The sequence below is a fragment of the Triticum aestivum genome, chromosome 1A (assembly GCF_018294505.1).
Source record: "Triticum aestivum cultivar Chinese Spring chromosome 1A, IWGSC CS RefSeq v2.1, whole genome shotgun sequence".
NCBI lineage: Eukaryota > Viridiplantae > Streptophyta > Magnoliopsida > Poales > Poaceae > Triticum > Triticum aestivum.
The window spans coordinates 169,137,945-169,210,033 of record NC_057794.1 but is presented as its reverse complement, the minus strand read 5'-3'; the positions used below and the strand labels follow the sequence as shown (position 1 = coordinate 169,210,033).

Here is a 72,089-nt window from a genome sequence, read left to right as displayed (position 1 = left end):
AGGCAGTAAGCTCAAAGGATTCTCGGAACAAAGGAGAGTAGTTCATGGCATCTTGTAATACAAGATCAATGGGGTTGAATGTAAGAATGGCAGGTGTAAGCAGTTATCAATAGGGATATAACAGTGGTAGGGAATTTACAAAGGTGGTGGGTACGAGTATCTCGGGAGAACATCGTAGAGTAACCTCGGAATCTTCTCGTGCAGCAGACGATCATCGGTAATAAGGTGCTCTCCGGTTGAAAGTGATCACGAGATCCTAAAGTTAGATTTAGCAAAATTCATTTAACCCGAATAGAAGAGATATCAGAGTCCCAGAGTATAGACAAGGAATAAAAGATCCTAATACCACCCATATGGCGACATGGGCCCGTAAGACACACAACCATGTTAGTAAAAGTTTTTGTAGTGACTAGACTCAACTTTGTCCAAGGAGTTGGTAAGGGGGATCTTATAGGCAGTCGGCTCTGATACCAACTTGTGACGCCCACGATTTGACCGTACACTAATCATACATGCAAATGTGTACGCTCAAGATCAAGGACTCACAGGAAGATATCACAACAGAACTCTAGACACAAATTAAAATAAATACAAGCTTTATATTACAAGCCAGGGGCCTCGAGGGCTCGAATACATAAGCTCGAATACACAAAAGTTAGCAGAAGCAACATTATCTGAGTACAGCCATAAGTTAAACAAGTTTGCCTTAAGAAGGCTAGCACAAAAGCAACAACGATCGAAAAGGCAAGGCCTCCTGCCTGGGAGCCTCCTAACTACTCCAAGTCATCAGCGGTCTCCACATGGTAGTAGGCACCCTCGGGGTAGCAGTAGTCATCAGTGGTATCGTCTGGCTCCTGGGATCCGTCATCTGGTCGCCACAAACGGGTATGGGGGAAAAGAGGTAACAAAGCAGCCGTGAGTACTCATCCAAAGTACTCGCAAGACTTACATTAGATCTAAACTAAGTATGCATCTGTATCAAACGAATGGGTTGTATCTATGGACTAAACTGCAGAATGCTATAAGAGAAGGGGAAAGCCTAGCCTATCAAAGACTAGCATCTTCAAGCATCTTCAAGCATCTTCAAGCATATAGAAGAGTACAGATCAACAAAATGTAAAGTAGTAGTGTTATCAACCTCGACCAGAGATCCTTTCTCGAATCCCTGCGAGAAAGCAATCCCAGAGCCATACTATCCGTTTCTCATTCTCAAATCATTTCTCATCACAAGTATCCAGTTCTAGTTGTATCGATCGGGATACTACTCCAAGTGTCCGTTACCATAGGACAGGCTATCGATAGATGTTTTCTTCCCTGCAGGGGTGCACCACCTTACCCACCACGCTCGATTAACTCTGGCCGGACACACTTTCTTGGGTCATGCCCGGCCGCGGCCAAATAATACGCCGCAACCCGACCTTGGCTTAATAGAGAGGTCAGCACGCCATACTGAACCTATGCCCCAGGGGTCATAAGCCATCGCCCCAGGAACTCCCGCACGTTGCATGGGCAGCCGGTGAGCAGACCTAGCTACCTCCTTCAAAAAGTCAGGTGCTTAGGCAGTCCAACCCGGCGCGCGCCTCTTAGTCGCTGACGTCTATTAAGCTTCGCTGATGTATATGACGCAGAACGCCCATACTATGCCCACGTTATGGTTAGTGCTATCAGGCCAAAGGCCCCTCGGATCAAATATCCAAACCGTAGTGGATTAGGAGCACGCGGTAATGAGCAGAGACTCACGATCGATGTGACCCCGTCGCCCCATCTCGAGTACTTGCGGAAAGGGCTAAGAATGCCCGGCTACGCCTCGTAAGTATCTCGCGGGCACCTTCCAGGTCAACCCGACTCCACATCACTCGCTATTAAGCTCGCGCTGGTACCCCTCAGGGCCGACCCGTCTTTAGTAACATGGTTCAGTGTAAAGTCATAGTAACCATAGTAACTGTGTGTCTAACACCAAAGGGGAAACCCGAGGAATCACCCCAGTGAATTCCACTCGATGTTATCATCAAAGTGAACGTAAGAGGATCCACCCTCGAGGTTCACACTTGAGGGGTTGCACGATAGAGCCGTAACGGAAGTGGTTAAGGAAGAAATCACCCTCGATGACCTCGACTGTATAGCTACACTACAGAGATCTCATCAGAAGTGATGTAAGAGGTTCCACCCTCGGCACTCGATGGTAACTCTACAGAGTCATACAACTAGGGGGTGATGTGCGGTGTCGGGGCTTGGACGTCGATCACGTTGATCGAGTCATCGAACATAAAGCGAGGCAACTAGGACAAGGTGGGGTCACTGATGGATCTCTAACCAACCTATACTAAGCAGTTTAGGATAAGCAGGTAAGGTATGAAAGCAGGTAACAAAAACAGGCTATGCATCAGAGTAGGATCATGCATAAAGCAGTAGCAGTTCTAATGCAAGCATGAGAGAGAAAGAAATGGGCGATATCAGAATGCTCAAGGGGGGTTTTGCTTGCCTGGTTGCTCAGACGAGAAGGACGGGTCGTCAGTGACGTAGTCGATCACCGGGGCCTTAGCAGCGGTCTCGGGGTCTCTAGAGAGAAGAGGGGGAAGAAACAGTAAATACAGAGCAAACAAGTGTAATACTATGCATGACAAGAGAAAACAGCGGCATTAGGGGTGTTCTAACGCGGCACTACACGCTACAAACGGAGAGGGAAAACATCGGAGATATTTTCCCGGTGTTTGGCCTTTTTCGAATAGACAAAAGAGAGGGGATGGTTCCAAGTTCAGCATGCTAGGGGCATGTGATAGATGAACGGACCACGTATTTGGATTCGTTGGATTTTTCTGAGCAACTTTCATATATAAAGTTTTTCGATCCGAGCTACGGTTTATTTTCTACGATTTTTGCAAGTTTAAAACATATTCTCAAATTATTTATAAAGACAGAAAAGGAAATTATGATGTCATCACTGCATCATTACTGCATCAACGGTCAACAGACTAGCTGACCAATCAACGGGGCCCATGGGGGACCCACTGGCAGTGACTGGGCGATGCCCAGTCAGCCGTTGACTAGGTCAACAATGCCACCCGGGCCACTGGGCAGGGATCTAAGGGGGTGGCCCCGGTCAGCCACGTCGGCATCGGCGCCGGTGGAGCCCCCGCGAGCGCTCCCGCGGCGGAGATGCGCTGGATCTCGCCGGAATCCGGCTCCGGGCAGCCGTTCGGGGCGCGACCGGTTGTTTTCGAACGGCCACTTCGCCGTGCGTCCCATGTTGGCGACAGAACGAGCGGAGGGGGCCGGCAAGGACGCCAGCGACGAGCCGTGGCGGCAGCCACGTACGGACCAGGCGGAGGCGCGGCTACGGGGTGTTTGCGAGCGCGTTTATTAGGTGGGCGGGACCTGCAGCGCGGTTAGTAGGTGGGCGGGTGTGACACTCCAAAATTTTTATTTGGTTTTTTTATCAAAAACTTTGTGGTTTTTGAGGAGAGGCCTTTTTAAATTTTTCTTTTTCAGAAAAACCTTCCACTTAAAAACTTCCTTTGCTTTGGCAAGGATTTTATTTTTTTCAAACTTTGGTGTTTGATCTTTTGAACTTCTTCTCTGTAGGTTCTCTCTCAAATTTATTTTTGGAGTTTAATTGTTTTATTTTAAAATGAAGCTCTATGAAAATTTGGGGATTTTCATATCTTGGAACCACCCTTGACTTTGCATTGTTCCCATGTGGTAAAACCCCTCCAAAACCTCCCCTACACCTTGTGATCAACCTAAGTTCTCTGTCCCAACTAATCCAAACAAGTTTTGGATTTTATTCTAATTATTTTTCCTCTCAAACAAATCTGAAAATTATTTGGAGCCTGAGGATTTTCAAAGCAAGTACCATATTGCATTTGAGTTTTGACCTCAAACCAACTCTCCTGGATAGTCCTTTGTACCCACAACCCAGAACCATCTTGATCCACTCCTCCTCTTTTCAAAATTTTCAAAATTCAGTCTCTGCAAGTTTGGACCAGATTTGCCAAATTTGATGAAATTCATATCTACACTTCCCCAAAAATTCCACCAAAATTCAGGCAGCCTACTTGAGCAATGAGAAGCCACTCCACCAAGTTTCAGCTCAAGGAAAAATCCCTAGATGCCAATTTCATTCTGTCGAACACCTTGCATGCACTGCTGCTGTTCAAAATTCAGAAAAGTTCAGTTTCAGTGTCGTTTGCGTTCGTCAGTTCCTCTCACGCGTAGACAGTGCACTTGGCACGTTCCTCGCAGCCTCTCCCTCCTGTCCGGAGCTTCACACGCGTGCGTGGAGCCTTCCTGGCGTCGGTAGCAACGAGCCTCGCCGGCGTTGGGAGCTTCTGCGGTGGCTGCACCTCCCGTGGCGGCCAGCAAGGGCCCGAGCCCTCTCGCCACGCCACCCGGCGCCGCCCAAAGCCCCTTGGCTCTCCGCGTGTCCCTGCCGTGCCAGCGCACGCCCGTGGCACCGTCGCCGTGGCCCGGCAAGCACGGAACGTGCTCCCTGCCGCCGACGTGCCGCGCCACCTCCGTTCCGTCGAGCTCACCCTCAGCACCAAGTCCCAGCCCGTTAGCGCCTAAATGGGACCGGTGGACCTCAACGACGAAGCCCTAGCCCCTAATCCCCCTGCACATCCCCGGCACCGCCGTAATCACTCGCCGGAGATCCCCGTTCACGGCAACCGCCTCGGGCTGCCTATAAAAAGGGCCCCCGAGCTCACCCTCGTGCACGCCTCATCCCCACTCCTCACCAACACCACACCAGGCCACTCGGAGGACCTCGAGGAGGTCTCCTCCCCCAACTCCGGCCGCCCCGATCCGCCTCGGCCGCCACCTCGATTCGCTCCGGTGAGGCCACCTCCGGCGCCCAAACCCCATCCGTCACTCCCTCTAGCTACCAGGAGCCTAACACCCTCCTCATTTTGATCTCTGCAGCCCTCTCCGACGAGTCCCTCGACCACCCGAGCCGCCGTCCGCCGGAGCAAAGCTCGCCGTCGACGTGGTACTCGCCGGCGACCAACCACCACCACCAATCGACGCGGAAGGATGCCCTGAGCACGGAGGTACCCTCCGATCCCCCTGCCTCGCCGTGGATCGCCGCCGGCGACCACCGCGGCTCTCGGGCACCGGCGAGATCTGCCGCCCCGTTCATATTTTCAAACCTGACAAGCGGGGCCCGCTGTCAGCCTCTCTGTCCTTCCTAAACGAAGCGTTTTCTGAAAACGTCTTCTGCCAAATACGCTTCCCCTTTGGGATGGCGTAGTTTCTGCCGAAACGTTTTCTGTTTTTATAAGCTAGCCCCTGGAAACTTTCTGTTTCATTACAGATGAGTCCCTGGGCTAAAACCCTTATAACTTTTAAGCAGAAAAGTATTTTTGATTGATTCTTTTTCTGTTCTCTTTAAAATTTTGTCTAGTTTTTTATCATATTTATTTGAAAAATATTTGGTATACTTCTGTGCACTCCTTGGTATTTACGATAGCGCATATATTTTCTTTATACCGTAGATACCGAAGGAGGTGACGGAGCCGCGAACTTCACCGAGCTAGGCTCCGACTACTCTGAACCAGGCAAGCATGTTTGAACTTTTGATATGATGAGTGTCTTGGCATGTTTTGCATTTAGTTAGTTTCATGGCATGTTGAGAAGCATATCGATGAACGTTATTTTATGCGATAATGAGGTAAGTGAGTTCGATGATCCATAAGTGGATGGATGTGAGTATGAATGGCCATGTGTTGGCATGAGGATGGGTGAGATGGCAGTGTTGTAGCATGCCAGTCTCATGCCGGACTATGTGACTTCAGTGTCAAACCGTGTCGGTCCAGTTCCTCTCATTTCCTTCCCTGTACTACCACATGTTTTCCGCAAGGAATATGGTTTAGTAAGTTGCAAACCGCTTTTCTGGTACACACCAAAAGGAGAGGCCGTGATGATGGTTCCATGGCCCTGGATTAAAGCCAGTCATCCGGTCAGGGGGCATGGGTGTTTCCGGTTGGGACCGAGAGGGGGGCACCCCTTAGAGCGCGCGTATATAAATTTGATCCCATGCTATTCGAGATTGTGATCTCTCCGTCTCAAAAGTTTTTCTTGGACGATGTCTAGGGTGATTCCTAGCATCGAGAGGTAGGATGGGTGTGTACTGGTTAGCTGTGTTTTCTTCCGAAATACCGTAAACGGAACTAGTCCTTCGTGACTACGGAAATCCGTTGGCTGTGGGAATAATTTTGTACAAACTCTGCAGAGTCATATATCCCTCCAAATCATCTATTCCATGTCCAAATTCGTATTATCTTGTCCTAACAATGACAGTTTTGATGACAGAGACTCCGGTGATTCGCATGAGTGCTAATTCCGGTTAAATGAATATTCCTGTGGATGGACTAACCCATTTATTCTCATGAATTAAATGTTTATTATGAGTATTATTTACTTATGAATCAAAGCCCTTTCTGTGATGTCGCCCCGACGTCCGACTGTGGCATTTCTTTTAAAGCCCTTTCTGTGATGTCGCCCCGACGTCCGACTGTGGCATTTCTTTTAAAGCCCTTTCTGTGATGTCGCCCCGACGTCCGACTGTGGCATTTCTTTTAAAGCCCTTTCTGTGATGTCGCCCCAACGTCCGACTGTGGCATTTCTTTTAAAGCCCTTTCTATGATGTCGACCCGACCTCCGACTGTGGCATTCCTTTTAAAGCCCTTTATGTGGTGTCGCTACGACGCCCGACTGTGGCATCTTTTCCCTATATTTATTTGTTCACCTTTCGAGGCGTCACTTCAGACACCCGATCGGTAATTATTCATGCTTTGTTGGGGTTTCAGGCGGACTACCGCCGTTTCCCTTTTACTTACCTTGTTATGCTAATTTTGAATGTACATTGGTGAATTTATTCATGCCGCATCCATGCAAGCATTTGTTATATCTTACGTCCGAACTGTCTTGCGAGTACTTTCAAAGTACTCACTGGCTTGTTGATTTGGCCAGATGCTGACGAAGGCGATCTCATGGATGAAGAGTTTGATAGCGAGTCCGACACTTAGAGGAGTCCCACTCAGTCTCGTGCGACCCTGGATTTGGTCACTGTTTTATATCCGCTTCCGCTACCAAATAAATTCATCGAGCCTCACCTCGACGCTCGATGAGATGATAGACTTAGAGTCTTGTATTTCTCTCCCCGCTGTGTTTTTCCACCACCGCCCTATCCTCGAGTCAGTAGTATGTCTCCACACCACTGTGTCATGTCCGCCATTATGTATAATTATTGGCGTGCTTGTAATAATTTGGTTGAGCAACCGCAGTTCGACCCTGTAATATATTTTATGCTACTGGCTTATTGTATCAAGAAATTGTCTACCAGTGAGGAGGATTTCTCTCATACTGGACTCAAAAGACTGGTTTCTCAATAAATATTTTTATTGGAAAACCGGTCGTGACAAGCTTGGTACCAGAGCCAGGCTGACTGTAGGAAGCCACTAGGTGCGATCGCTAATTAGTTATTAGCATGATAGAGCTAATTTATATTTTTGCAATTGTAGTCATTTTCTGTCAGTCAGCATAAATTTATGATCTGACCCTGCAGAATTTTTGCCTACTTTTGTAGATGGCCGACAACAGCTGCGAGTCTCAGACCTTCGCCAACGTGCCCGATGGGTTCGTCAAGCTTCTTTCTTTCATCGTTCAGGTCGCGATGGGGCCATCCGTGCGCCCAGTCTTCACACTCTGCCAGCACCGAGTCAACGACAGTCTGACCATGCACCAGGCCGCGGTGCAGTTCAAGGGAGGGCGTGGTGAGTTACGCCGCTTCCGGTTCGTGGGAAGAGCCATGCCTACGGAGAGGCATGCTATGCAGATGGCAGCCCGCGAGGCGATAGCTCGTCTCAGGGATGTCCTTCCCGTGATGAAGACTCGTCGTTACCGTTATCTTCCGTGCCATGTGCCTTACACCTGTCACTACGCATACTCCTGCCCCAGAGGAGAACGAGACGAGGCTTTTGAGATGCTCATTGAGTATCTCCGGGCCCTGGAGGCAGCCTTCGACAACCTGGTGGACGACTTCGTAGCTACCCGCATGGACTCAGTCCATGGCTGTGCTGCCAACAGGAGGGAGCTCCTACCCATCGCTCCGCCACTGACTTTGGTCTCGTCCTCAGCATCTTATACGCCTACTCGTCGCCTGCCTTCTACCGAAGAATTCAACCAAGTCATTGCACCCACTTCAGCGCGCACTGCACCACCCTTCGCGCCCGCTCCTGTACGTGTTGCTCCGCCCCTGGCAACCGCTCCGTCCACTCTGCGCAACACTACACGTATGGAGCCCATTAGCGAGGAGGAAGTCGAGTCCCCAACCTCGCTACGCCTCGCCCTCGGCAGGGCAAAGGAGGTCGTCAACATCTCTGCCTGAGTACGCTTAGCTGCCGTGTATTGTACCGCTTTGTAAGATATGTACATAGGTTGTGAGAAGTAGCCTGTTTGCGCATCATGTAGGATCTGGAGAAGTGCACTAGCCTAAATAACATGTCAGGATTATGTACGCATATCCTGAGTGATGTATTGTATAATTACCGCCCGCGTGTAAGATATGTAACGAGCAGTCCTTCTCCGTGCGCAAGTCGATTTGTTTTCTTAAGTAAGCTGAGTTATTTAATTCAATTTGCCAGCTTTATGCATTTATGGTTTTGTTTTGCGACTCTTTCCGCTTTTCTTATGAGTTTTACAAAAATATATCCCCAGAGTGAAAAATGTCTCGTCCTTGGACACGTTCCATGCCAACTCCACCAGAGGAAAATTATGATACACAACCCAACAACGAGTTCACTCAGGGACAGTCAAGCCAACAGGGCAGTGAATCGGCACTTTCACAAATGTGCCGCCTTTATGAGCAGAGTCAGCAACAACATCGTGAGATGATGAACCAAGTCATCAACATGGGGAATCATCATGGACAGTATCAGCAGCATTCCAAGTTATCTGAACTACAGAAGACACGTCCTCAAACATTTTCTCACACTGACAAGCCTCTTGAAGCCGAGGACTGGCTTCGAGATATGGAGAGGAAATTAATTATTGCAAAATGTTCAGATCTCGAGAAAGTACTATATGCTCCACACTATCTCACAGGAGCAGCCGCATCATGGTGGGAGAATTTTCTGCACATGCATCCCAACGAAAATGACATAACCTGGGATGATTTCAAGGAAGGTTTCCGTGGTGCACATATTCCTAAGAGTATTATGAAAATCAAGAAGAGAGAATTCGATGACCTCAAACAAAGGAACATGACAGTGTCAGATTACAACAGTCAATTTACCCTATTATCCCGCTACGCCAATGAGGAGCGTATGACTGAAATCAAGAAGATGGAGAAATTCCTTGACGGTCTGGCGCCCGCGCTTAAATGCCAACTGGTCGTGCACACTTTTCCTGATTTTAAAACACTGGTGGACAAAGCCATTACTCTGGAAAATGAGAGACGCAGTCTGGAAGATATCCGCAAGCGAAAAAGGGACCAGACTAATCACGCTCGCAATCACCGAAGCAAGACAGATTTTCAAAAGGGTGGGACACACAAATTCACATCCAATGTCTCACGCCCAATCAAGAATTTTCATGCAAGGGACAAGGAATTCACCTATCGCCCCGGCGTTACTTGTTACGCTTGTGGAGAAGAAGGGCACTATGCCAAACAGTGCCCCAAGCCAAGGAGTTCAACCCCAAAGCCGAACAACGGCGGCAATAATTCAGCGCCCAAGCGAAACAATTTCAATCCCAACAATAACCACAGGAAGGGTCATCTGAACCACGTAACCAAAGAGGAGGCACAAAATGCTCCGGATATCGTACTCGGTACGTTTCCTGTCAACACAATACCTGCAATGGTTTTGTTTGATTCTGGAGCTTCTCACTCTTTCATTTCGAAAAGTTTTGCTTTGCAAAATAATTTTTCGATGCTTCCTTTAGAGAAATCCATAATCATCAAGTCCCCTGGGATTCAGCAAGTTTCTCAGAATTACTGTCAGAATGTGGTCATTGAGTTCGAAGGATTGGAGTTTCACGCAAATCTTATTGTATTGGAAAATAAAGGACTGGATGTCATCCTAGGGATGGATTGGCTAACCACCAATAAAGGTTTTATCGACTGTTTCAACAGGACGGTGATTCTCACACACCACCAAGGGAAGACAATAAGAGTATCAGCCAAGGAAGGAAAAAGACCCCAGCAACCGAGATTAAATAAGGTGGACGTTTCTGAGCTAAACAAGGTTCTAGTAGTGTGTGAATTTCCAGATGTATTCCCTGAAGAGCTGCCAGGCATGCCACCAAACCGAGAAATAGAATTCCACATTGAGCTAGAACCAGGAACCGCCCCCATATACAAGAAACCATATAGAATGGCACCATCCGAGTTGGTCGAGTTGAAGAAGCAAATAAAGGAATTACTGGAAAAAGGATACATTCGAGCCAGCTCCTCACCTTGGGGATCACCAATTTTATTTGCCAAAAAGAAGGATGGAACGCTGAGATTGTGTATTGACTATCGAGCACTTAACATGGTCATAGTCAAAAACAAATACCCGATGCCAAGGATAAACAATTTGTTTGATCAACTTGCTCAGGCCAAAGTATTCTCAAAAATTGACTTAAGGTCAGGATACCATCAATTGAAGGTACAAACGGAAGATATCCCCAAGACAGCCTTCACCTCCAGATATGGACTGTACGAGTTCACAGTGATTCCTTTTGGATTAACTAACGCCCCAACATATTTTGTTCACCTCATGAACAAAGTATTTATGAAGTTTATGGACAAATTCGTCGTGGTATTCATCGATGATATTCTGGTATACTCCAAAACACCACAAGAGCATGCAGAACATCTCAGGATTGTGCTAGGAGAGCTAAGAAAACACAAATTGTATGCCAAGTTCAGCAAGTGCGAATTTTGGCTAAGACAAGTAGGTTTTCTAGGCCACGTGCTGACTCAAGACGGTAACGCAGTGGACCCAGAGAAAGTCAAGGCCGTACTTGGCTGGAAATCACCAGCCAGCGTAACGGACATACGAAGTTTCTTGGGAATGGCAGGATATTACCGCAGATTTATTGAAGGATTTTCCACCATAGCCAAGCCTATGACACAGTTGCTCAAGAAAGATAAGAAGTTTGAGTTGATAGAAGCCTGCGAGAAAAGTTTCCAAGAACTAAAGCGGAAGTTAACAACAGCACCGGTATTAATTGCACCCGACATACACAAGAATTTTGAAGTATATTGTGACGCGTCCAGAAAGGGTCTCGGATGCGTGTTGATGCAAGAAGGCAAGGTTGTCGCCTACGCTTCAAGGCAACTTCGCAAGCATGAGGAAGATTATCCCACTCATGACTTAGAAATGGCAGCAGTTATTCATGCACTCAAGGAATGGAGGCATTTCTTACTTGGGAATCGATGTGAAATATATACGGATCACAAAAGTCTCAAATATATTTTCACGCAGCCAGAACTAAATTTACGGCAACGACGCTGGTTGAATTGGTAAAGGATTATGATGTTGGGATCCATTACCATCCAGGGAAAGCAAATGTAGTGGCCGATGCCCTGAGTCGGAACCCCAGCTCCGACGGAAACTATCTGCACAGCTTGAGGCCCGAATTCCATCAAGAATTTGCCAAGCTCAACTTGATAATGGTAGCAGAAGGCACCATATCAAACTTGGAAATACAACCCAACCTTGTGGAGAAAATTAAAGAAGCTCAGCCCGTTCACCCCAGTATTGAAGGAATTAAAAGGAAGTTGAATATGGGCAAGGCCTCGGAATTCGTCATAGATAATGAAGGAATATTATGGTACGGAGAAAGGCTATGCGTGCCAAACATAGAAGACCTTAAACAGCAAATTTTAGCTGAAGCACACACCACTCCATATTCGATCCACCCTGGAGGAACCAAAATGTATAAGGATATTCAGGAAAGATTTTGGTGGCACGGTATGAAGAGGGACATAGACGCCTTCATTGCATGTTGCGACTCATGTCAACGCATAAAAACTGAACATCAGAGACCAGCCGGACTACTGCAACCTAACAAAATACCTGAGTGGAAATGGGATGAAATAGGGATGGATTTTATTGTCGGACTACCTCAGTCACGACACGGGAATGATGCCATATGGGTCATCACTGACAGGTTGACCAAAGTGGCACACTTTATTCCAGTGAAGACAACCTACACCACTCAGAGGCTTGCCAGGATTTATCTTTCCCGCATAGTTTGTCTGCACGGTGTCCCGAAGACTATAATATCCGACAGAGGCACTCAGTTCGTCTCAAGATTTTGGGAGCATTTACAACAGGCTCTGGGAACCCAACTAGCCTTCAGTACCGCATACCATCCACAGACTGATGGACAAACAGAACGCGTAAACCAGATTTTAGAAGACATGCTGAGAGCATGTGTCCTCACCTACGGAACCAGTTGGGAAGAAAGCCTGCCATACGCCGAGTTCGCATACAACAATAGCTACCAGGCCAGCCTACAAATGGCACCATTTGAGGCTTTATACAGGCGAAGATGTCGTACCCCGCTAAATTGGTCAGAGACCGGAGACAGCCGCATATTCGGGCCAGACATGCTCAGAGAAGCCGAGGAAAAGGTCAAGCTAATCAGAGACCGACTTAAAACTGCCCAAAGTCGACAGAAGAGTTATTATGATCAGAAACATCGTAGGGTCAGCTTCGAACCCGGTGAGTTCGTATACCTGAGAGTATCCCCTATGAGAGGATTGCAACGATTCAAGATAAAAGGGAAGTTAGCACCGAGATTCATTGGACCATTTTGCATAGTGGCACGAAGAGGCACTGTAGCCTACCAGCTAGACTTACCCGAGGAATTATCCGATGTCCACGACGTGTTCCATGTCTCGCAATTGAGGAAGTACGTATGCAACCCAGAGAAACAAGTATCCCATGAAAACATTGATGTGCAGCCAGACCTCACTTATCGAGAACGTCCCGTAAGAATATTAGAGGAATCTGAAAGGAGGACCCGACAGAAGACCATCAAGTTTTTCAAAGTCCAGTGGAGCAATCACACCAACAGTGAAGCAACTTGGGAAAGCGAGGATTTTCTTCGGACAGAGCATCCACACTTATTTAAGGATCAGCTGAAATCTCGGGGACGAGATTTTTCCTATGGGGGTAGGTGTTGTGACACTCCAAAAATTTTATTTGGTTTTTTTATCAAAAACTTTGTGGTTTTTGAGGAGAGGCCTTTTTAAATTTTTCTTTTTCAGAAAAACCTTCCACTTAAAAACTTTCTTTGCTTTGGCAAGGATTTTATTTCTTTTCAAACTTTGGTGTTTGATCTTTTGGAACTTCTTCTCTGTAGGTTCTCTCTCAAATTTATTTTGGGAGTTTTAATTTGTTTTATTTTAAAATGAAGCTCTATGAAAATTTGGGGATTTTCATATCTTGGAACCACCCTTGACTTTGCATTGTTCCCATGTGGTAAAACCCCTACTTGAGCAATGAGAAGCCACTCCACCAAGTTTCAGCTCAAGGAAAAATCCCTAGATTCCAATTTCATTCTGTCGAACACCTTGCATGCACTGGTGCTGTTCAAAATTCAGAGAAGTTCAGTTTCAGTGTCGTTTGCGTTCGTCAGTTCCTCTCACGCGTAGACAGTGCACTTGGCACGTTCCTCGCAGCCTCTCCCTCCTGTCCGGAGCTTCACACGTGTGCGTGGAGCCTTCCTGGCGTCGGTAGCAACGACCCTCGCCGGCGTTGGGAGCTTCTGTGGTTGCTGCACCTCCCGTGGCGGCCAGCAAGGGCCCGAGCCCTCTCGCCATGCCACCCGGCGCCGCCCAAAGCCCCTTGGCTCTCCGCGTGTCCCTGCCGTGCCAGCGCACGCCCGTGGCACCGTCGCCGTGGCCCGGCAAGCACGGAACGTGCTCCCTGCCGCCGACGTGCCGCGCCACCTCCGTTCCGTCGAGCTCACCCTCAGCACCAAGTCCCAGCCCATTTAGCGCCTAAATGGGACCGGTGGACCTCAATGACGAAGCCCTAGCCCCTAATCCCCCTGCACATCCCCGGCACCGCCGTAATCACTCGCCGGAGATCCCCGTTCACGGCAACCGCCTCGGGCTACCTATAAAAAGGGCCCCCGAGCTCACCCTCGTGCACGCCTCATCCCCACTCCTCACCAACACCACGCCAGGCCACTCGGAGGACCTCGAGGAGGTCTCCTCCCCCAACTCCGGCCGCCCCGATCCGCCTCAGCCGCCACCTCGATTCGCTCCGGTGAGGCCACCTCCGGCGCCCAAACCCCGTCCGTCACTCCCTCTAGCAACCAGGAGCCTAACCCCCTCCTCATTTTGATCTCTGCAGCCCTCTCCGACGAGTCCCTCGACCACCCGAGCCGCCGTCCGTCGGAGCAAAGCTCGCCGTCGACGTGGTACTCGCCGGCGACCAACACCACCACCAATCGACGCGGAAGGATGCCCTGAGCACGGAGGTACCCTCCGATCCCCCTGCCTCGCCGTGGATCGCCGCCGGCGACCACCGCGGCTCTCGGGCACCGGCGAGATCTGCCGCCCCGTTCATATTTTCAAACCTAACAAGCGGGGCCCGCTGTCAGCCTCTCTGTCCTTCCTAAACGAAGCATTTTCTGAAAATGTCTTCTGCCAAATACGCTTCCCCTTTGGGATGGCGTAGTTTCTGCCGAAACATTTTCTGTTTTTATAAGCTAGCCCCTGGAAACTTTCTGTTTCATTACAGATGAGTCCCTGGGCTAAAACCTTTATAACTTGTAAGCAGAAAAGTATTTTTGATTGATTCTTTTTCTGTTCTCTTTAAAATTTTGTCTAGTTTTTTATCATATTTATTTGAAAAATATTTGGTATACTCTCTGTGCACTCCTTGGTATTTACGATAGCGCGTATATTTTCTTTATACCATAGATACCGAAGGAGGTGACGGAGCCGCGAACTTCACCGAGCTAGGCTCCGACTACTCTGAACCAGGCAAGCATGTTTGAACTTTTGATATGATGAGTGTCTTGGCATGTGTTGCATTTAGTTAGTTTCATGGCATGTTGATAAGCATATCGATGAACGTTATTTCATGCGATAATGAGGTAAGTGAGTTCGATGATCCATAAGTGGATGGATGTGAGTATGAATGGCCATGTGTTGGCATGAGGATGAGTGAGATGGCAGTGTTGTAGCATGCCAGTCTCATGCCGGACTATGTGACTTCAGTGTCAAACCGTGTCGGTCCAGTTCCTCTCATATTTCTTCCCTGTACTACCACATGTTTTCCGCAAGGAATATGGTTTAGTAAGTTGCAAACCGCTTTTCTGGTACACACCAAAAGGAGAGGCCGTGATGATGGTTCCATGGCCCTGGATTAAAGCCAGTCATCCGGTCAGGGGGCATGGGTGTTTCCGGTTGGGACCGAGAGGGGGCACCCCTTAGAGCGCGCGTATATAAATTTGATCCCATGCTATTCGAGATTGTGATCTCCCCGTCTCAAAAGTTTTTCTTGGACGATGTCTAGGGTGATTCCTAGCATCGAGAGGTAGGATGGGTGTGTACTGGTTAGATGTGTTTTCTTCCGAAATACCGTAAACAGAACTAGTCCTTCGTGACTACGGAAATCCGTTGGCTGTGGGAATAATTTTGTACAAACTCTGCAGAGTCATATATCCCCTCCAAATCATCTATTCCATGTCCAAATTCGTGTTATCTTGTCCTAACAATGACAGTTTTGATGACAGAGACTCCGGTGATTCGCATGAGTGCTAATTCCGGTTAAATGAATATTCCTGTGGATGGACTAACCCATTTATTCTCATGAATTAAATGTTTATTATGAGTATTATTTACTTATGAATCAAAGCCCTTTCTGTGATGTCGCCCCGACATCCGACTGTGGCATTTCTTTTAAAGCCCTTTCTGTGATGTCGCCCCGACGTCTGACTGTGGCATTTCTTTTAAAGCCCTTTCTGTGATGTTGCCCCGATGTCCGACTGTGGCATTTCTTTTAAAGCCCTTTCTGTGATGTCGCCCCGACGTCCGACTGTGGCATTTCTTTTAAAGCCCTTTTCTGTGATGTCGCCCCGACGTCCGACTGTGGCATTTCTTTTAAAGCCCTTTCTGTGATGTCGACCCGACGTCCGATTGTGGCATTCCTTTTAAAGCCCTTTATGTGGTGTCGCTACGACGCCCGACTGTGGCATCTTTTCCCTATATTTATTTGTTCACCTTTCGAGGCGTCGCTTCAGACACCCGATCGGTAATTATTCATGCTTTGTTGGGGTTTCAGGCGGACTACCGCCGTTTCCCTTTTACTTGCCTTGTTATGCTAATTTTGAATGTACATTGGTGAATTTATTCATGACGCATCCATGCAAGCATTTGTTATATCTTACGTCCGAACTGTCTTGCGAGTACTTTCAAAGTACTCACTGGCTTGTTGATTTGGCCAGATGCTGACGAAGGCGATCTCATGGATGAAGAGTTTGATAGAGAGTCCGACACTTAGAGGAGTCCCAGTCATTCTCGTGCGACCCTGGATTTGGTCACTGTTTTATATCCGCTCCCGCTACCAAATAAATTCATCGAGCCTCACCTCGACGCTTGATGAGATGATAGACTTAGAGTCTTGTATTTCTCTCCCCGCTGTGTTTTTCCACCACCGCCCTATCCTCGAGTCAGTAGTATGTCTGCACACCACTGTGTCATGTCCAACATTATGTATAATTATTGGCGTGCTTGTAATAATTTGGTTGAGCAACTGCAGTTCGACCCTGTCATTTATTTTATGCTACTGGCTTATTGTATCAAGAAATTGTCTACCAGTGAGGAGAATTTCTCTCATACTGGACTCAAAAGACTGGTTTCTCGATAAATATTTTTATTGGAAAACCGGTCGTGACAGCGGGACCCCGAGCTCGCTAGGGTGGTCGGGAGGGGCAGCAGCGGCTTGGGAGCGCGGGGCGGGCAGCAACGGCGGCAACCAGAGCACGGCAAAGGCGGCAAGGGTTCGTCCTTCAAACAAAACGAGGCAGGAGCGGGTCAGGGGGCGAGCTAGGGGTGGCGCTTGGCGCTAGGGGCGCTCTGGAGCGCGCCCACCGCACCCGCTGGAGCTGGAGAGCTCGAGCGGCTCGCTTAGCGGTCATATATATGGCCGGAGCACGAGGGCAGGGCCAGCTAGCTAGAGAGCACGCGAGGACACGGGGAGAGAGGGGAGTCTATAGGGAGCTCACCAGGCCCTGCAGGTGTGCGCACGCGTGCTCGGGGAGGGCTCGATGGAGAGAATCGACGGCAGCAACGATGGAGGTCTGAGGTTGAAGAAGGGGTCGGTCGCGTCGATGCAGGCGCTCCGGATGGGGACGAGGCAGTCAACGACGATGGAGCTGCTGGACAGGTCGGCAAGGCGAGGCGAGACCGGTGGCTACGCGGGCGAGCAAGCGGACGAGACGGTAGTGGCGGCCATGGCGGAGAGGAGAAGCAGCAGCGTGTGGGGAGGGGGAAAGATCTCGGCAGAACCCAGGGCGTCGATGCCGGCGTCCTTACCCTCCCCGCGGTGCCTGTACCGGCGTGGTCGGCGAGGTGGGTTCGGCGGCGACCAGCCCTTGTAGCGACCAGGTCAGTCGAACAGGGAAGACGACCCGAGGGGAGTGGGATGGTTGGGCCGGCCTGTTAGTCCAAGGCCCAGTGGGATGGTTTTCTCTTTTATTTAAACAACTTCGCTTTTTTGTTTTTTTAATCAGAGATGGGAAAGAAAAATATTGGGCATGCCATTTTCTTTGGAAAAATATGGGAAGTGCCCCTTTTATTCCCTGGTGATATTAGACAGTGCCACGAATATTTTGGAGACCAGAAGAATTTATTTGGTATTTTCCATAAATAGGATAGCATTTAAAAATACTGAATTGGGGCTGTTATAATTGCTAATGCTCATCTGTGCACAAAAGTGATGTTGTGTTCCTTAACAAAGGAGTGTTATGGAATTTTTGACAAATGATGAACACTTTTCCAGCAACTTTTGAGCAACTTCAAACTTCACTTGAATTTGAATTGACTAGAATTTCAAATGGGATAATGAACAAGGTGATTAGGCACTGTTTGGAAAAATGAGTAGCTTAATCATAGGGGGGTACTGTAGCATGACAATGGGGGTGTTACAAGTCTCCATCATCCTTTCCTCATTGGGACAATGCTCTAATAATGACGATCATCACACTGCTTTTTACTTACAACTCAACAATTACAACTCAATACTTAGAACAAAATATGACTCTATGTGAATGCCTCCGGCTGTGTACCGGGATATGCAATGAATCAAGAGCGACATGTATGAAAAAATTATGAACGGTGGCTTTGCCACAAATACGATGTCAACTACATGATCATGCATGGCAATATGACAATGGTGAAGTGTGTCATAACAAATGGAACGGTGGAAAGTTGCATGGCAATATATCTCGGAATGACTTTGGAAATGCCATAATAGGTAGGTATTGTGGCTGTTTTGAGGAAGGTGTATGGTGGGTTTATGGTACCGGTGAAAGTTGTGCGGTACTAGAGAGGCTAGCAATGGTGGAAGGGTGATGGTGCGTATAATCCATGGACTCAACATTAGTCATAAAAAACTCACATACTTATTGCAAAAATCTATTAGTTATCGAAACAAAGTACTACACGCATGCTCCTAGGGGGGATAGATTGGTAGGAAAAGACCATCGCTCATTCCCGGCCGCCACTCATAAGGAAGGCAATCAATAAATAAATCATGCTCCGACTTCATCACATAACGGTTCACCATACATGCATGCTACGGGAATCACAAACTTCAACACAAGTATTTCTCAAATTCACAACTACTCAACTAGCATGACTCTAGTATCACCATCTCCATATCTCAAAACAATCATCAAGTATCAAACTTCTCTTAGTATTCAATGCACTTATATGAAAGTTTTTATAATGCCTAAAAGAAAATTGCCATGTTGTTCTAAAGGACTCTCAAAATAATATAAGTGAAGCATGATAGATCAATTATTTCTATAAAATAGAACAACCGCCATGCGCTAAAAGATATAAGTGAAGCACTAGAGCAAAAACTATATAGCTCAAAAGATATAAGTGAAGCACAGAGAGTATTCTAATAAATTCCGATTCATGTGTCTCTCTCTCAAAAGGCATGTACAACAAGGATGATTATGGTAAACTAAAAAGAAAAGACTCAAATCATATAAGACGCTCCAAGCAAAACACATATCGTGTGGTGAATAAAAATATAGCGCCAAGTAAAGTTACCGATGAACGAAGACAAAAGAGGGGATGCCTTCCCGGGCATTCCCAAGCTTAGGCTTTTTGGTGTCCTTGGAATTTCCCTTGGGGTGCCTTGGGAATCCCCAAGCTTAGGCTCTTGCCACTTGTGACGCCCCCGATTCAATCGTGCACTAATCATACACGCAAACTTGTACGATCAAGATCAGGGACTCACGGGAAGATACCACAACACAACTCTACAAATAAAATAAGTCATACAAGCATCATATTACAAGCCAGGGGCCTCGAGGGCTCGAATACAAGAGCTCAATCATAGACGAGTCGGCGGAAGCAACAATATCTGAGTACAGACATAAGTTAAACAAGTTTGCCTTAAGAAGGCTAGCACAAACTAGGATACAGATCAAAAGAGGCGCATGCCTCCTACCTGGGATCCTCCTAAACAACTCCTGGTCGTCGTCAGCGGGCTGCACGTAGTAGTAGGCACCTCCCGAGTAGCAGTAGTCGTCATCGATAGTGGCGTCTGGCTCCTGGGCTCCAACATCTGGTCGCAGCAATCGGGTATAGGAAAGGGGAAAAGGGGAAGCATAGCAACCGTGAGTACTCATCCAAAGTACTCGCAAGCAAGGAGCTACACTACATATGTATGCATTAGTATCAAATGGAATAAGGGTATCATATGTGGACTGAACTGCAGAATGCCGGAATAAGAGGGGGATAGCTAGTCCTATCGAAGACTACGCTTCTGGCCACCTCCATCTTGCAGCATGTAGAAGAGAGCAGAAGGTAAGTCCACCAAGTAGCATCATGTAGCATAATCCTACCGATGATCGTCCCCTCGTTGCCCTGTGAGAGAGCGATCACCGATTGTATCTGGCACTTGGAAGGGTGTGTTTTATTAAGTATTCGGTTCTAGTTGTCATAAGGTCAAGGTACATCTCCAAGTCATCCTGTTACTGAAGATCACGGCTATTCGAATAGATTAACTTCCCTGCAGGGGTGCACCACATAACCCAACACGCTCGATCCCATTTGGTCGGACACACTTTCCTGGGTCATGCCTGGCCTCGGAAGATCAACACGTCGCAGCCCTACCTAGGCACAACAAAGAGGTCAGCACGCCGGTCTAAATCCTATGGCGCAGGGGTCTGGGCCCATCGCCCATTGCACACCTGCATGTTGCGAGGGCGGCCAGAAGCAGACCTAGCCTAGTAGGTGTTCCAGTCCAATCCGCACGCGCCGCTCAGTCGCTGACGTCACGAAGGCTTCGGCTGATACCACGATGTCGAGTGCCCATAACTGTCCCCGCGTAGATGGTTAGTGCGTATAGGCCAATGGCCAGATCCAGATCAAATACCAAGATATCATTAAATGTGTTATCTTGAAATAACCGCGAACACCGACCAGGGCCAGGCCCACCTCTCTCCTAGGTGGTCTCAACCTACCATGTCGCTCCGCCACAAAGATCCACTCAGAGGGCCGTCGGGACAAACGTCCTTTCGGACCCAATCCGTGAATCACTCGCGGGTACTCCTATGAGCCGACCCGTCTTTAGTCACCACAAGTATCATATATTATGTATATAAGTATATACCCGTGACTACCTCCCGAGTGATCACGGCCTGATAGTATAGCATAGCAGACGGACAAGAATGTAGGGCCACAGATGGCAAACTAGCATCCTATACTAAGCATTAGGATTGCAGGTAAAGGTAACAACAGTAGTAGCAAGGACAGGCTATACATCAGGATAGGATTAACGGGAAGCAGTAACATGTTACCCTACTCTAATGCAAGCAGTATAGAGAAGAGTAGGCGATATCTGGTGATCAAGGGGGGGCTTGCCTGGTTGCTCTAGCAAGAGAGAGGGGTCGTCAACACCGTAGTCGTACTGGGTAGCAGCGGCATCGGTCTCGGTGTCTAGCGAGAGAAGAGGGGGAAGAAACAATAAATATAATGCAAACAAATGCATGACGATGCATGACATGACAAAGCGTGATGCTAGGAGTGCCTTAATGCGGTACGAGGTGGTACCGGTGAAGGGGGCAAACATTCGGGAAATTATCCCTGGTGTTTCGCGTTTTCGGACAGATTAACCGGAGGGGGAAAGTTGTGTGTTTGCGATGCTAGGGATGTGTGGCGGATGAATGGGCTGCGTATCCGGATTCGTCACGTCGTTCTGAGCAACTTTCATGTTGAAAATAATTTAATCCAAGTTACGGATTAAAAGATATGATTTTCTAAAGATTTTATTAATTTCTGGAATTTAATTAATTATTTAATTTAATTCGAAATTGGATTTATGACATCAGCATGATGTCATGCTGACGTCAGCAGTCAATAGGGGTTGACTGGTCAAACTGACGCATGGGTCCAGTGGGACCCACCTGTCATACTCTGTTAGGTTAATTAGGGTTTAGTTAATTGATTAGGTTAATCTAATCAGGATTAATTAGTTTAATTAATTCTTTAATTAATTAATTATGATTAATTAATTAATTATTAATTTTATTTATTATTATTTTTTTAATCCCCTTTTTAAACGTTCTGTGGGCGGGGCCCATATGTCATAGGCCCTGGGGGCCTTTAGCAGGCAACAGCCTTAGCGGGCAGCGGGCGCCAGGCGCGGTTCGGGCACTGCCCGAGCGGGTGCTCCGGCCTGGTGCCGGTGGCCACAGCCGCAGCCGGAGCAGAGCGGCGCGGCGAGCAGGGCAGTAGGCAGCGATCAGGGGGCGCGAGGCGACGACGGGCGGCAGAGCACGAACCGACGCGAAGCTGCAGCATCGGTGGCTGCAGCGGCGCCGGCAACAGCAGTAGCGCGGCACGGGGCGGCGAGCACGGGCGGTCGCGGGGAGGAGTGATACGTCTCTGTCGTATCTACTTTTCCAACCACTTTTTGCCCTTGTTTTGGACTCTAACTTGTATGATTTGAATGGACCTAACCCGGACTGACGCTGTTTTCAGCAGAATTGCCATGATGTTGTTTTATGTGTAGAAAACAAAAATTCCCGGAATGACCTAAAACTCCACGGAACATCTTAGAAAAAATAAGAAAAATCCTCGCCAAAGATGAAGACCAGGGGGCCCACACCATGCCCACGAGGGTGGGGGGCGCGCCCTCCCCTCTAGGGCGCGCCCCCTACCTCGTGGGCCCCCTGGATGCCCTCCGACGCCAACTCCAACTCTATATATTTGCTTTCGGAGAGAAAAAATCGGAGAGAAGAAATCATCGATGCTTTATGATACGGAGCCACCGCCAAGCCCTAAAACCTCTCGGGAGGGCTGATCTGGAGTCCGTTCGGGGCTCCGGAGAGGGGGATTCATCGCCGTCGTCATCATCAACCATCCTCCATCACCAATTTCATGATGCTCACCACTGTGCGTGAGTAATTCCATCGTAGGCTTGCTGGACGGTGATGGGTTGGATGAGATTTATCATGTAATCGAGTTAGTTTTGTTAGGGTTTGATCCCTAGTATCCACTATGTTCTGAGATTGATGTTGCTATGACTTTGCTATGCTTAATGCTTGTCACTAGGGCCCGAGTGCCATAATTTCATATCTGAACCTATTATGTTTTCGTGAATATATGTGAGTTCTTGATCCTATCTTGCAAGTCTATAGTCACCTACTATGTGTTATGATCCGGCAACCCCGAAGTGACAATAATCGGGACCACTCCCGGTGATGACCATAGTTTGAGGAGTTCATGTATTCACTATGTGCTAATGCTTTGTTCTAGTTCTCTATTAAAAGGAGGCCTTAATATCCCTTAGTTTCCAATAGGACCCCGCTGCCACGGGAGGGTAGGACAAAAGATGTCATGCAAGTTCTTTTCCATAAGCACGTATGACTATATACGGAATACATGCCTACATTACATTGATGAATTGGAGCTAGTTCTGTGTCACCCTATGTTATGACTGTTACATGATGAACCGCATCCGGCATAATTATCCATCACTGATCCGGTGCCTACGAGTTTTCCATATACTGGTTTACGCTTATTTACTTTCCTGCTGCTACTGTTACAATCACTACAAAATACCAAAAACATTATTTTTGTTGTCTTTACTTTTGTTGCTGCTACCACCACTATCATATTACTGTGCTACTAAACACTTTGCTGCAGATACTAAGTTTCCAGGTGTGGTTGAATTGACAACTCAGCTGCTAATACTTGAGAATATTCTTTGGCTCCCCTTATGTCGAATCAATAAATTTGGGTTGAATACTCTACCCTCGAAAGCTGTTGCGATCCCCTATACTTGTGGGTTATCAAGACCAATTTCTGGCGCCGTTGTCGGGGAGCATAGCTCTATTCTTTGAGTCATTTGGGATTTATATCTGCTAGACACTATGAAGAACTTGAAAGACGCTAAGACAACAATTTATCCCTCAACTACGAGGGGAGGTAAGGAACTGCCATCTAGCTCTACACTTGATTCACCTTCTGTTATGAGTAAGCTAGCGACACCTAAACCTGCTTCTGCTATTAGTTCCGATATGTCGCATGTTATTGATGATGCCACTTCTGCTATGCATGATACTTATGATGAAACTGCTTCTATGCCTGATACTACTATGCCCCTTGGTGAATTTCTTGATGAACAAATTGCTAGGGCTAGAGAAAAAGAATTATTGAATCTGAATACGATGATGAAAGTGATGATGAAAATATGCCTGTTATTCCCGAGGGCTATCTTTTTGATATGGAATCTTCTGCCGCTATTTTAGCTTGCAAAGATAGATATGAGCTCAAGAGGTTATTAGTGAAATGGAACAAAGAATCACTTAGAGATAAAATGAAACCCCACCCTGCTTTTGCTACTTCACCTATATGTGTTCCTGATAAGGATTATGAATTCTCTGTTGATCCTGATATAATTACTTTGGTTGAATCTGATCCATTTTATGGCTATGAATCTGAAACTGTTGTCGCACATCTTACTAAGTTAAATGATATAGCTACCCTGTTCACTAATGATGAGAGATCGCGTTACCTCTATATACTCAAAATATTTCCGTTCTCATTAAAGGGTGATGCTAAGATATGGTTTAATTCTCTTGATCCTAGTTGTGTGCGTAGTCCCCAGGATATGATTTATTACTTCTCTGCTAAATATTTCCCTACTCATAAGAAACAAGCTACTTTGAGAGAAATATACAACTTCGTGCAAATTAAAGAAGAGAGTCTCCCACAAGCTTGGGGGAGGCTTCTCAAGTTACTTAATGCTTTGCCTGATCATCCTCTTAAGAAACCTGAAATACTTGATATCTTTTATAATGGACTAACCGATGCTTCTATAGATTACCTGGATAGTTGTGCTGGTTCTCTTTTCAGGGAAAGAACACCGAATGAAGCTGAAATTATATTGAATAACATCTTGACAAATGAAATTAATTGGGCACCTCCTGAGCCAGCTCCTGAGCCAGCTCCTGCTCCAATTATTGAGTCTATTCCTAAACCAACTCCAAAGAAGAGAGGTGTTCTATTCCTCAGTCCCGAAGATATGCAAGAGGCAAAGAAATCTATGAAAGAGAAAGGTATTAAAGCTGAAGACGTTAAGAATTTACCTCCTATTGAAGAAATACATGGTCTTAATTCACCGTCTGTTGACGAAACTTATAATCTCAATTCTTTATTTATTAAAGAACCTCCTGATCCCGATATCCCGACACAGGTAGTAAAGGTAAATTCTCTCTATAGATATGATAAAGCTGAAGTTCCTCCTACTAAAATTGATGGTCAGTGCTTGGATGAGTTTGATAACATTATGTTTAAGCAAGACGACTTCAATGCTTATTTTGGTAGACAATTAAAAGAAAATGCTTATATGATTAGACACTTGGGTGATTATATGGCTAATATTAAAGGTGAACTTAAACTTGTTAGCAAACATGCTTCTATGGTTACCACGCAAGTAGAACAAGTGCTTAAAGCTCAAAAAGAAGTTCTTGATGAAATGAATAGTAAGAAAAATGATTATGCTGTTAGAGTGGCCACTAGAACTGGTATTATGACTCAGGAACCTTTGTATCCTGAAGGCCACCCTAAGAGAATCGAGCAAGATTCTCAGAGAAATAATATTGATGTTCCTAGTTCTTCTAAAAAGAAGAAAAAGGAAAATGATAGAACTGTGCAAACTTCTAGTGAACCTATTGCTGAACCACCTGATAATCCAAATGATATCTCTATGTCTGATGCTGAAACACAATCTGGTAATGAACATGAACCTAATGAAAATATTAATGATGATGTTCATGATGATGCTCAACCTAGTAATGACAATGATGTAGAAATTGAACCTGTTTTTGATCTTGATAACCCACAATCAAAGAATCAATGTTATGATAAAAGAGACTTGGTTGCTAGGAAACATGGTAAAGAAAGGGAACCTTGGGTTCAGAAACCCATGCCTTTTCCTCCAAAACCATCCAAGAAAAAGGATGATGAGGATTTTGAGCGCTTTGCTGAAATGATTAGGCCTATCTTTTTGCGTATGTGATTAACTGATGTGCTCAAAACAAATCCTTATGCTAAATATATGAAGGATATATTACTAATAAAAGAAAGATACCGGAAGCTGAGATTTCCACCATGCTTGCTAATTATACTTTTAAGGGTGGAATACCAAAGAAACTTGGAGATCCCGGAGTACCTACTATACCTTGCTCCATTAAAAGAAATTATATTAAAACTGCTTTATGTGATCTTGGAGCCGGTGTTAGTGTTATGCCTCTCTCTTTATATCGTAGACTTGACTTGAATAAGTTGAAACCTACCGAAATATCTTCGCAAATGGATGATAAATCAACTGCTATACCTGTCGGTATTTGTGAGGATGTGCCTGTTGTGGTTGCAAATGTTACTATTTTAACGGACTTTGTTATTCTTGATATTCCCGAGGATGATAGTATGTCTAATATTCTTGGAAGACCTTTTCTTAATACTGCAGGGGCTGTTATTGATTGCAACAAAGGCAATGTCACTTTTCATGTTAATGGTAATGAGCATATGGTACACTTTCCGAGGAAACAACCTCAAGTTCATAGTATCAATTCCATTGGAAAAATTCCATCGATTATAATTGGAGGTATTGAATTTCATCTTCCTACTGTCAAAAAGAAATATGATATACTTATTATAGGGGATGTTCATATCCCCGTTGAGGTAACTTAGTGTTATTCGAAATTTCTTCGGTTTTATGATTATCGGAATGAGTTTGTTAACAAGACTTGATCAACCTTGTTAGTGGATTCTTTTTGATGAGCATGAGATGGATGAAACTAGAAGCACAACCTTCTGTACCCTCTCTATATTTTCTGTTAATTAGTAGAAATAAAGTAAAAATAGTATTTTTCTGTCTGTTTCCTGGCTTATCTGTGCAATATAAAAATATCCCGAAAATAAAAGTCCTCAGAATGACATGCCAATTCAATATGATTTTTTTGGGAATATTTGAGGATTTACTGTGCAAAAATTACCGCGGGAGGAGCTGCCACCTGGCCACGAGGGTGGTGGGCGCCCTTCCCCCCCTCTAGGGCGCGCCCCCTTGCCTTGTGGGCCCATGGTGGCCCTCCTCCACTTATCCCAGCACCCATCTTCTTCCTCTGTCTCACACAAACCCGAAAAACCAACTCAAGCACGAGTTCCAGCCACTTTTGTTGTGATTTTCGATCTCCTTGCTCAAAGCACCTCTCGCAAAACTGCTTGGGGAGATTGTTCCTTGGCATGTGACTCCTCCATTGGTCCAACTAGTTATTGTTCTAGTGCTTTATTCTTTGCAAATTTGTGCTGCATAGGTGACCATGTTCTTGAGCTTGCATGTCAAATTTATATGGTTTCAAGTAGTTCTAATGCTTGATATAGGCTCTAGGCACTTGTAGGAGTAGTTGCTATCAGTTTTATTGAAGTTGGTTCACTTTTGTTTGAAGTTACTAAAATTTTCAGAATTTTTCAGAGAAAAACAATATGCTTAGGAAGATGTTCCAAGGTGATTCCTCTAAGAAGCAAGGACCCAGGATTGCTATGCGCGATGCTGACGAGGATCCACCAAGAGACGCTCTAGTACGGCCTTGCGAATGGCCGTCGGAAAATTTTATGGACCGTGCGGGAATTAAAGAAGAATTCAAAGCATATTTGCGCAATGCTGGTCTTGAGGATTTTGAGGCTAACAAATGCCCCCAGTATAATGATCTCACAAGTTCATTTGTGAGGAGGTTTGAGTATTCATCTTCGCGTAATTCTCCTTCAGTCATGTTTGATCTCTATGACAAATCTTATACCATGGACTTAGAGGATTTCACTTCTGCTTGCAAACTTCCATCATGGGGTAGTGTTAGGGATCCCCCTAAATCTGAATTTAGAAACTTTCTTGCTAGTATAACTGTGGGGAATCTAGAGATATAATGCAGGCTACCATAGGGAGCATTCACTTTCCTGCTATACATTATTTTGCTCTTTTCATCGGTAGATGCATAAATGCTAAGGATGAAGCATGTCACATGTGTGTCCCTGATCTTAGCATTCTTAGGAGTGCTGTGTTAGGAGACCAATATTATCATATGGGAGCCATTGTAGCTCGTAGGTTGCATCATAATAGACATAATGGAGATTTCTTTGGAGGAATTTATCCAACCCACTTAGCTCATTTTCTTGAGATAGACATTCGTGAGGGTGATACGGAGTTGTCTCCTGCATATTTAGATTATAACTCTATGGCTTCGCACTAGTTTGTCGAGAGGCCTGAATCACCTCTCTTATATCGTTTAATTTTTGATAAACGACATGTTTTCCGTATTACTCTCCCTGCTCCTGCCTTCTTTGATTTACAGACAAAAAGAAGATATGTTATTACCAGAGAGGAGGCAGAAGAATATGAGAGGAGAACGGAGGCAGCTCGACTCCACGCTGCAGCTCAGCAGGCGATAACCACTGCACATCAGTATGATCCCAACTATTCTTTGTCGCAGTACGACCCTAGCTACACCTACGGGTACCCGCCAGGCTATCCCTGGCAATAGACCAACTTAGGCCAAAAGACTAAGCTTGAGGGAGTACGTATTTCTCACCGACATTACATTTATGCTCACACACACTCATTGCTAGATGTCGGTGCTCATACTCTTTCACTGTAATATCCATGCTAGTGTATTTTCTTTTTCCTGCTTTCTTCTTGTGTGTTTGTTAAACCTTAAGAAAAAGCAAAAAAATTAGTAGTAGTTTATTTTTCTGCTGTAGTAGTAATAATTAAAAAGAAAACCAAAAATATTTCCTGTTCTTCTTTTGCTTGTTGGGAGCTTTCCCGTGTAAATAGTTTTATTTCTTTTCTTTCCTTTGGGGGTCAGTAGGAGAAGACCATGATTAAATTGTTGAAGTGGCTCTTATATGCATTATTGTTGAATTAACCAAGAGCCCATATTGCCTTGTCTTCTCCTGTTTATTTAATGTTCACAGGTTCCAACTTAGTCCACTGTACGTACACTCTTATTATTATTCACACCGTTCGGCCGTGCAAGTGAAAGGCAATTATGATGATATATGATGGAATGACTGAGATGAGAAAAGCTGGTATGAACTCGACCTCTTTTGTTTTTGTAAATATGATGAGCCCCTCGTTCTTGATTCAACTTATTATGAATAAACATGTTTCCAATGACAATTAGAGATCGTAGTTGCTTGTGCCATGCTTGATTAGATATGAGTTATAATGATTTACTTTGTGTGCCAACATGCTATTGAGATGGTTATGATGGGGTATGATAGGGTGGTATCCTCCTTTGAATGATTTAAGTGACTTGACTTGGCACATGTTCATGCATGTAGTTGAAACAAATCAACATAGTCTTCACGATATTTATGTTCATGGTGGATTATATCCTACTCATGCTTGCATCCAATGTTTATTAATTTTAATGCATGTACATGGCTGTTGTCGCTCTCTAGTTGGTCGCTTCCCAGTCTTTTGCTAGCCTTCACTTGTACTAAGAGGGAATACTGCTTGTGCATCCAATCCCTAAAACCCCAAAGTTATTCCAGATGAGTCCACTATACCTTCCTATATGCGGTATCTACCTGCCGTTGCAAGTAAATTTGTATGTGCCAAACTCTAAACCTTCAAATAAACATTTTGTTTTGTATGCTCGAATAGCTCATGTATCAACCAAGGCTGTCCTTATCTTCCATGTTAGGCGGGTTATTCTCGAGAGGAGTGGACTCCGCTCCTCACTCACGAGAAAATGGCTGGTCACCGGGATCCCCAGTCCCATGCTTTATTCAAACTAAATCAAAATTAATTGCAAAACAAAACCCCCCTGGGACCTGATGTATGTTGGTGGCACTCGTTGTTTCGAGCAAGCCATGGATTGATGTTTGTTGGTGGAGGGGGAGTATAAACTTTACCATTCTGTTTGGGAACCGCCTATAATGTGTGTAGCATGGAAGATATCGCCATCTCTTGGTTGTTATGTTGACAATGAAAGTATACCGCTCAAAATACAATTTATCTTTATTACAAAACCGAGCTCTAGCACCTCTACGAATCCCTGCTTCCCTCTGCGAAGGGCCTATCCATTTACTTTCATGTTGAGCCATCACCCTCTTATTAAAAAACACTAGCTGGAGAGCACAGCTGTCATTTGCATTCATCACTATTAACCTATGTTGGGTGTGACTATGATTGGATCTCTTTTACCATGAATTACAATGTCTAGTCAGTCCTTGATCTTTAAAGGTGCTCTGCATTTATGTTTTGCGATCGCAGAAAGGGCTAGCGAGATACCATCTTGTTATATCATATTATGATTGTTTTGAGAAAGTATTGTCATCCGAGATTTATTATTATGGCTTGCTAGTTGATTATGCTATTGATATGAGTAATTTTGAGACCTGAGAATTATTGCAAATGTGGTTAGTTATGATCTATGCTGAAAACTTGAATGCTGGCTTGACATAGTTACAGCAACAAGAGCAAACAGAGTTTGTAAAAGTTTTTCTTTCTTTCTTTCAGTTTGTCAACTGAATTGCTTGAGGACAAGCAAGGGTTTAAGCTTGGGGGAGTTGATACGTCTCCATCGTATCTACTTTTCCAAACACTTTTGCCCTTGTTTTGGACTCTAACTTGTATGATTTGAATGGAACTAACCCGGACTGACGCTATTTTCAGCAGAATTGCCATGGTCTTGTTTTATGTGCAGAAAACAAATATTCTCGGAATGACCTGAAACTCCACGGAACATCTTAGAAAAAATAATGAACAATCCTCGCCAAAGATGAAGACCAGGGGGCCCACACCCTGTCCAGGAGGGTGGGGGCGCCCCCCCTCCCTAGGGCGCGCCCCCTAGCTCGTAGGCCCCTGGATGCCCTCCGACGCCAACTCCAACTCTATATATTTGCTTTCAGAGAGAAAAAATCAAAGAGAAGAAATCATCGCGTTCTACGATTCGAAGCCGCCGCCAAGCCCTAAAACCTCTCGGGAGGGCTGATCTGGAGTCCGTTCGGGGCTCCGGAGAGGGGGATTCGTCGCCGTCGTCATCATCAATCATCCTCCATCACCAATTTCATGATGCTCACCGCCGTGCGTGAGTAATTCCATCATAGGCTTGCTGGACGGTGATGGGTTAGATGAGATTTATCATGTAATCGAGTTAGTTTTGTTAGGGTTTGATCCCTAGTATCCACTATGTTCTGAGATTGATGTTGCTATGACTTTGTTATGCTTAATGCTTGTCACTAGGGCCCGAGTGCCATGATTTCAGATATGAACCTATTTTGTTTTCATGAATATAGTTGAATTCTTGATCCTATCTTGCAAGTCTATAGTCACCTACTATGTGTTATGATCCGGCAACCCCGAAGTGACAATAATCGGGACCACTCCCGGTGATGACCATAGTTTGAGGAGTTCATGTATTCACTATGTGCTAGTGCTTTGTTCCGATTCTCTATTAAAAGGAGGCCTTAATATCCCTTAGTTTCCAATAGGACCCCACTGCCATGGGAGGGTAGGACAAAAGATGTCATGCAAGTTCTTTTCCATAAGCACGTATGACTATATACGGAATACATGCCTACATTACATTGATGAATTGGATCTAGTTCTGTGTCACCCTATGTTATGACTCTTACATGATGAACCGCATCCGGCATAATTATCCATCACTGATTCGGTGCCTACGAGTTTTCCATATACTGGTTTACGGTTATTTACTTTCCTGCTGCTACTGTTACAATCACTACAAAATACCAAAAACATTATTTTTGCTATCTTTACTTTTGTTGCTGCTACCACCACTATCATATTACTGTGCTACTAAACACTTTGCCGCGGATACTAAGTTTCCAGGTGTGGTTGAATTGACAACTCAGCTGCTAATAGTTGAGAATATTCTTTGGCTCCCCTTGCGTCGAATCAATAAATTTGGGTTGAATACTTTACCCTCGAAAGTTGTTGCGATCCCCCATACTTGTGGGTTATCAAGGAGCAGTGGCGCCGGGGGAAGTGGGGCGCGAGCGGGTGGAGGTGGCCGTGGTTGGGGGTGTGCCCGGTAGCGGCAGTGGCGAGCAGAGGGAGTGGCAGGGCGTGGCCAGATGGCCGGGGTTGGGCGCACAAGTGCGGTGAGGCTGGGGTGGACGGCCAGCAGGGTGGGGTCGTCGATGATGTGAGCGGTGCGGTGCCGATGTGAAGCAGGGGCGCCCGGGGTGGGGGCGCACGCAGACGGCGGCATCGGCAGGGAAGGTGGGCATGCGGTGGCGGGTGCGGCCCGGAGCGCGAGCTCTGGCGCGCTGGTGCGGACGAACTAGGGCAGAGCAGCAGCAGAGTATTTGGGGCGGCGGAGATAAGTGCGGTGGCGAGGCTCACCGCGGGGCGTAGGGACAGGGCAGTGGGGCTCGGGGTGGTCGACGGGGACGACGCGCGGTGGGGAGGCAGGCCGGCGGGGAGGAGATGGGGAGGCGACGACGGAGACGGGCGACGCAGGCGACGGGGCATAGGGACAAGGCGGCAGGGTCCAGGCACGCGGCGAGAGGCGCCTTTGCCCTCCGATCCAGATCAAGGGAGAGTGAGAGTGGTGGTGCGAGTGGGGGGGGCAGTGGGGGAGGGGCGTTGCGGTTGGTGGGTTAGGGTTACGGGGGGATAAGGGAGCGGGGATGGGCCGGCCTGGCATGTGGATGGGCCGAGGCCCTGTGGGGGGAAGTCCTTTTCTGTTTTTATTTCTTTTTGTTCTATTTTTGTTTATTATCCTTTTACTGTTTCTGTTTTATTTTAGTTCCTCTTTTACTTTAGTTTTATAAACTATAAAAAGTAGTCCCTAATTTAGTGTTAGTAAATTGCTACTGCCACATAAGTTTGGGTAACAAAATAAAATAGTTTAATATTTTATTTATTGTAAAAGGAATTCAACTAATTGTTTTTGCTACTGTTTAAAACATTTTAGAGTATTTTACACTTTTATAAAAGTGTGGTTTCTCCACCATACTTACTTATGCATTATTTGGCTCACTCCGAACATTTTAGTTTTAATATTTGAAAACTTTTATTGTTTGTTTGATTTTGAATTTGAATTCGAACCGTTTTCGAACTAACGCGAGATTAGCAACAGTAATTCGAGGTGACTTGGCATCATTAGCAGAGGTTTACTGTAGCTTAAATACTCGGGCGTCACATCACTCCTTGTTCCATAATCCATCAAATCTTTACCCAAAACTTGAAAACTTCACAACACAAAACTTAAAAGAAAATCTTCATGAGCTCCACTAGTAAAAGAAACAAACCACCACTTCAAGGTACTGTAATGAACTCATTCTTTACTTATAATGGTGTTAAACCTACTGTATTCCAACTTTTCTATGGTTCATAAACTCTATTACTAGCCATAGATTCATCAAAATAAGCAAACAACACACACAAAAACAGAATCTGTCAAAAACAGAAAAGTCTATAGTAATATGTAGATTTCAAATACTTCTGAAACACCAAAAATTATAAATTAAGTTTCTGGACGTGAGAAATTTATCTATTAATCATCTTATAATGAATTAACTAAATATCACTCTCTAGTAAAAAAAGGCAGCAATTCTCGTGAGCGCTAAAGTTTCTGTTTTTTACAGCAAGATCAAAAAGACTTTCCCCAAGTCTTCCCAATGGTTCTACTTGGCACAAACACTAATTAAACACAAAAAACACAACCAAAACATAGGCTAGATAAATTATTTATTACTAAACAGGAACAAAAAGCAAGGAATAAAAATAAAATTGGGTTGCCTCCCAACAAGCGCTATCATTTAACGCCTCTAGCTAGGCATAAAAGCGAAGATAGATCTAGGTATTGCCATCTTTGGTATGCAATCCATAAGTGGCTCTCATAATAGATTCATATGGTAATTTAATTTTCTTTCTAGGGAAGTGTTCCATGCCCTTCCTTAATGGAAATTGGAATCTAATAATCCCTTCCTTCATATCAATAATTGCACCAATCGTTCTAAGGAAAGGTCTACCAAGAATAATAGGACATGAAGGATTGCAATCTATATCAAGAATAATGAAATCTACGGGCACATAATTCCTATTTGCAACAATAAGGACATAATTAATCTTTCCCATATGTTTCTTAATAGTGGAATCCGCAAGGTGCAAGTTTAAAGAACAATCATCAAATTCATGAAAACCTAGCAAATCACACAAAGTTTTTGGGATCATGGAAACACTAGCACCCAAATCACACAAAGCATAGCATTCATGGTCTTTAATTTTAATTTTATTTGTAGGTTCCCACTCATCATAAATTTTTCTAGGGATAGAAACTTCCAACTCAAGTTTTCTTCGTAAGATTGCATCAAAGCATCAATGATATGTTAAGTAAAAGCTTTATTTTGACTATAAACATGATGAGAATTTAGCACGGATTTAAACAAGGAAATATAGTCTATCAAAGATCAATTATCATAATTAAATTCCTTGAAATCCTAGATAGTGGGTTCGTTGCTATCTAAAGTTTTGACCTCTTCAATCCCACTTTTAACAATTTTTGCATCAATATCTAAAAACTCCAAATTTTTGGGATGCCTTCTAACTAAAGTTGACTCATCTCCAGTCCCATCATTGTCAAGATTCATATTTCAAAACAAGGATTTAATAGGGGACACATCAATCACTTTTAGATCTTCATCCTTATTATCATGAAAACTAGAAGAACACGCTTTTACAAAGCAATCTTTCTTAGCACGCATCCTAGCGGTTCTTTCTTTGCACTCATCAATGGAAATTCTCATGGCTTTGAGAGACTCATTGATATCATGCTTAGGTGGAATAAATCTAAGTTTCAAAGAATCAACATCAAGAGAAATTCTATCCATGTTCCTAGCCAACTCATCAATCTTAAGCAATTTTTATTCAATCAAAGCATTGAAACTCTTTTGCGAACTAATAATTTCTTTAATACTAGATTCAAAATCAGAGGGCATCTTATTATAATTTCCATAAGAATTGTTGTAGTAATTACCATAATTATTAGAGGAATTACTAGGAAACGGTCAAGAATTAAAATTACATCTATACGCGTTGTTACCAAAATTGTTCCTACCAAAAAAATTCACATTCATAGATTCATTATTATTCTCAATCAAGGTAGACAAAGGCATATCATTAGGATTAGTAGGAGCACTCTTATTAGCAAACAATTTCATAAGTTCATCCATCTTTCCACTCAAAACATTAATCTCTTCAATTGAATGCACCTTTTTACTAGTAGATCTTTCAGTGTGCCATTGAGAGTAACTAACCATAATATTATCTAGGAGTTTGGTAGCTTCTCCTAAAGTGATTTCCATAAAAGTGCCTCCTGCAGCCAAATCTAAAATATTTCTAGAGGCAAAATTCAATCTGGCATAAAAATTTTGTATAATCATCCATAAATTCAAACCATGTGTAGGGAAATTATGTATCATTAATTTCATCCTCTCCCAAGATTGTGCAACATGCTCATGATCAAGTTGCTTAAAATTCATAATATCGTTTCTAAGAGAGATGACCTTAGCGGGAGGAAAATACTTAGAGATAAAAGCATCTTTGCACTTATTCCATGAATCAATACTATTTTTAGGCAAAGACGAAAATCAAGTTTTAGCACGATCTCTAAGCGAAAACGGAAATAGTTTAAGTTTAACAATATAAATATCCACATCTTTCTTCTTTTTCATATCACACAAATCAACAAAGTTGTTTAGATGGGTAGTGGCATCTTCACTAGGAAGGCAAGAAAACGGATCTTTCATGACAAGATTCAGCAAAGCAGTATTAATTTCACAAGATTCAGCATCGGTAAGAGGAGCAATCAGAGTGTTAATAAAATTATTATTGTTGGTATTGGCAAAGTCACACAATTTAGCATTATCTTGAGCCATCGTGACAAGCAAGAAATCCAACACACAAGCAAACAAGCAAAGAAAAAGCGAACGGAAAGAGAGGGCGAATAAAACGGCAAGGGTGAAGTGGGGGAGAGGAAAACGAGAGGCAAATGGCAAATAATGTAATGCGAAGGATAAGAGTTGTGATGGGTACTTGGTATGTCTTGACTTGGCGTAGATCTCCCCGACAATGGCGCCAGAAATCCTTCTTGCTACCTCTTGAGCACTGCGTTGGTTTTCCCTTGAAGAGGAAAGGGTGATGCATCAAAGCAGTGTAAGTATTTCTCTCAGTTTTTGAGAACCAAGGTATCAATCCAGTAGGAGACCACATGCGAGTCACCTTGTATCTACACAAACAAATAAAAACCTCGCAACCAACGCGATAAAGGGGTTGTCAATCCCTTCACGGCCACTTGCAAGAGTGAGATCTGATAGAGATAATAATAATAAGATAAATATTTTTGGTATTTTTATGATATAGATTGATAGTAAAGATTGCAAAATAAAATAGATTGGAAACTTATATGATGGAGAATAGACCCGGGGGCCATAGGTTTCACTAGTGGCTTCTCTCAAGATAGCATAAGTATTACGGTGGGTGAACAAATTACCGTCGAGCAATTGATAGAAAAGCGAATAATTATGACAATATCTAGGTATGATCATGTCCGTGACAAGTAGACCGAATCCTGCATGCATCTACTACTATTACTCCACACATTGACCGCTATCCAGCATGCATCTAGAGTATTAAGTTCATAAGAACAGAGTAACGCCTTAAGCAAGATGACATGATGTAGAGGGATAAACTCATGCAATATGATATAAACCCCATCTTTTTATCCTTGATAGCAACAATAAAGTACATGTCGTTTCCCTTTCTGTCACTAGGATCGAGCACCGCAAGATTGAACCCAAAGCTAAGCACTTCTCCCATTGCAAGAAAGATCAATCTAGTAGGCCAAACAAACTGATAATTCGAAGAAACTTGAAAAAATAAACCAATCATACATAAAAGAATTTAGAGAAGATTCAAATATTGTTCATAGATAGACTTGATCATAAACCCACAATTCATCGGATCTCGACAAACACACCGCAAAAGAAGATTACATCGAATAGATCTCCAAGAGAATCGAGGAGAACTTTGTATTGAGATCCAAAGAGAGAGAGAAGAAGCCATATAGCTACTAGTTGTGGACCTGAAGGTCTGAGGTAAACTACTCACACATCATCAGAGGGGCCATGGAGTTGATGTAGAGGCCCTCCATGATCAATGCCCCCACCGGCAGAGCTCCGGAAAAGGCCCCAAGATGGGATCTCTTGGGTACAGAAGGTTGCGGCGGTGGAAATAGGGTTTCGTGGTGCTCCTGGATGTTTGCGGGGTATATGAATATATATAGGAGGAAGAAGTAGGTCGGTGAAGCAACGAGGGGCCCACGAGGGTGGAGGGTGCGCCCAGGGGGTAGGCGCGCCCCCCTGCCTCATGTCCTCCTCGATTGTTTCTTGACGTCCACTCCAAGTCCCCCGGATCACGTTTGTTCCAAAAATAACTCTCCCGAAGGTTTCATTCCGTTTGGATTCCGTTTGATATTCCTTTTCTGTGAAACACTAAAATAGGCAAAACAACAACAATTTGGGTTGGGCCTCCGGTTAATAGGTTAGTCCCAAAAATAATATAAAAGTGTAAAATAAAGCCCTTTAACATCCAAAACAGATAATATAATAGCATGGAACAATCAAAAATTATAGATACGTTGGAGACGTATCAATCCCCAAGGTTCCTGGCGCGACGGAGATTCGACAATTCCGCCCGATTATCGTGATCAATGTGATCTCCCGCATCTTGGAAAAGGGGTACGCCAATAGGGTGACCCCTTTAGCCAACCGCATCACCCACCCAGACTAGTCGGCCTTCATCCAGGGTCGGTGCATCCTCGACGGAGTCCTCATCTTTCACGAGATACTCCATGAGGCCCAAGCCAAGCACCTATAGGTCGTCTTCCTGAAGATCGACTTCCATAAGCCATATGACAACGTCAGTTGGTCGTTCCTTCGGGAAGTGTTGATTAGGAAAGGCTTCGATGACCACTGGGTCTTGAGGGTCATACAGCTGGTGTCCTCTGGCCAAACCGCCATCAACATCAATGGGGAGATTGGCCCTTATTTCCCCACCTTATGTGGGGTTAGGCAGGCGACCCATTTTCCCCTTTCCTTTTCAACATCGCGGCCATCCTTGACAAGGCAAAGGCGGTGGGCCACATTCGGGGCATCGTCCCCCACCTTACCGGCGGCAATTGAGTCTATTTGCTCCAATATGCGGACGACACCATTGTTATGGTCGAAGGATACGCGATGGATATCATGAACCTCAAGTTCCTCCTCCTATGCTTCGAGCATCTGTCGGGTCTCAAGATTAACTTCGACAAGAGCCAGGTGATGGTGTTAGGCTACTATCCCGAGGAGAGTCATAGTATTGCCAACCGGCTTAATTGCCCTTTGGGTTCTTTGCCCACTACCTACTTGGGGATCCCCATTAGTGACTCCCGTCTGACCGTTGCTGATTTGAGGTCTTCAACACCACATCGAACCATGGCAGGATGGATGGCTCTCAAAGGCGGCTCGGACCATTCTCATTAATTCCAACCTGTCCAGCCTCATGTTGTTCATTATGTGCTTCTACAGCCTGCCCGAGACTTTCCACCACGAGATTGGCATGATCCAAGATCGCTTTTTCTGGGCTGGCGAGGGAGACAAGCAGAAATATCACATAGTTTGATGGCCGAGATTTGCAAGCCTCGTGACCAAGGTGGTCTTGGGATTATGTCCTCCAAACGCATGAACATCGCCCTCCTTGCTCGATGGCTTTGGCGGATCTCTAGTGGTGAGGGTGGTCTTTGGCTGCAGATTATCCAGAATAAATATCTTCGCGGCCACCCCCTTGCTTTCTGCCAACGGACTGGTGGCTACCAGTTCTGGCAATCCATCATACATCTGCTTCTCGTACTCCGGATTGGGACCTCCATTGTGATAGGAACGGGCTCTAGTACCCTATTCTGGTTCGATAGGTGGGCGGGCGACGCCCCCTTTGTTGCCCGCTTCCCGGATTTCTTCGCCATCGTTGTGGACCCTCGCGTCTCCGTAAAGACGGCCCTTATTGACATAGGGCGCCTCGCCTTCAGGCGGCCCTTTGGGCCCCTGGAAGTGAATGCATGGCATGAGCTCCTGGACACTGTTGCTCTGCATGAGCCGGACCTCACGCGACCCTAGGACCTTGTATCTTGGCGCTTAGACCCTTCGGGCAACTTCTCCACCAAATCCCTCTACAGGGCAATCGTCCCCTCCCCCGCCCGGAACCACTTATATTGGTCTGAGAGATCAAACTCCCCGTAAAGATCAAGATCTTCCTCTGGCAATGGATCCGTGGGCGTGTCCCGTCAGGAGTGGAGGTGCTGAAATCGTAATGGCCCCGGAGATGGGATGTGCCCCCTGTGTGGGACGCTCGAGGATTCCAACCATATCTTCTTCTCCTGCGTCTCTGCTCAATTCTTGTGGAGTTGCCTCCACGAAGTAGTTAGTGGTCGTTGGTGCAACACCAACTTCCTGGATCTCTTCATCGAGGTTCAGGCTTCGCCTCAGCCTGGCCGCCACATTAGGTGGCTGGCGATTGGGGTCCTTGTGTGGACGCTGTGGACTATTCGCAACAAGCTTGTGATTCAGCACGTTCCCCTTTGGCGACCGACTGACGCAATTTTTAAAAGTGTGGTTACTTGCAGCTTTGGCGGCCTCTTAGCCGTCCCCATGATCTCGATGTCGTCAACAACATCATTGCTTCCCTCCGTGCGTTGGCCATCTGCTTGGCGCCACCGCTCCCTCCGCCACCTCCAGAGCTGGATTAGATCATGTAGTCGGTGGCCTGCCTGAGGCTTGGCCTTGTTTTTTATGTTTTGGGCTTGTTGAGCTGTGCCCTCAGCAGAACCTAGTACTTCTCGTCCTTGTCGCTTTCTGTTTTGTGTGTGTGGGTGTGAACCTTCTTGTACTCATTGGCTGTGGTGGTTTGCTTTATTTATAAAGCAGGGCGAAAGCCTTTTTCGGTAAAGAATTACATCATGAGAGAAAGGAACAAGTTCAAAACTAACATCTCATATTAATATGGGTCCTGATATCTGCCACACGTGTGGCAGGGGAGGAGGCTGCCCGCACGTCCGGTCTGGAGGGGCAACGACCGAACAATTTTTGTTCAGTACGATCTCCCCAACACCTGAACCGCCTCCAGATCGCCACACAGGGCGTTTCCTGTGAAACCAAAAAAGAGCCCAGTAACCAAAAAAAGCCCAGTTTTCGTTATGATATGAAAAATAAAATACCAGCCCTTATAAAAAGCAGAAAAATGCCATCGATAAAAAAATATTTTTTTTATGACCCAGAAGAAAACAAGACATGGCAACTCCCATCATACAAACGAAGATTAAATTGCCATGGCAAATTCATAAGTTAAAATGCCATGGTATTTTTCATGGAAAAAATAAAGTAAAATTTGCCATGGCAAAAATGGATTGAAATTTGCCATGGCAAAAACAGAGTGATTTTTCCATGGGAATAAAGTAAAAATTTCCATGGCTACATAAGTATATTTGCCATGCTATATATTTAAAAAAACATGTTCTGAAAAAATGAAATTTTTTCCATCGTATTTGAATTAAAATTGCCATGCCCTATATAATAAATTTTCCATCTAAAAAAATAGTAAAAAATGACATGTCAAAAAAAGTAAAAAGTTGTCATTGCAAAGAAAATGTAGAAAAATCCCACTTTTGGTTTGTGAACTAAAATATTTTGTCGTGCCCCGTGAACAACAATTGCCATGCCCGTTAAGTTTGACATGGCAAGATTTGAATGTTTTTTAACATAATAAGTTGCCATGTTTTTGAACATCTACAACTTTTCCATGTTTTTGAACATGGTAAAGTTTCCATGGCAAGTTTATCGTGTCGTTGAACATAGTATGTTGCCATGTTTTTTGAATATTTATAAATTTGTGATGTTTTCGAACATGGCAAAGTTTCCATGGCAAGTTTGCCGTGTTGTTGAACATATTAAGTTGCCATGTTTTTTGAACATCTACAACTTTGATATGTTTTCGATCATGGCAAAAGTTGCCATGGCAAGTTTGCCGTGTTGAACATACTAAGTTGCCATGTTTTTTGAATATATATAAATTGTGATGCTTTGGAACATGGCAAAGTTGCCATGGCAAGTTTGCCGTGTTGTTGAACATATAAAGTTGACAATGTTTTTTGAACATCTACAACTTTGACACGTTTTCGAACCTGGCAAATTTGCCATGGCAAGTTTGCCGTGTTGTTGAACATACTAAGTTGCCATGTTTTTGGAATATCTATAAATTTGTGATGTTTTCGAACATGGTAAAGTTTCCATGGCAAGTTTGCCATGTTTTTAGATAAAGAATGTGCCATGGAAAATCACATGAAAAGTCATATGTGGCAAAATGCCAGTGTTTACGAACAAGGACAGAGATAAAACTTGCAATGGCTAATGCATATACAAAATTGCCATGGAATTTTTTGTAAAATTTGCCATGCAAAGATAAAAAAGATCACAAGTCTGAAACCACAAAGAGTTCACAGGTCTGAAACCTGGTGCTCTCTCATTCATCACCCTACAAGCATATTCTAAGTAGTTTCGGTGCTACACAAAATTAATCAAAGGCACCAGACGAATCACATAGTGCAATAATCTAGCAACTTCCTACATCAATTAGTAAACACACATGAGGATTTCAGTAGCAACAGCAGAGATCCATCGGTCGGTGCACACAGGGAGGGAGGGAGTGTTACCCTGAAGATGGATGGGAGGGTCGTGGTCCATGCGGGGGCGCTCGCATCAGTGTGTGATATGCCTGTCGACGTCGCGCTGGCAACGCCAACAGCCACCGCATCTCGGCCCTGTGGCCGGGTGCCGCTCGAGCTAGGCCGTGACAGTCTCGTCCGCATCAGCGCGGGACGTGCCCGCTCGCGTCGCTTCGGGCACCGCCAAGCAGCCGCCGCATCTCGGAGCGGCTCCTCTGAGCTCCTTTCCCACCTTGCCTTCCTCGACGCGGCTCCTCCGTTGAGCTTGCCGATGCTGGGCTCGTCGTCTCCCTGTTCCTCGTCTCCCCCGATGGCGGCGTGCTTCATCAGCCGAGCTCAGATCCGCCCACTCCAGCCTTAGCCACCATGGGCCTCCCATCCTGCCTCCGACGAGGCTCTCCTCTACGGGCGCGTTGAGGACGTCCCCTCAACCCCGACCTCCTCGTCATCTTTGAGGTAGTCGAGGACCTCCGCCTGCTCGTCCCCTCGGCGGCCATGGGGAGCCATGCCGACCCAGCATCCCCTCGTCGTCACCCTCGCTTTGGTCGCCGTCCAGGAGCTCGCCATGAGGGATTTGAGATGTAGTGGTGAGGAGTGTGGGGGAGGGGGGAGAAGATACGGGAATGGGTGGGGAAGTGGGCTCTGTGCGGGCGGTGGGAGGCAACTGAGCTACGTTTAGTCATGCGGCACGTTCGTCCTTGTGACCGAATGCTCAGTTGATGACGTGGTTGAGACATGCTTCAAGATTCGTGCTTTTTTTCATCTGATGGCTCCGGACGCGTTTGGATGGTGTTGTGAACGCCCACACGTGTGGGCGTTAGTATTTTCGATTAATATTAACCCATCTAGCAATCCAAAAACAATAGAGTAACGCGTGCGACATAGCCTTTCAACATCTTATGGCAATTCCATTTATGTGCCATATGGGTGAATCAATCTTTTGGATGGGTGTACCCTCATTGCCCTTATACTGAAAGGTAGTTTTGGCATATTAGATATTGTTGTAAATAGAATCTTCTATGGATGAATATTATAATCTTGCATGGGGAAAAGAGTTCCATACTTTATCTGCGAAGCCTAAAGACTTCAAAACTACCTGATATTCACTTGGCATGATTTGCCCGGTCCGAGCTAGAGGAGCCTGGCGTGATTAGAGAGGGTGGTCGTTGGACCCCATGGTTGCGGGGAGGCCGGATCCCAGACCCGTGTTCCCATGCGACCCCTTGACCTCTATGTCTGCAACTAACGGGGAGATGGTGCATAATAAATAAGATCCCAGGCTCTATTTTTTGCAAACAGTTCAGTTCCGACAAGAATATGAAGAAAATATTTGTGTTCCAAACAGGGATGTAAATGGTCTTTCCTACTTATAAAGATTGAAGTTGGTGGTGAGTTCACATGGGAACAACAATTTTCACCAATAAACAAATGTACCCATACCTACATGTGGTACTAGCAACCTTCCAAGAGACATAAATAAAGAAAAATATTTTTAGTCACATGTGCGACCTAACACAAATAAAGAAGTACACTACTACTTTCATGTGAGACCAACACACATAGAAGGCAGAAATATTATATGCAGAAATGCGACTCTAACTCAAAATTATGCTCTTGTTTTTTAGTTTCTCTTCCCAACCAAGTTCTTCTAGTTCTATATCACAGAAGAAGAGACTGAACAAATTGTAATTCCAAAGCGATGATAGGCCTTGTCCGCCTACCCAATCCACGCCTATTCTCATATGTTTCAACATTTGAAATGTTGTGTCTTGCAACTGTTAACAATGGTTTAAGCGTCTCAATCACCATAACATGGTGACCCGCATGTATTTGTATTGATATGGCTTGGAGTACAAGGGATCCGATGGTTACAATCTAACCATACAGAAGAGATATACAAGGGGAGGAGATAGAGATAGAATACAGAGATAAGTTATCTAACTAACTACCTCCCTTGATGCGCAGCAATATTGGTTAACACCCTCCCTTAATCTGAATGCCTCAAGTTCAGATTACGCTTGAACTCCTCAAACTGTTTTGTAGCCAAGGCCTTTGTAAAGCCATCTGCAATTTGATCTCTGGAAGGAACAAACCGAATTTCCAGTTCCTTGCTAGCAACCATTTCTCTGACAAAGTGATAATCAATTTCAATGTGCTTGGTTCTTGCATGGAAAACAGGGTTAGCAGAAAGATATGTTGCTCCAATATTGTCACACCAAAGACATGGAGTTTGTGTGTGACATATCCCAAGCTCCTTGAGCATAGCCTTAACCCATATAATTTCTGCTGTAGCATTTGCCAATGCCTTATATTCTGCCTCAGTGCTGGAACATGACACAGTTGCCTGTTTCTTTGCACACCAAGAAATCAAGTTAGGACCAAAGAAAATAGCAAAGCCTCCTGTGGACCTCCTGTCATCCAAGCAACCTGCCCAGTCAGAGTCAGAGAACGCACTGACAAGAGTAGATGATGACTTGGTAAATGTTAGTCCAACATTCAAAGTATGTTTCACATATCTCAGTATACGTTTGGCAGCAGTCCAGTGAGCTGAGGTAGGTGCATGGAGAAATTGACATACTTTATTAACTGCAAATGAAATATCAGGCCTAGTGAGTGTAAGATACTGAAGTGCACCCACCAAACTCCTATACTTAGTGCCATCCTCCTGACTCAAGGGCACACCTTCTTTAAGAGAAAGTTTTTCTGAACTGGACAAAGGTGTCAGTGATGGTTTAGAACTATGCATCCCTACCTTGCTCAAAAGATCAGTGGTATATTTTTCCTGAGAAAGATGGAGACCACCCTCTTTGTTTGGCCTGACCTCAATTCCAAGAAAATAATGCAAATCACCAAGATTTTTAAGAGCAAAATCAGAATTTAAATCCTTTAAAAGAGCCATGACTGTGGCATGAGAGGAACTTGTGACAATGATGTCATCAACATAGACAAGAACAAAGATAATTGTGGCATGCTGATTGTAAATGAACAAGGAAGTGTCAGACTTGGATGGAACAAAGCCAAGAGCCTGCAACTTAAGACTCAAGTGAGAATACCATGCTCGTGGAGCCTGTTTGAGTCCATATAGAGATTTATCCAGTCGACAAATATGAGATGGCTTGTGAGGATCGACAAACCCAGGAGGTTGTTTCATATAGACTTCCTCTTCCAGAACGCCATGAAGAAATGCATTCTTTACATCTAGCTGACGAAGAGTCCAGCCTCTGGATACAGCAATGGAGATAACAAGGCGAATGGTAGCAACTTTAACAACCGGACTAAAAGTGTCCTCATAATCAAGCCCATACCTCTGTTTGAACCCTTTTGCAACCAAGCGTGCTTTATAGCGGTCAATAGTGCCATCTGACTTTTTCTTGATGCGAAACAGCCATTTGCAGTCAATCACATTACGACCTGGACGAGAAGGAACAAGATGCCAAGTGCGATTTGTTTGGAGAGCAAAAAATTCATCATCCATGGCTTGTTTCCACTGGGGATCTGTAAGAGCCTCATGAACAGTGCGGGGTTCACCTATAGGAACAGTAGCAACCAGCCCATATTTTGTTTTATAAATAACAGGTTGTAGTGTACCACTTTGAAGACGTGTACGCAGAAAAACAGAGGGAGCTGGCACAGAAGATCCCGTAGGTGCAGCCTCCAGCGAAGCAGCAGATCCCAACGTTTTCGAGGGGGAGACAACGACGTCAAGAGGATCGTCTGCGGCGCACGACTCAGAAGGAGGAGAAGAGCCGGGCGCAGACAATCAAGGGGAGCCGGGCGCAGCATGCACAGGATCGGGACGAGGCGGGTCTCGTCGCGTGTAGACGCGGGGGACAGGCGCGAAGCGGGCGGGAGTCAGGTCCCCCGGCGTTGGTTGGCGGGTCGTGCGGGGAGGGAGGGGACCGACCCCACAGCCTAGCTACACACGGCGTGAGTGGGTTGGTGCGGGGGAGAATCAGCCTGGGAGGCGCGGGCCTCCTGATGAGGCGGTGATCCCGACGTAGATATGCCCGGACCTGACGCGGGCTGGCACGCCGATCCCGAGGCGGATCGCCCCTGGTCGCCTGTGTCTGCGACAGAATCCTCCCGGACAGGGTTTTCTTCAAAAAAAGCATGATTTCCTGCACCGTTTTCACTGCAATTTGTTCCTGTAACACCAGACTCAGGTAAAGGATTAGGAGAGTTAGTCAAAATTGGATCATCATAGTTATCATTACCCATACGATCAACTCCAGAAAGATGAGAAGGAAACAAAAGGATTTCTTTGCGAAGGAGAGCACCGACATTAGGATGGAGTGAGGCAAAAGGAAATTGTGTTTCATCAAATACCACATCACGAGAAATATAGACGCGACCAGTTGCAACCTCAAGACATTTAACACCCTTATGTTGAGGACTGTATCCAAGAAAAACACATTGCTTGGAACGGAACATAAGTTTACGAGTGTTATAAGGGCGAAGATTGGGCCAACATGCGCAACCAAAGACTCGAAGAGTGTTGTAGTCCGGTGTGATATGCAAAAGACGTTCAGTGGGGGTCTCGTTAGAGATGACACGACTAGGCCACATGTTGATGAGATGCACAGCGGTAAGAAACGCTTCATCCCAAAATTTTAGTGGCATGGAGGCGGAAGCAAGGAGAGCTAGTCCTACTTCAACGATGTGGCGGTGCTTGCGTTCGGCTGACCCATTTTGCTGGTGCGCATGAGGACATGAAACATGATGAGAAATGCCAATCTTTTGAAAAAAAGAATTGAGCTTCTTGTATTCCCCACCCCAATCAGATTGCATAGCAATAATTTTACTATCAAACTTGCGTTCTACAAGAGCTTGAAAGTTGTGAAACACTTGAAAAACATCGGAACGCTTTTTGAGCAAATAGATCCATGTATACTTACTAAAATCATCAATAAAGCTTACATAGTAAGAATGTCGACCAATAGAAGTAGGGGCTGGACCCCATACATCAGAAAAGATAAGCTGCAAGGGCTTGGTTGACACACTAGTGGATACATGATATGGCAGTTGATGACTTTTTGCTCGCTGGCATGAATCACGAACAGTCTCTAAATTTCTCTCACCAACAACTGGGAGTTTATTTCTACTAAGGATTTGATGAACAGTAGCAAATGATGGATGACCTAAGCGACTGTGCCATCTTTCAGCAGAAAGCTTGATGGCACCATAAACTCTTTTATTGTATGAGCAATACTTAGGAAGTAATGCATAGAGTTCTTCCACACAAACACCCCTATGGAGAATTTCCTTCGTGACCTGATCCTTGATCAAAAAGAAGAAAGGGTGAAATTCTAGAAAGACATTGTTATCAAGGGCAATGCGATGAATAGATAAGAGAGTTTTGGAAGCATTAGGCACATGCGAGATATCTTTTATTTCAAGGTTTTTGTGTGGGGTTTTGATATGTGATTGACCAATATGACTTATCTCCATACCTGCACCGTTTGCCGCAGTGTAGACTTGATCATTGCCACGATACTTCTCATGCATTGTTAGCTTCTCCAATTCACCTGTGATATGATTTGTTGCACCGGTATCCATATACCAGTTGGTATCGACACCGTATGATGTATCAGCTGCAGCAACAATTTTTTTTCTTTTGGGACGTATCATCGGCATAACGCCAATCACAGTCCTTAGCAATATGATTAGTTTTTTTGCAGATTTGACATTTACCCTCGTAGCCTTCGTAGTCTTGGATGTTTCGGCCCCTGTTGCCGTTGGAGGGGGGGCGCCGGCCGTTGTTGTTGCTGGAATTCCCCTGGTGATAGTAGCCTCCGCCGCCACCACCATGATAGGATCCGCCACCGCCGCCGTAGTTGTTCTGGTGGTAGCCTCCAGCGCCACCGTTCGGGTAGCCGCTGTTGCCGCCCCCACCATAGCCTCCCCCACCGTAGCCGCCAGAGCCGCCAGATCCACCACCGTTAGGGTGGCCACCGCCGCCATAGCCAGGGCCACCACGGGGGCCGCCACCGTTGCCCTTCTGGTTTGTGTTGCCGCGGTAGCCGCCCTTGTTGCCTCCTTGTCGCCCGCCGCCGCGGGAGATGGAGTTTGCAGACGATTTGAAACCACCGGCTCCGTTTCCATGGAACATCTCGACCCTCTGGTCGAAGTTGGCCACGAGAGAGAAGAGGGCGTCGACGGTGGTACGCTCCGTGCGCACATCCAGCGCGGAGACAATCGGTTGGTACTCCATGTCGAGTCCAGCGACGATGAAGGAGATGAGTTCTCCCTCCCCGATCGGTTTGCCTGCCGCCGCGAGCTCGTCGGAGAGAGACCTCATGTACCCGAAGTAGGCCGAAGCCGACTGGGATCCCTTCTGCGCATTCGTGAGAGAGGCTCGGATGTTGTTGACGCGAGATAGGGACACAGAAGCAAACATGTTCGCCATCGCGTCCCAGATTGCATGTGACGTCTCAAGGGAGGCGACTTGGATGAGAACTTCTTTGGATAGGTTTCGGAGGAGATAAGCAACTATTTGCTGATCTTGAATAAGCCATGGGGAGTAGGAAGGATTTGGGACAACCTGATCCTTCCCGTCGGCTCCTTTGGAGGTGATGGTTTTGGAGGGTTCTTGGATAGTTTGATCAAGGTAGCCAAAAAGGCCAGCGCCCATGATCTGTGATCTGGCCTGGGCGCGCCATAGGACATAGTTGGTATGGTAAAGTGGTTCGGAGATGTTGTTGTTCAGGCCGGAGAAGATGGCCGAGCTAGAGGAGGACATGGTTCCTGGGATGATCGGTGGAAGGTATGATCTGTCGATGGAGGATGGGTGGAGGCGAGCTAGGGATGGGTTTCTGTCGATGGAGGGTAGATGGGAACGAGCTAGACGAGGTGGAAGAGTCCTGCTCTGATTACCATGTTAACAATGGTTTAAGCGTCTCAATCACCGTAACATGGTGACCCGCATGTATTTGTATTGATATGGCTTGGAGTACAAGGGATCCGGTGGTTACAATCTAACCATACGGAAGAGATATACAAGGGGAGGAGATAGAGATAGAATACAGAGATAAGTTATCTAACTAACTACCTCCCTTGATGCGCAGCAATATTGGTTAACAGCAACTGCCCTACTATGATCGCTTAAGATTCTGCAATGCATGCCACATGATCTTTCGTCGTATTTTCGCTCTTTTTAATCATGAACCGCACAGAAAGGCCGCAGGACACCGGTGTATTTTGATGGCTTTCTGAGCTAGTGACTTAACTCGTATTTTATAGTTTCGTAGCAACGCACGGGCATCGTGCTTTAAGATATTGACTTGCAGTGGATGTGTTCACAGGGCAACAAGGATGGCTTATGCCCCTTGGACAAGCTTGAGTTAACTTGGAAGAAGATGACCTGCCAGAATGAATTGCATGTTGTTGATTGTGGTGACCACCTTTTCAAAATCAGCCAAAGATACCAAAAATCAGCGAGAATAAGTCAACATGATGTTGAATTAGAAGCTGTTAAAGCAATTGCACAATTCGTCCAGAAGTCCATAGCTGAAAGCTTAACCTAGCCGTTCCTTCAAAATTTTCTTATAACATCTAACGGTAGGTTCCTGATCCTAAAATTCTGGCTTTTGAACGATCTAATACGATCAGGTACTTGGTTTGCTGACTGATTAGATGTAAAACAATGATATCCCCCAACCCCCCCCCCCCCCCCCCCCCCTCCCGGGAAATGTAATATGCTTGTAATTATTTGTATTTTTAATTTTTTATCATGGAACACCTTTTTGTTTTGTCACCGTGTTTTTTGCATGATTGAGATAAACTGCATTGAATATTCGTACATAAACATGCTGTTGCTGCTTATCTACGAATTGTTACTAATTCAATAATATTAGTGGCTAGCAGTATGTGGCAATGGTGTGGTGGTTCATTAATCAACAGTAAATACGTTGATGTATGCAAGGGTTTTTTCTTTGCTATCATCCCAACTTAACACATGATGATTGCAAAGAACATTCCTCTTGGATGCCCTGTGAACACATCCACTGTTACTCTGTTAGTCAAGTCAAGCTGTGTATGCATATCTAGTTTCTGCAATGTGTGACCATGGGACATTGCAGCCACATCATTAGCAAATTATTTAGATCTGCAATAGTTGACTAGGAACATAATATATGATAATCTGAAGACTATTATTTTCTCCTCGCATTATGCGGTTACAAGAGACACTTTGTCCAGCGAAAAGAAAATGTATTTGTTACTCAAAATGGTAGCTTAGGTCTCAGATTATGGCTTTTGTCCTTTCGTGTTGTCTTGACTAGTTACAACTTTCAGTTCATCTGCTTGCTCAATATCAGGATTCGTCTTGGGTGCTTCTTTGCATTTGCTGTAAATGCAGTACACGACCAACTGAAGAATACCCATTAAGCAGCCAATGAAGCTTGGTGCCTTTACAAGAAAACAAGTATGTCAGCATAATTTATACATTTTATTGTGCTAAAGTTTCTTTTTGTACTAACCGTGAGAAAAGGATCCTTTCCAAGGAGCCCATACAGCATCCAGAGTAAACTTGTCAAGAAGCTAAACAATGACAAGTAGAAAGGCATGAACTCCACACTTTTCGTCCTGATAACTTGTTTCTGCAATGTTGGATAAAAAGTTATTTTTCTTGCCATGCCTTCTGTCTAACTGAATATATTTTTTCTGAAGTACTTTGGAAACTGATATAAGTCCATTGAACCATTTTTAGATATTGTGGAACATACGATATTTTATACAACTTATCACATACATTTGTGGATCATTTTGTCAGGCTTACAACGTTGTTGCAAATCATTATAATGAAACATGTTGTTCTTTTCTCTGTGAATCATAGTTCAGGAGGCACGTTAAGTAACAGTACTCACCACAGCTACCAACGGAGAGCCATACATTAATATGGAAGCCACCAAACCAATGCTACCGACAAATACTTTACGCATTTGGTGGGTGTGGAATGAGAAAATTGAGAAAAATACAGCCATGCCGAAGATGATTAGAATTGGAGATACCATCATCATGACAAGCTTCTGCAAAAGATTGCCAGTTAAGTGTTAGGATTACTAATCGATAGTAATTCTTATAACATCATATACGCATCTAAACATCGAATTACTCACCATTTTAATTATAAGATTTTAACTACAATCGTGAAATAGTACCTATAAAGCCTAGGGGTAACTATGAAATAATATATTCTCTTATGTTTGCATCAGAAGGCTGGTGTTTGGTCGTCCTTACATGGTTCAGCAAGAGTGAAAGCGACATTTTATAAATAGAAACATAAAGTGCTCTTGTCCTTAGTCAATCACATGCCTACAACTAAACATAAAGTATTCTTGTCCTTAGGCAACTATACATATAATTGACAGATTTATGTTCTTAAATTCACTACTCACTAAGTCACTAGTAACTAGATTCTTTTCCTTCATTTCCCTAAACAATAAATGTTGCTTTTTCCAAATCGTAGTTACAATGAAGCATCTGGTCCCCGATGATAGAGACTATCACTATATTACTTAATTGCATACCTACACATGTATACAACCTCTTCTGTCACATTAATATGCAAGAGTTAGGCCTCAGTACATGTTTTATGTTTAGTAGAGATACAAACAATTAACAGTATCTGATTGACACTATGATTATTACATAGCTTATGAATTTCCAATTTATCTGAATGTGATAAATTAGGAGTAAATATGTGCTTATTGCTTCCTATCATTTCGTCCAGGGAAGCAAGGCTCTCACTTCTACTTTCGTAGTTTTGCTGATTCAATTTATCATGTCCAAGCAAGGTTGTTGCCTTTGTATATAGTTGTATATATCAACTATAATATGCTAATGGAAATGAACACGAAATTTTGACAGACACTGGCAGCCATATTTTCCTACCGCAAAGTTACTAACATGCTAATGGAACAGAATCACAGATCTTCAGAAATAACTTACCTTTTTCTCTCGTGGTGCAAACCATATGTATATACTGATAAATGTGCTTTCAAAGAGCACTCCTAGTGAGCTGATTCCGGACAGAGTCCAATTCTCCCATCCGGAGCTCACTACTGGAAGACCGTACCAAGTATATGTGAGGCTGCTGAACAAAGTTAAGATATATGGTATGCATGAGTATTCTTCTACGCTGCCCTTCTTTATCACTCTTCTGAATGTCAATCTGGGAAACACAGTAAAATGGAAAGTGTTATGCAATGCATCAGATACTCTAAGCTGATCATAGGAGTTTATGATATAGGCATGTACATTGGTGCTGCATAGAGGAGAAAGCAGACTACACTTCCTGCAAGAAAAGACCATGATGGCATTAAAACAGGAAGCAAACTAGTTGGAGTAGCTAGTGAATTGAAAAATACCAATAATCCCTGTTGTTACGTGGAGGTCAGGAAACATTCTTTTGGGCTGAAGGTTTTATCTTGCCACAAGAACTAGATTTGCCCAGGGTTCATAGTTTATAACAAGGGGCACGCTATTTATAATGCACGATGGGTGTTTAACGTGTTGGAAGAAGAAGATATTGCTCAAACCACTAGGTGGAATATCAGTAGGAGGCCCACATACTTCTCTTGTTCATACGAAACACGGCTCAATATTCAGCAAGACCGCAAACGTCAAGTAAGGGTGAAATGGCCATACATGTTTTTTGCTCAGAATCCAGTTAATTATTCCAGCCATGTACCTAGAAGAATCTCAAAAGCTTTTATGTTTGATGCTGGTCCATCCATCCATGTTGGAGAATCTGGTATGTTATAGCACCTATTCCATCTATAAGATAGCGAGATATGGTGTCCAACTGTTGGATTTGCTTGATTATGAAGATATTGAGAAACATCAAAATGTCTCATTAGCTTCTGTTGCTAACAAGCGGCAACTGTTGATCCACAGGAAAAAAGAAGGGGTGAGAATCCTTGGTGTCTTTTGTTCTTCACTTTTTCCATACATGTTAAGAAGCATCCATACATGTGATGTATCATGCATCATTATCTGACCACGGAACAGTTCTGTTATTCCCGTAAAAGGACCGATGCATTTGCTTACCATTCGTAACGAGCAACTGCATTTTTCTGGTAAAATTTATTAGATATTCTGATGCTGCTTATTAACCTCTAACTAATGTAATGATCCTGAGTAAATGTTCTTATTATAACTTACTGATTCACTCTTCGTTTCCCTCTTATTAATTTGTGTGTTTCTTGCCTCATGAGCATTCTGTGGTTCTCTTGCAGTGCGAATTGTCACTCATGGAATGATTCTTGTGGCCAGTATAGAACTGAGCTTTAACTGTTGGTTCACATGATCATATGTAATCTGTCTGCTGTTTCGCACGTTGTAGTGCAACCAGTGTTATTGTCATTGATCATAGAATATGCTGTAGAATACCAGTAATCCTGAATATGTGCTAAAGTTGCCACGCTACGTATAAAATCTTCAACGACAAGCATTTGATTCCAAGAAAAGGCGACTGTCATGCAGATAAGCATACATTAGAGGTTGAGCATCTATTTCGTGTGGAGGGTGGATGTTGCGTAACTGCTTGTGTTTTTTCTTTCTTTTCGTGTTTCATTGTACCCAAAAATCGCTTTCCTCCCCATGAAGCCGAAAGTCCCTATAAACCACCTGTCTTTTTTGTTTCTTTTGCTTTCTATACTAAACTGTCATTTTAATTTGTGTGTAGTGCTCCAGTTTGAAACCCTTTCTGAACTTGAAAATTATCTTTACAGGTCATGAAGCCACCAAATTTATATTTTCCAGTTTTTCATTGACTCTTAATGCACTACAGAGGGCCGCGTTACTGGAGGAGACACTAAGATCTGAAGCGTGAATATATCTGACAAAGGAACAATAGCTTTATTCTTCTAGAAGAATTGATGCTGTTATGACTACCATTAATTCTAGCAGACGAATAACCACAATTTGTCTGATAAGAGCAACCTATGTATTTTAAGTAACAGGTAGGCACTCTGATGCCGTCGGTTACCCCATCACTATATACAAGTGGTCATTTTGATCGTGGTTTTTGGTAACAAAAGGACATGAAAAAGTTATAGCAAGTTTTATTCCATTAGGATAACATTTCTTCTACATTGTGTGGCTGAACACTGGTTTTAGTTATTCTTTTGCATCTTCCTTGTGTGTGCTGTGGAAAAACTAGAAACAGTCTTTTGTAGGGCTGATAATTTGAGTTTTAGGGGCGAGAAAAATACTTCTTTTGTTATTGAGTTTTACGCAAACCTAGCCAAACAAGATTTTAGCTGGTTAAGCTCTAGAAAATCTGATTTTTGTACCCACTTGGCATTTTAAGTATCACTATTTGTTTGTTTATTTAATAGTGTCGTAAGGTGGATTAAACAAGTACAGGACAAATTAGTTTCGGTCAACTTTTGTTTTTAAAAACGGAACTAGGAGCATCGAAACACCCTGTCCCAAGAAAAAGAAAACCATGATATATTCTCTAAGCACTAGTTACAGACATATTTGCATCCAAGTAGGCCCTAATAAGGCTCTGATAGGAAGAACCTATTTTGTTTTTGACACTGCAATGGACTAAGGAAAATTCGCACACATAAAGCATATATCTATGCCCAATTGCCAGGGTGGAATTGTTCTCTTCTTCCCCTGGAACCATCTTTGTTCTTTTTTCTTGCGGCTCGGCTCGGCTGCCGATATTGTGTTAGAATGTGTAATGTGTGTTTGCATAGGTATTTTTTGTCTAGGGAGAATATAGCTACGTACACATCAATTACGTATGTGAGTCTTCTCATCCAAGGGCCAGTACAACCTTGGAGCTTGGCAAAAGAAAGTTTTGTTTTTTCGCTCTTTCACAAAGAGATCATCTAGAGAAAGTGTCGACGCACTTGGCTTGATAGCCGAGGACAGTTGGTCCAGTTTATATTCTTTCTCTTGATGTTATAAATTTATGCGATTTTAGTGGTTGTCATGTTTTCGCCAATTAATAACCACAAGAGTTTTGTGGTGCCCATCAGCAAATTCAGGAACATTACTATGCTTCAGCAAATCAATGTTTTAAATAGCGGGCTATGGCATTTAGCGGTGACCCTTAAAAATAGCTATAGTTGGGCTATAGTGGAGCTATAGCGGTAAATTGTACATGAAATCATTTAGCGGCAACACGGTCAAACAGCTATAGCGGGGCTATAGCCGGCTACTTAAAACTATTGCAAATATACAAACCAAGTGGGCTGTGAAGCAACCAACTGCATGCCATTTTAGTTTGATTGTTACACCAGTCAGTCACGTTCATCGTCCTCGTTTTGTTTGTAAGTGTTACCAAGGATCTCTGGAACATCCATCGGAAAATACATAAATGGGGTAAACATATGATTGGACTGCTGTCATGCATGTGTTTACCTATACATGTTTGTTTCTCACCTGAGATGAACAATTGGACCTTGTTTGCCACCGAGTACTTGGTTGATCAACAAATGCATGTCGGCCACCAGATGCGATGCCACATTGATCAGCATCTCTTAGAAAAGAAGATATCAAACGTAAAGAAAATTCCTGCTATGCTCTGGGATTCGCCGCAGCATTTAGAGAACTCATAATGTGCTCATGGCGACCACACAAGAGGGATAGCAAGCTCTCGAACTCCACCTCTCAACAATGACGTTGATTTGTCCCTGCTTGCCATTAGCAAGCTGTTGCCGTTGTTGCCATTCTGGCGTCCATATACTCCCCTTGATCACCGCGGACCACAAGGCACATCGATCCGTTTAACTCGTTTGCGTACAAGGGGAGCATCCACATCGGCGACGTTGATGGTAGGACCGTAGGAGGAGGGGTCTCATTTCATTATCCTTGATATGGCGCTGTCTCGTGCACCCGCTACTTTCTCTATGGAGTGGAAATTTCCCTTGTGTTTAACATTCTATTCAATCACGTTTTTTCCCGCAGAAAAAAAGGTTCAATAATGTTTTCTACAACATTTCCATGTTTGCCGAAAGGTTGATTCCATCAACATGGGTGCTTGGATAGTTGGATTAAAGCAAATGCTCCATTGGCGCCGGAATGGGAAGAAAATGCTCCATTGGTGCTAGAATCGTGGAATTCCATCGACAGTAAGATATGTTCTGATACACTAATAGGAAACGCTCTGAATGAAGACCACATCAGGCTCGATCTCTAAGCTGTTTAGTCCATATTCGGTTTTTTTTCCACAAGGGGATATATATATACTCGATGCACAGCGTAGGTATAGGTGCCGTGAGATATTGGAGGCCACGGAAGAGTGAACCTTGCACATGCAGGTGGTAGCATGCTGGCTAGCTTCTTTTGTGCAAAAGAATGGCTTTGGAGCGACTGGACGATTCATTCAATGTTTCTTTCTTCCTTTTTGAAAGAACGGTGGGGATGCTACACTTGGACTAGATAAGTACCAGGAAATAAAGCGCTAAGGCCAATATTATTTACAACCACATAGACAGGGCTTTGTTCAGTTGCATGTGGATCCGAGTCGATTGAAGGGATTTGAGGGGGGATTTAAACCTCTTATAAAAATACAAATCAATCCTTGCCAATCCCCTCCAATCCTATGGGGAGAGGATTAACCGAACAAGCCCTGGCGAGGTCTTTGGTGCACTCCCTCCCACCCGAGTAATCGTCGTAACCTGATCGAGTCTCCTTTCTTCTCCCTTCCGCTTGTTACCGTTGCCGTCAGTAAGGATTGTGGCAGAAATGAAGCCTTTCTCCGCGTGTCCTTATTGGGCGTAGTGGCTCGGAGGTGACTGTGCTGGTGTCATCCTTCTAATCCGACTGGGGATGTTCGTGGTAGTGCACAAGGAAGGCTTGGCTTGGTGGTTACAAGCCATATGCATTGGGCATGACCAGTGGGCAGTGTCTTTGGTTCCACACCGACACTTGTGCCTCATCATGTGTTTTTGATGTGTTGCCTTTTAATTGGCTGTGTCGTGGAACCGGATCTCTTGGATTTGGAATGAGACTCGTTTCGCGGTGTTGGAGCCATGGCCGACATGGCAAAGGATGGTGGTTGCTATCGTAGTCGGGTTCGTATAGAAGGCTACCATATACCGACCTTCACGATGGATTTTCTTTTTTTTTAACGAGAGAAGTGCCCAAAAAGATCCCGAACTAGACCTAAATAACAAACTGGTCCTTAAATTTTGCAAAGAGGCCCCCCAACAAGTAGACGGAAAATGTGACATCGAACGGTTGGTGAAGAAAGTAGCTCACCCTACACTCTCAAAAAGAGCAAGACCTTCTCCATCAACTCGGTAACACCCCCGCAACCCCCGTGTCGTCCCCGCTAGGGTGACCCAGGTGGCACCAAAACCCTAGCCGTCGGGGCGCGAGCTCCCTCCTCCCCTTCCCCCGCCACAGCCGGGGGACGCGTCGGGCTAAGCCCGAAGGCCGACAACGGTGGTGGAGGACTCCATCTCTCCTGCGTCGTAGGGGTGCTGTAGGGCCGCAAAACATGTGGGGGCATGGTTGATTCATTCTAGGCGGCGCGACGGCCGGCCCTGCCTTGGGTGGCGGCGACTGCAGGCGCGACGGTGTGGGATGCGGGCGTGCCGGCTGGCCCTGTTCGGGCAGCAAAGATGGCCAATGATGCGGCGATGCACCACCTGGTTTCGGATCGGCGGCGGCGGCGGCGTGGAGGGCCTGGTGGACAATCGGCAGCATGCGTCACTACTAGGAAAAGGGCTATAGATGAAACTGACACTAATGGCGCACCAGACATGTGGTGCGCCATTACTATATACTAATGGCACACCACATCCACGGTGCGCCATTAGTAAAAAAAAATTCATTTTTTTTCAAAACTACTAGTGGGGCACCGTGGGAGTGGTGCACCATTACTAGTTCAACTAGTAATGGCGCACCATGCCACGGTGCGCCCCCCCCCCCCACGTGGACCGCCTTTTCAGTTTTTTTTAAAAAAAGATGGAAATGTCAAAAAAATAAAAGAAATAAGTTTCCCATGTGATATGTGGTCTAGTTGTTGTGAAAATTTACAAATATGAATTTCGACTTTATTTATGAAATCTCTCGAGAATTTGTAAAATGAGCATAACTTTTGCGTACGAACTCGGATGAAAAAGTTTTTTATATGAAAAATCATCTACTCGAAAAGTTACATCCGAATTTAACGGGGGGACCCCCGTTAAACATTTTCAAAATCCTCAAAAACCTAACAGAAAAAAGATACGGGGCTTTTAAGATCTGGAGAGGCAAAAAAATTCAAACTTACTAATGGTGCACCTACCCATGGTGCGCCATTACTATCTTCCCGCCTTCAAAATTCAAAATAAGTCAAAAAAATATAAAAAAAGTTACTAATGGCGCACCTGCCCATGGTGCGCCATTAGTATCTTCTCGCCTTCAAAATTCAAAATAAATCAAAAAAATAAAAAAAAAAGTTAGTAATAGCGCACCTGCCCGCGGTGCGCCATTACTATGCCGTATATATGGCTGGGCGTGGTCCTCTCCTCCTTACCTCTTCATTCTTCTCCTCCACTCCACCTCTCCTCCACTCCATCTCCTCCTCTTCTCCACTCCATCTTCCCTTCTCTCCTCCACCATACTACCCTCCTCCTCTCCGGCGGCCTCCTCCTCCTCCTCTCCAGCGACCTCCTCCTCCCTCCTCTCCTCCCCTCCCCTCCCCTCACGGTTTCTCCTCCCTCCTCTCTGGTGAGCTCCTCCTCCCTCCTCTCCGGTGAGCTCCTCCTCCCTCCTCTCCTCCCATCCCCTCATGGTTTCTCCTTCCTCCTCTCCGATGCTCCGGTGAACTCCTCTCCGGCGACCTCCTCCTCCTCCTCTCCGGCGAACTCCTCATCCTCCTCTCCGGCGATGTAGGCGAGCGCCTCTCCGGTGACCTCCTCCTTCTCCTCTCCGGCGAACTCCTCTATGGTAAAAGAACACGGCAAAAGAATGTACAAGATCCAAAAATAGGAACAAAATTTGAACTAATATCGTGCCAAAAAACAAGTAAAAAAACGAGCAAAAAATGGGCAAAAAAATCACGATCCAGATCCAAATTCAAAATTCAAAAATAGCAATGGCGCACAGTGGGGGTTAGACGGTGCGCCACTACTATTTTCCCGCCTTCAAAATTCAAAAATACTAATGGCGCACCAGTGGCCTATACTAATGGCGCACCTTGGCCTATACTAATGGCGCACCAGTGGTGCGCCATTAGTATACCAGATACTAATGGCGCACCAGTGGTGCGCCAGTAGTAAAAAATACTAGTGGCGTGATACTAATGGCGCACTAGTGATGCGCCATTAGTAGGCAAAATTGGTGCGCCATTAGTAGCCCTTTTCCTAGTAGTGCGTGCTATGGCCTCTGGTTAGATCTGATCTGGCCGGTGCAGCCTATGCGCGGCACAGCGACAAAGATCGGTGGTGGCCTGTGCACACGTTGCTAGATGGAGGTTTGTCGAGCAGATCCGGGTGAAACCTTGCTCTCGGCTACTTGCCAAGGCCGGCGATGGCATCGCTCTTCTATGTCATCACATTCATGAAGGCATCGCTGTGGAGAAGCTCCATACTTCTATCTGCTATCTCGGGGGGAAACCCTAGGTCAGTTGATCGGATGATGGCGACGCTCTTGTGTAGTTCCCCCTTGGGGGTGTCATTCTTGGAGCTGTGCATTGGCTCGAGGGACCAGTGGACGGTTTCTACAGTGGAGCGGCATTTCAGGTGACATGTCGACAATGTGGAGTCTTGACGGTGTGGCGCAGCAGGGTCTCGGTGAAGGGTGTGTGATGATGGACGCGCATAGGAAGGTGGCGTCGTCTGGCGCCATGGTGGCGTCGACGGCAGGCCTATCAAGGTGAATGCGTCAGTACCTACTCTGAAGATGGATCGACGGAAAACGGATGCGGCGGCCTCTGAGAGTGTGTCCGACCGGTGTGTGCCCCAAACCCGGCAGTGCGGCTTGGTTGGGGACTTCGGTTTTAGATGTTAGGCTTTGGTGTGAGGTATGTTTGGTATTCGGCTCGGCAATTAGCACATTTTCATCAATTGAATAGGAGTAGCGACATATATTGCCAAGATAGTGACTTCAGACTTACTGATGTATTACTTTGTAAGGTCTTTATGAATAGTAATATGGTTGTATGCATCGTCCAGATGGAGAGGACGGGGGTCATCCTCCTTTTCAAAAAAGAATTAACTCAGGCTTTAGGAATGAAAGGCCTTACTGTACATGGTGTCAACTAGTCGAGACCTTCATCCAGGAATGTAGTGTGGCAAATTTGACAATTTTGACCTCGGGACGAAATCAAATCATAGAATGAACTACCCATGAAACTATTTCACGCGGCTGACCTAATTTTGACCTCGGGACGAAATCAAATCACAGAATGAACTGCCCGTAAAACTATTTCACGTGGCTGACATTTTTGTGTAGCGCCCAACACGTAGGCGCCACACCCTACGATGCAGCGCCTAGCTCTGGGACGTTGCACCTCTGTCCATCGTGGCAGCCCCTGGGCCCGCTCCCAGCAGTGCAGCGCCTAGCCCTTAGGCACTGCACTGTTTGTTACGAGTTGGCTGCCCCCCTCCCCCACTCCCCCACCCCACACACCCCTACCCCCATAGCATCCGATCTGAGTTTTGCCCCCTCTTCCCCTCTCCCCCCTCTCAAATCCTCACCCAAATCTTGCAAATTTGAAGATTTTGTCCTTGGATTTCGAACTCAAGCCCTCCCTCAAGGTAATCTTCTCTGATCCCCTTGTTTTGATCCAAGTGATGTTAATAAATTGCTCATTTGTTGCTAGTTTGGGGAAACCCTAGTTTTGTATGGATATAGAGATTTGCATGGAGATGTGAGATGTTTGTTTGCCAATTTCCTATGATTAGGCTTGTTAGTATGTTAGGGTTATTCTTATGGGTGTTCTTATGTTGGTGCTAGGGTTAGGGTTAGGGTTGTTTGTTTCATATGTATTTTAGGGTTTGTATACCGTGTTAATCCTTGGATTATAACTCATGGAAGCGATGCTACATTGTGTTGTTTGAATGCTTATAGGGATGGGAAGAACATGAGTGTTTGTTCATCATGGGGACAAAGACGCCTTCTTGAAAGGCAATATTGAACTGGACCCGGATGAGTTTGACATGGTGTTTGATAGTAGTCCTAGCTATGTGGAGCTCTTGCAACAAGTGAGGAAAGAGTTTAATTGGACGCACCCTAGTGATACTGTTGAGTTGGAGGGAAGGCATAATGTTGGTTTTGGAATGCACATCCGTTGGAAGAAAATGCGTGTCAACTCGGAGCAACGTTGGGTTGCATACAAGGAGATGGTGGCCAAATCACTAGACAAGGCTCTTGAGTTATTTGCAACGAAGAAGGTTCATTCAAGTTTTCATTTGGAATTGAGCCGGAACCCCTTCCCTTTGGTTGCTAGTAGCCCCCCACCCTTGAAGCAAGATGAAATTGTTGAACCTCTTTTGACCCAAGAAGTGAGGCCAACATTGAGCACGTTTCCAAACAACCAAAATGAAGCTTTGCAAGAGGAGAATGAGTATGCGGACGATGACAATGAAGTTGATCTCCATGACAACAATGTGGGTGATATTGACAAATATCATTTGCAAGAGACAATGGACCATTCCATCCCTTATTCCCGTGGCTATGCATCGGATTCGGATGATGAAGGTCCCGACGAACAAGTTGATGAGGAGGGGTTCACGGTGAAGGAGGCCGAAGCTTTTGAGAAGGTATTCGGTCGTGATCATCGGACTACATTGTTCAAGGATGTTAGTCTCACAGATGAAGCCGTGGTAGATGGTGGCCAAGGTATATCTCTTGGGGTTAGGCCAAGATCTCACTGTGATTTGGATGACGGCAAGAACGGGATTGCTAAAGGGTCTAAGTTCGATACCTTCTTGGAATTGAAGATGTGGCTCGACAACTAATTGGTTACGCGTTATCGTCCACACAAGGTGGTGAACTCGGACGTCAATGTGCGCTACACGATTGCATGTGCATGTGAAGATGAAATATGTCCATGGATTGTGCGTGCAAGACCATGGAAAGGAGGTCTCACTTGGCACATAGTGAGTTGTGTGCCAACTCACATGTGCTGAGGCAAAAGGGTGGATGGCAAGATTGTGTCCCAAGACCACAAACAACTCACATCCGAGTTCATCGCTTACAGGCTCTCCAACTCAATATCCACACTTCCAACAATGAGCGTCCAACATGTCCTTGACCTTGTGAAAGCCATCTTTCATTACAAGGTGAAGTACGGCAAGGCATGGAAGGCGAATCAAGCTGCATTTAAGATGTTGTATGGTACTTGGGAGGAAGCATACAACCAAACCCCTAGGTTGTTGTTAGCCATGGCCACCACAAACCCGGGCATGGTTCATGTGGTCGAGCCTCATGGGGAAAAAACAACGGTTCATGAAGGAAGGGAAGTCCGGGTATTTGGTCGTGCTTTTTGGGCATTCGAGCAATGCGTGAGGGCTTTCGAACACTTTGGGAATTTTAAGATGAAAAAAAGAGAGGGGAACAAGATATTCATGGAGAGGGTGGTTAAGGAGGCTCACCGCATAAGGAAAAGGGAGGAGGAAGAGGAAGAAGAGAGGAAGAAAAAGAAGGGGAAGGGGCCTTGCACTACGCAATATAGCTATATCATCTTCAACTTGCTTGTGGACGATGACCGTGTTATCCTCTAAACTGTGCTCTTCGATTTTGTTGTGAACTACTATGTGTCATGAACTATTATGTATTTTGTACTCCTCCTCGATTTGGTTGCCAACTACTATGTGTCGTGGAGTACTATGTATTTCCTCCTCGATTTGGTTGTATGAACTACTTCTCAAGTTGAAGTACTATGTGTTATGAACTACTATGTGTCATGAAGTACTTTGTGCATATGTTGTCTTCACCAGTTGTTTGCCTGCTTGCTATGTATACTATGTGTGCATATGCTATCTTCAAAATACTAGGTTTGCCAACAAATTCGCTAAGTCCAAGTGCAGCGCCTAGCTCTTGGGCGTCGCACTGCTTCGTGTGGCGCCTCCAGGCTAGGCGCCGCACCAGCCTGTAACTTGCGAACTTTCTGTTGCTCTCTGGATAGCTCTTTCTAGGCGTGCAATGCCTCAGAGCAAGGTGTTGCACTACTTCATGTGACGCCTAGCTCGGAGGCGTTGCACGCTGGGAAGAGCTATCCAGAGAGCAATAGAAGGTTTGCAAGTTACAGACTGGTGCAATGCCTAGCCTGGAGGCACCACACCGAGCAGTGAAGTGCCTAGATACTTGCAAAACTTATGTTGCTCTCTGGATAGCTCTTCCCAGGCGTGCAATGCCTGTGAGCTAGGTGTCACACGCAAAAGTGCAGTGCCTAGCCTAGAGGCGCCACACTGTATAATGCAACGCCTAGGAGCTAGGCGCTTCACTTCTCGGTGTGGCGCCCTTAGGCTAGGCGTTGCACCAGTCTGTAACTTGCAAAGTTTTCTGTTGCTCTCTGGATAGCTGTACACGGGCGTGCAACGCCTTAGATCTAGGCGTTGAACTATGTAGTGCGGTGCCTAACTCAGAGGCGTTTCAAATAAACACAAAATTCATAACACCGGCCACTATCATTATTACACGGGGCTCCATCGACATAGCGTGCGACCGGTGTTGATGGTCCCAGTGATCATCGAGAAGCCAGACCATCCAAACAATTTCAAACAAAGCTTTCTTGTCATCACGATTATCTTTTGAATACAAATAAACTAAAGTATGCCTACTATATGGAAAATTCAAAGCATATGTATCCAAAGCATTCTTGTTAATACGAATATAATTTCAACACAAAAAAAGTAAACTAGGCCTACTTCATGCAAGATTAGATACAAATATCTTTTCCATATAAAATAACATGTCAACCTATGTATCCAAACCATATCTTTTCAATAAAATCAACTAAACTAGGGTTGCAAAATTAGGTATCTAATACATGCAACATTCTTATCTAATCAAATCAAACAAGGGTTCCCCAAAATCTTCAAAATAGCATACATTATATGGATAGAAAGAAGGGGATCGGAGGAGAGTACCTTCTAGGATGGATTGGTGAAGGAATCCATGGACCAAATCATCAGATCTGAAGGATTTGGGAGAGGGGATTGAGAGGGGTAGAGGAGAGGGCCGCCGCTGCATACAAATCAGTTTTTGTAACTGGTGCAATGGGGTGGGTGGGGGAGGAGAGGGCCGCTGCGGCTGGATAAGTCACAGTGCAGCGCCCGAGCGTTAGGCGCTGCACATTACATGTGTGGCGCCTAGCTCGAAGGCGCAACACTGATGGGTGCAGGCCCAGTGGCTGCCACGATGGACAGAGGTGCAAAACCCCAGAGGTAGGCGCTGCACCGTAGGGTGTGGCGCCTACGTGTCGGGCGCCACACAAAAAGGTCAGCCGTGTGAAATAGTTTCACGGATGAAATAATTGAAGTGGGGGCGAACTTGTTTACTGTTGGTCGCTGGCCTCACGCACCTCCCACATGTGCCCCTATTGGCCGCCTGGAACGCGCACATCCCCACCCCCCTACACCCTCCTACTGGCCACATGCTCCATGTGCCGCTGTTGCTAGCCACCAGGAACTCGCGTCGCTCCGTGGCCTCTCCAGGTAGGCAGTAGGGTCCGTGTCGAACTCGAAGGGAGAGGGTCATTTGGACTCCAGAGACTACAACACAAACGAACGAATTGACGATCCAACGTCATGAACTAGAGGAGCACTTCTCTGGTTTATGATGGATGCATGTATTGCATATGGACCATTAAAATTGGGCAGCAAGTGACGACGCCTATTTTTCTTTCCTAGGATTATGTTTCGAACAATCTATAGGTTACATGTACTTATAAAACATCGCTCGAAATCAAGGTAGGGAGAGCGCCACACCTTGCCTTATTGAGAGCTTTGCACGTGCTCATTAATTTCAAACCTGGAAGGGTTTACACCAAGGCGATCCCTATCGCCCATCTTGTTCAATAAGATCACAAATATGTTGTAGCAACGGCTAAGGAGAATGGGAAAGTTGAAGGAATCATTCCTCACCTTGTTGGGGGGGGGGGGTTATGAAACATGATACATACAAGGCCATAACAATGAAGTTGGTCCTTTTTTGGTAAAATAATAATTGTCTAGACTTCAGATTAATTTTCACCAAGGGACTTGTTCTGTTTTGGAAACACCAAAACGATATAAGAAAATTTTTGTTTATGAGGTTGGCTTACTTCCGTTCATATATCTTGAGATTCTCATTCACTTATGCAATCTTCAAAATAAATAGTGGAAGATGATTGAGGATAATTATGAGAAGCTTCTCACTAACTAAAAGTGCAAGCTTCTATCATATCACTGCAAAAAACACTTCCGTGATGATACGTGTTTGTCATAGTAGGTTACGATTTCTGTCATGCATGTACATCCATGACGATTTTATGACAGAATCAAGATAGTCATATTCGTGTTGTCGTAGAAGTATTCCATGACAATACTCAAATTATCATCACGGAAGTCTCCACTTCTATGATCATAAATGGCGCCTCATGAAAATGCTTTTTTCAAGGGTAACCGGCATGTGGCATCCACCATACCGGGTTGCGTTTAAGATATTGGGTCCAGTTTTGGATTCGATAAACCCATTAGTAGTCACGACCAGTGGCGATTTCCCACATGTAAAATTCTCATTGGCAGAAGGAACCACGTGTCAGCTCCGCGTTGGGACAGATGTCAACCATCCAATGGATAGGAGGCACCTATGATACGCCGACACATGGCATGACCCACCAGTGGCCTGTTTAGGTTAAAAAGGCCGACCTAGTCAAAATTAGCAGGCTAGCCCATTAACGGCCTGCTTTCAGACGACCCATTCACAATCAAGGCCCATAGGAATAGTGTTGAATCGGCCCATCAATGACCCATTCTAGATTTCCCATCATTGCGGCCCATTGTCACTTCTGGCCTGTTAACAGTCTGCTAAGTATTTTGGTCGAATTACGGCCCGATGTGTTTCAGCCTGTTAAAGGTCCTACTACATTTGGGCTCATTGATTGCCCGATAAAACTTTTGACCCATAAAAGACTGTGAAGGAATTAGGCCATTTTCGGCCATGTCTCACATTTGGACTGTCAGCGGCCCACTGTAGATTTGGGCCACTTCCGGCCTATTCTGTTTTTCGGCCTGTTATCGTCGGAAAAAAAATCCATGGGCCATATGTTTCCCAATGTCACATCGGGCCTATTAACGACCCATATACTCACTAACACAAATCAATCCCGCACGCACTTTCCGCCTGGTAAAGGCCCGTGTAGTAGGCCGACGCAATTACGGCCCGTCAGACTTTTGGCCCGGTAAAGACCCGCATTGTAAATGGGCCACCATAAGCTGAGATACATTTCAACCTGCTAATGACTGTCGGTGTCAAAACCGGCAGATCTCGGGTAGGGGGGTCCCGAACTGTGCGTCTAAGGATCGAGGGTAACAGGAGGCAGGGGACACGATGTTTACCCAGGTTCAAGCCCTCTTGATGGAGGTAATACTCTACTTCATGCTTGATTGACTTTGATGAGTATAGGGGTTACAAGAGTTGATCTACCTCGAGATCGTAATGGCTAAACCCTAAATGTCTAGCCTGTATGATTATGATTGCCTCTACGGACTAAACCCTCCGATTTATATAGACACCACAGGGGGCTAGGGTTGTACAGAGTCGGTTTACAGAGAAAGGAATCTCCATATCCGAATGCCAAGCTTGCCATCCACGCAAAGGAGAGTCCCATCCGGACACAGGGAAAAGTGTTCTATCTTGTACCTTCACGGCCCATAAGTCCGGCCCATGTCACATAGCCCGAACGCCTGAGGACCCCCTAATCCAAGACTCCCTCAGTAGCCCCTGAACCGGTCTTGTGATGACAATGAATTCGGCACGCAAGTTGTTTTCGGCATCGCAAGGCGGGTTCCTCCTCCGAATACTCCAAAGTAGTCTTCTGAACAAGAGATCTATATCCGGCTCCGTATAACAGGTTAACCCTTCCAACCATCAAGGCATAATACTTAAAATAAGATACATCCATCGACAACTTTTTCTAGCGAAACATCATGCTTAGCTCTGCTATCATTTTGAACCGTTTTTGGGCCTCCCGCCTCGCGTTTCAATACACAACTCCCATTGAGACATCTTTTCAAAGCAGAGATCGTGTCCCCTTATTGCGGGATTCTCATCAATACGAGTTTTGGTAATCTAACTATGATGTTCGCATGACCCCATGGGAATAGGCGAGTTTTAAGGCTCGAGGGAGGGGGACGCTTGATATTCGCAGTCCATATAAGTGGATAGGATCCAACTCTTCCATCCCACGCCTCATTCTCTCTCTACCTCCCCATCCTCGAGCTCCAGCACCGAAGTTCCAAGATTTCCTCCCCTCTGCAACTCTTCCGACCATGGCCGGCTCTCAAGGCAAGTGGATGGCCTCTTCCGTCACGGAGAAGAACAACAAGGAGCTGTGGGAGGCGCGGTATCTAACCGCAGAAATCAAGCACAGGCTTCCCGATCCGGTGCATGTCATCCCCACTCCGGGGCCCGCCGAGAGGGTGGTTTTCATCCCCCACTTCCTCCACGGACTCAGATTTTCCCTCCACCCCTTCGTGAGGGGTCTCATGTTCTACTACGGGCTGGATTTTCACGATCTGGCCCCAAATTCATTCATCCACATCTCGGTGTTTATCATCGTGTGTGAGGCCTTCCTCTGTGTCCCTTCACACTTCGGCTTATATCTCAAGTTTTTCAATGTGAAGCCGAAGGTGGTCGACGGGCAACATGTGGACAGTGGTGGCGCCATGGTGAGCAAGCTCCCCAAAGTCAATTGGCCAAAGGGAGTTTTTGTGGACACCGTCAAGATATGGCAACAGGAATGGTTCTATATCACAGAACCCGCGGCCCTAACTGGGCAGCCGCTCCAGCCTTCAGATGCGGACCCCCGCTGAGGCTCACATCCTGGACCGACAAGGGTCCGGACTGGGGGTCAGTCCCTGAGGTGCTGCTGCTATAGAAACGCGTTCAAGGCATGATAGCGAAGGACATTACCCTCGCTTACGTGATCCAAGTGATGCTGATCCGCCGTGCACTTCCCTGCCAGCGGCGGCTCCTCAAGATGTGGGAGTTTAATCCGGAAGGTCCGCGGACCCTACACCGGTTCTACGACACAATGCATAAGGGGACCTGGAAGCTGCTTTTTAAGAAGCGGAAGTCGTGGCCAAAGTCATCGGATGATACCAGCCTCAAATGCAACCATCCAGCCTCTAAGGTAAATTCTAAAACCTCCGAACACCAATTGGTTCGTCAATCCAAAGGAGAAGCATTGAGTAGTCCATCCCCAAATAGGTCTGGACCAAGAAGGTGGAGCAGGTCCGGTGTCCGGCTTCGCTCCCCGAAGACCCAGAGAATCCTCTACTAATGTGGATGCTAGTCCCGGCACCATACCAAGCGCTGGTAAAGAAGGAAAAGAAGAAGAAGAAGAAGAAGAAGAAGGAGGAGGAGGAGGAGGAGGAGGGCACTTCGGATGCAATACCTGAAGAAGCTGATGCCCAGTCCTCTCACGAGGGCGATGATGACAACGAGGAGGAGGAAGAAGAAGAAGATCCTCCCCGCAAGGGCAAGAAGAGGGCGGCCTCCGAAGACCTGAAGGCCAAAGCATCCAAGAGGGACAAGATTACCCTCTCCGATGACTCGGAGTCGGACGCAGAGGCCATCCCGAAGCACCGTCGCCGGACCAAGCCCCAAGCTGACTCATAAGTAGTCCGAGATTTTTCACATACATCCAATCTCTATGAACTGTCATGATAACTCTGAGTTCTATTTTTTAGTCCGGCCCGCAATCTCCCCCAGCTATCCTCATCCTCAGGGGATCTGCTGCTGGAGATGATGGAGAGCGAGTCGCCTCCACTAGCTTCCCCGCCGCCTAGGGCAGATGATACCGAGGTGTCATCCCATAGGCCCTTCCCGGGCCTTGAAGAGACACAGGAGGGGTAGGGGCAACTTAACGCCACTTGAGGGCAATACCTCGGCTGCCGAAGGACTGGGGGGTATGGCCCCCACGGAGACCGGTGACGGGGGCCCCGGTCAATCCGACCCCCAGCTACATACTACTCCGGAGACCCATACGAGTCCGGAGTCTAGTGAGCGACCCCCTGCAGGAGGAGGGGAGCGGCGGCCTCTGATAACCTGGAGGTGCCGAATACCACGACGGACACACTACAAAGTGCATCCATCCTGGATGAGCACCGCATCCTGATGGGTACGGTGGTTGAGAATATTCACTCCGCCAAGAGCGGGCTGAATGAAGCCTTCTCCAGCCTGCTAGCAGGCTTCGAGGTACACAATGTAATATTTTTGATCATTTTTATGAGAAATATGCCTGTATATAGATAGTAGCCCCTGAGACTCTGTCCGATTCTTTGAAAGAAAAGCGAGCAGAGGATCAAAAGTCAGTTGTCAGATGGTAACATGCTATTTTATTTGGATTAAAACAGGCCTCCCTGTTAGCGGCGACTGGCCAGTCAACAGAAATTTCTGAACTCAAATGGAAATTGGGGCGCGCCGATGAGGACCTAGACCTTGTTAACACGCACCTCGACCAGGCGCAAGGTATAAGATACATCTTACTTTATGCCTGTTTATGTCCGTATTCTATGGAATTTCAAGAGCTGCAATGTGTGTGTTTGTACAAATGGTGCCGCCGCGGTTGAGACAATAACGGGTGAGCTTGCCCAAGCCAAGGAGAAAGCGAGGGTAAGCAAGGCGACCGCTGATAAAGCGGCTGCGGACTTAATGGCCGAACTGGCCGCTCGGCGCCATTTTGAGGAACGGGTGACCAAGGTGGAGCAGAAGCTCGAGGACACCACCCACAAGTGTGAGTCCTTAGAAGAGGAAAATAAGGTGAAGGGGACCGAACTCGCCAAGGCCCTTCAAGACGCCAAGGAGGCGCGGTCCGAATTTCACGCAGCGCACGAGGAAATCCGTCAAGCCGGACAAATAGCGGCTGGTAAGCCCTTTTTTATAGGCTAAATTTGGGGTTTGGAGGTATGCCTTGCTTAATCGACTATGGAGTTCTCCAGACGCATACTCGGATCTACCGAAGAGTGCTGCGGATGCCACCCAATTCTTCCGGGGCCAGGAGGGGTACGCAACGGAGAAGCTCTTCTGGTCGCAGTTGCGGGATAGGAGCTTCCCGCACTGCTAAATGACCTGATGGCATAATGGTCGGAGCTGCATAAGATGTCCAGCGCGGCCATGGAGGACATCATAGTCCGGTTGTTGCCAACCAAAGCCATTTTAGACTGCTACTTCGGCCTTGTGCGGTGTCTCGTCGATGCGTTCCCCCGAATCGACACCGTTAAGAAGTGGTCCTGCATAGAAGGAGCGTGAATTGCCTTCGCCCATGTCAAGATGCACCGGGCGAAGATGAAGGCCGAAAAGGTGGCAGTTGAGGGTCTGCCCGAAAGCAAGGACCATTGCACACCACAACGCTATTTTGAGGACGTACTAAAAGGTGCCCGCCTAGTAGAAGGCCAATGCTTGAAGGATGTAGTGTTCAAGTGAGCGAGTCCGAACTATTCGGGAGTTTGTATTTTGAACTAAGGCTTTGGTAATATATTCATGCCTTTATGAAGAGTTTTATACTCATGTGCGGCCGTTTTTATATCCGAGACTTCCCAGTCGTCGGCTTCAAAACCCAAGTAGATACTACTGGGGTGTTCGGAATTGCACATGACTACACTTAACCCAATGTCTTGGTCCATGAAGGAGGTGTCAGTGCGGTGAACCAGGCAATCAAACTATGCAGTTTTATTGCTCTTGCTTAGCCATAGGAATTTGACGATGGGTCTACAAAGTAGCCACTGGTATGTACGCGGCTATCCCAATGCGGATGCGTTGCATATGTGACTGGAAAATAGTCCTTCGTGTAATACGGAAAAAACGCGATAGATTTTAATAAGTCGCCGAGTGGCTGACCAGCTCTCGCCGTATCATGACAGTTAGTTTTTGGCTTTCTCTACTGAGGTGCTTAACCGGATGAACCAGAAACACAATCGCAGTAGTTCTCCCTTTACTACCCTATCCGATTAGACAGAACGTAAGTAGCAAACACAGGAGCCGGGCAACCCAACTATTGACCAGAGACATGATTCGGAGCCGATGCATATAGTGACGAGCTCGGGACACAGAATTGTGCTATAAAGTTGTTCAGACTTTTGTTTGGGAACAAATGTGTTGCCATATAGAGCCCCTGGCTATTTGTGCTGAGGTGTGTGCGTGAGGCAACTGAAGAGATGGAATAAAGTCTATAAGTAAAGACGATACCGAATAAGGATTTGGTTCACTGGAATCTCATTGATACGTCAAACCGTAATCTTACAGAGGGTACCATAATCACCAAGGCCATTTTACATGCCGGGGGGTCTAAGTCTAAGGGGAAAAGCTTTATACAGGTTCTTGAGTGAAGTTGTGGTCTACAAAATCCTTTGCACCTTCCTGCCGCACGTCTGTGCCGCTTTCGCCTGAGTAAGCAAGATTCCTAGAGAGGAATGGTCTCCGACTATTTGTATGGAACTAGGCTTGGAGAGAGTCCTTGAGAGTCCGTAGGATGAGTAGGTTTTGATTCACCCGTGGTAAAAGAGAAAAAATAATTAAAGAAAAGGGGAATGCCATATAGGGTCGGACTGTACTATAGGCCTGTCTGTATTGTGCCTCCGCTGATGCCCAAGGTACTTTGAGTGCATAATTATGCACAAGCGGTACGGATTTCATGGATGTTGATAACCCACAAGTATAGGGGATCGCAACAGTTTTCGAGGGTAGAGTATTCAACCCAAATTTATTGATTCGACACAAGGGGAGACAAAGAACATTCTCAAGTATTAGCAGGTGACTTGTCAATTCAACCACACCTAGAAACTTACTATCTGTAGCAAAGTATTTAGTAGCAAAGTAATATGATAGTAGTGGTAACAGTAGCAAAAGTAACGGTAGCAAAAGTAATATTTTTGGGTTTTATAGTGATGGTAACAGTAATAACGGAAAAGTAAATAAGTGAAGAACAATATAGAAAAAGCTCGTAGGAATTGGATCGGTGTTGGAGAATTATGCCGGATGCGATCGATCATGTAACAGTCATAACCTAGGGTGACACAGAACTAGCTCCAGTTCATCAATGTAATGTAGGCATGTATTCCGAATATAATCATACGTGCTTACGGAAAAGAACTTGCATGACATGTTTTGTCCTACCCTCCCGTGGCAGCGGGGTCCTTATGGAAACTAAGGGATATTAAGGCCTCCTTTTGATAGAGTACCAGACCAAAGCATTAACACATAGTTAATACATGAACTCCTCAAACTACGGTCATCACCGGGAGTGGTCCCGAGTATTGTCACTTCCGAGTTGCCGGATCATAACACATAGTAGGTGATTATAGACTTGCAAGATAGGATCAAGAACTCACATATATTCATGAAAACATAATAGGTTCAGATCTGAAATCATGGCACTCGGGCCC

The 72,089-nt window shown here is 45.4% G+C and overlaps 2 protein-coding genes across 2 annotated transcripts; both read right to left on the bottom strand.

The window, feature by feature from the left end:
• Positions 1-39,717: 39,717 nt before the first annotated feature.
• On the bottom strand, positions 39,718-42,191 carry LOC123042258 (uncharacterized). The gene is made up of 2 exons (XM_044464746.1): positions 41,533-42,191; positions 39,718-39,970 (listed from the first exon to the last, which is right to left on the bottom strand). The coding sequence occupies exons 1-2, from the start codon at positions 41,869-41,871 to the stop codon at positions 39,809-39,811; spliced, it is 501 nt and encodes a 166-aa protein (XP_044320681.1). The 5' UTR covers positions 41,872-42,191; the 3' UTR covers positions 39,718-39,808.
• Positions 42,192-49,675: 7,484 nt separating this feature from the next.
• LOC123110707 (bidirectional sugar transporter SWEET3a) lies at positions 49,676-52,160 on the bottom strand. The gene is made up of 6 exons (XM_044531320.1): positions 51,912-52,160; positions 51,802-51,838; positions 51,493-51,715; positions 50,409-50,570; positions 50,022-50,141; positions 49,676-49,950 (listed from the first exon to the last, which is right to left on the bottom strand). Exons 1-6 carry the CDS (start codon positions 51,946-51,948, stop codon positions 49,789-49,791), a joined length of 741 nt encoding a protein of 246 aa, XP_044387255.1. The 5' UTR covers positions 51,949-52,160; the 3' UTR covers positions 49,676-49,788.
• Positions 52,161-72,089: the final 19,929 nt, after the last annotated feature.

Excerpts from the sequence above, each read along its gene's own strand:
- LOC123042258 (XM_044464746.1), bottom strand. The coding sequence starts at position 41,871 with ATGAAGCACGCCGCCATCGGGGGAGACGAGGAACAGGGAGACGACGAG. Across the intron at positions 39,971-41,532 it reads CCCTCCCATCCATCTTCAGG|GAAACGCCCTGTGTGGCGAT; the intron begins GTAACACTCCCT and ends TTGGTTTCACAG.
- LOC123110707 (XM_044531320.1), bottom strand. The coding sequence starts at position 51,948 with ATGTTTCCTGACCTCCACGTAACAACAGGGATTATTG. Across the intron at positions 50,142-50,408 it reads GCTCTCCGTTGGTAGCTGTG|AAACAAGTTATCAGGACGAA; the intron begins GTGAGTACTGTT and ends CCAACATTGCAG. Across the intron at positions 49,951-50,021 it reads GAAAGGATCCTTTTCTCACG|GCACCAAGCTTCATTGGCTG; the intron begins GTTAGTACAAAA and ends TTTCTTGTAAAG.